Raw genomic sequence first — 72,089 nt, 5'->3', positions numbered from 1 at the left:
CGAGAAAATATTTGAAGAGTTATACTCAAAAACTTCCCTAACATGGAAAAGGAAATAGCCACCCAAGTCCAGGAAGCACAGAGTGCCAGGCAGGATAAACCCATGGAGAAACATGCCGAGACACATAGTAATCAAATTGAAGAAAATTAAAGACAAAGAAAAATTGTTAAAAGCAACAAGGGAATAAAGACAAATAACATACAAGGGAACTCGCATAAGGTTAACAGCTGATTTCTCAGCAGAAAATCTGCAAGCCAGAAGGGAGAGGCACGATAAATTTAAAGTGATAAAAGGGAAGAACCTACAACCCAGGATACTCTACCTGGCTAGGATCTCATTCAGATTTGATGGAGAAATCAAAAGTTTTATGAACAAGCAAAAGCTACAAGAATTCAGCACCACCAAGCCCTCTTTACAACAAATGCTATAGAAACCTCTGTAAGTGGGAAACACAAGAGAAGGAAATGACTTACAAAATCAAACCCAAACAATTAAGAAAATGGTAATAGGAACATGCATATTGATAGTTACCTTAAATGTGACTGGATTAAATGCTCCAACCAAAAGACACAGACTGCCTGAATGGATACAAAAACAAGATCCATATATATGCTCTCTACAGGAGACCCACTTCAGACCTAGGGACACGTACAGGCTGAAAATGAGGGGATGAAAAATGCAATTCCATGCAAATGGAAATCAAAAGAAACCTGGAGTAGCAATACTTCTAGATAAAATAAACTTCAAAATAGACTTCAAAATAAAGACTGTTACACAAGAAAAGGAAGGACGCTACATAGTGACCAAAGGATGAATCCAAGAAGATATAACAAATAAATATGTATATGCCCCCAAGATAAGAACACCACAATACATAAGGCAAATGCTAACAACTATAAAAGAGGAAACTGACAATAACACAATAATAGTGGGGGACTTTAACACCTCACTTACACCAATGGCCATATCATCCATACAGAAAATTAATAAGGAAACACAAACTTTAAATTACACAATATTGATATGTATAGGACATTGATATTTATAGGACATTCCATCTGAATTGATATTTATAGGACATTGCATCTGAATACAGCAGATTACACTTTCTTCTCAAGTGCATACGGAACATTCTCCAGGATAGATCACATCTTGGGTCACAGATCAAGCCTTGGTAAATTTAAGAAAATTGAAATCATACCAAGCATCTTTTCTGACCACAACACTATGAGATTAGAAATAAATTACAGGAAAAAAGAAATGCAAAAAACAAAAACACATGGAAGCTAAACCATACGCAACTAAATAACCAAGAGATTATTGAAGAAATCAAAGAGGAAATTAAAAAATACCCAGAGACAAATGACAATGAAAACATGATGATCCAAAACCTATGGGATGCAACAAAACAGTTCTGAGAGGGAAGTTTACAGCAATACAATCCTACCTCAAGAAACAAGAAAAATCACAAATAAACAATCTAACCCTACACCTAAAGGATCTAGGAAAAGAAAAACAAACAAAACACAAAGTTAGTGGAAGGAAAGAAATCATAAAGATCAGAGTAGAAATAAATGAAATAGAAACAAGAAAACAATAGCAAATATCAATAAAACTAAAAGCTGGTTCTTTGAGAAGATAAACAAAATTGATAAACCTTTAGCCAGACTCATCAAGAAAAAGAGGGAGAGGAATCAGATCAATAAAATTAGAAATGAAAAAAAAGTTAAAATGGACACCGCAGAATACAAAGCATCCTAAGAGACTACTACAAGCAACACTATGCCAATAAAATGGACAATCTGGAAGAAATGGACAAAAGGTGTAACCTTGCAAGACTGAACCAGGAAAAAATAGAAAATATGAACAGACCAATCACAAGTAGTGAAATTGAAACTGTGATTAAAGATCATCCAAAAAACAAAAGTCCAGGACCAGTAGGCTTCACAGGTGAATTCTATCAAATATTTACAGAAGAGCTGACACTCATCCTTCTCAAAGTCTTCCAAAAAATTGCAGAGGAAGGAGCACTCCCAAACACATTCTACAAGGAGGCCAGCAACCCTGATACAAAAACCAAAGATACTACAAAAAAAAGACAATTACAGACCAATATCACTGATGAATGTAGATACAAAAATCCTCAAGAACATACTAGCAAACACAGTCCAACAACATATTAAAAGTATCATACAACATGATTACATGAGATTTATCCCAGGAATGCAAGGATTCTTCAATACACACAAATCAATCCATGTGATACATCATATTAAGAAATCTTTTTGAATTTTACTTTCTTTTTTTTTATATAACAGTTTCTTATTAGTTATCTATTTAATACATATTAGTGTAATTATATGTCAATCTTAATCTCCCAATTGAAGAATAAAAACCATATAATAATCTCAATAGATACAGAAAAAGCTTTTGACAAGATTAAACACCGATTTATGGTAAAACCTCTGCAGGAAGTGGGCATAGAGGGAACCTATCTCAATGTGATAAAGGCCATATATGACAAACCCACAGCAAACATCATTATCAATGGTGAAAAACTGAAAGCATTCCCTCTAAGATCAGAAACAAGACAAGGATGTCCATTCTTGCCCCTGTTATTCAATATAGCTTTGGAAGTCCTAACCACAGCAATCAGAGAAGAAAAAGAAGTAAAAGGAATCCAAAATTGCAAAGAAGTAAAACGGTCACTGTTGGCAGATGACATGATACTATACATAGAGAATCCTAAAGATGCCACCAGAAAACTACTAGACCTAATTAATGAATTTGATAAAGTTGCAGGATACAAATTTAATGCACAGAAATCTCCTGCATTCCTGTACACTAACAGCGAAAGATCAGAAAGAGAAATTAAGGAAACACTCCCATTCACCATTGCAACAAAAAGAATAAAATACCTAGGAATAAACCTACCTAAGAAGATAAAAGACCTGTATTCAGAAAACTATAAGACACTGATGAAAGATATCAAAGATGACACAAACAATTGGAGAGATATACCATGTTATTGGACTGGAAGAATCAATATTGTGAAAATGACTATACTACCCAAAGCTATCTACATATTCAATGCAATCCCTATCAAATTACCAATGGCATTTTTTACAGAACTAGAACAAAAAATCTTAAAATTTGTATGTAGACACAAAAGACCCCAAATATCCAAAGCAACATAGATTTAAAAAATCAAAACAAAACAGAGTTGGAGGAATCAGACTCCCTGGCTTCAGACAATACTACAAAGTTACAGTCATCAAAACAGTATGGTACTGGCACAAAAACAGAAATAGAGATCAATGGAACAGGATAGAAAGCCCAGAGATAAACCCATGCACCTATCTTCACCTAATCTATTACAAAGGAGACAAGAATATGCAATGGAGAAAAGACAGTCTCTTCAATAAATGGTGCTGGGAAAGCTCGACAGCTACATGTAAAAGAATGAAATTAGAACACTCCCTAACACCATACACAAAAATAAACTCAAAATGGATTAGAGACCTAAATGTAAGACCAGACACTATAAAACTCTTAGAGGAAAACATAGAAAGAACACTCTTTGAAATAAATTACAGCAAGATCTTTTTTGATCCACCTCCTAGAGTAATGGAAATAAAAACAAAAATAAACAAATGGGACCTAATGAAACTTCAAAGCTTTTGCACCACAAAGGAAACCATAAACAAGATGAAAAGACAACCCTCAGAATGGAGGAAAATATTTGCAAATGAATCAATGGACAAAGGATTAATCTCCCAAATACATAAACAGCTCATACAGCTCAATATCAAAAAAGTAAACAACCCAATAAAGACATGGGCAGAAGACCTAAATAGATATTTCTCCAAAGAAGATATACAGAAGGCCAAGAGACACATGGAAAGGTGCTCAATATCACTAATTGTTAGAGAAATGCAAGTCAAAACTGCAATGAGATATCACCTCACACCATTCAGAATGGCCATCATCAAAAAAAAAATCTAAAAAAAATAAATGCTGGAGAGGGTATGGAGAAAAGGGAACCCTCTTGCACTATTGGTGGGAATGTAAATTGATACAGCCACTATGTTGAATTGTATGGAGGTTCCTTTAAAACCTAAGAATAGAGTTACCATATGACCCAGCAATCCCACTACTGGTCATATATATGGAGAAAACCTTAGTTCAAAACCATACATGCACCCCAATGTTCATTGCAGTGCTATTTACAATAACCAGGTCATGGAAGCAACCTAAATGTCCATCGACAGATGAAAGAATAATGAAGATGTCGTACATATATGCAATGGAATATTACTCATCCATAAAAAGGAACAAAACTGGGTCATTTGTAGAGACGTGGATGGACCAGAGTGAAATAAGTCAGAAAGAGAAAAACAAATATCATGTATTAGCAAGTATATGTGGAATCTAGAAATATGGTACAGATGAACTGGTTTGCAAGGCAGAAATAAAGACACAGATTTAGAGAACAATTCCTTTAGAGGCCAGATCGCCTGAGACCCTTGCCTGGAAAGGCTGAACCCCAGTCACACCCCATGCACTATCCCAGCAGTTGGAACTCCGGAGCAAGAGTAGATGGTGGAAGAGGGACCACCATAGCAGCTGCTGAGGCCGTCTTTGCCTTGAGGACATTCCTCTCTTCCTCCTGCTTGGACCACACTGGACTTACTACTCTGAGGAATTATTTTGGGGAAGGAGAAAAGTAGTGTCTGGGACATCACTACTCCTCAGCCAGCATGTGGTAAGTCCCCCATGATGCATTCCAAGGCCCCTTTGGCCCTTTCTATTTGGGGGAACCTTGGTTCCCATTTGGGGGATTTTTAATTCTGGGAAATCCCATTTGGAAGGCTCACTGCTTGGATAGAGGTCATGGGCTAAGTTGGGACTTGAAGACCTATTTGAGCCTTGTGTTGTTGGTTTCTGGTTTCTGTTTGGTTTTTGGTTCCTTCAGTTTGAGGCTTCCATTGCTGATAGAACATGTGGGTGTTCTAGCAGTCAAACATGGGAAGTGCTTCTTCTTCAATTCCATCTAATAACAACCTGAGGAAAATCCTGGCAGACTGGTTGACATATAGTTATAAACCTATGACAAAAAAAAAAAAGAAATTCTATTGTAATTCTGTTTGGCCAATATAATATATATTCTTAAAAATAAGGAGAGGTGGCCTTTGTATGGTAACCTAAATTATTATCTTCAGCTAGAATTGTATTGTCACAGGAATAGATATGTTGGGAATTCTTTCCACTGCATCTGGGCTAGCCACTCTGGGCTCCCTGAGAGAACAACTCTGGGTTTGTTCTTTTTCAAGATCTGAGCCAGTCTGTTTGGAAGCCTCAGTCTGGGCGTGGAAGTGGAATTTTTAGACTATACCACCTCTGATTTTCTGTCTGTGTGACCATAGCTTATCTGTCATTTGTGTTTTTGTGTGTATTGTTTGAGGGTAAGCCACCCTGGCTTAGCTCAGGATGGGAAAATTCTAGCTGCTCATTGTGAGCCACTTTGAGTTCTCTGTCTGGGAGTAGAATTGGAATCTTTGCACTATACCTGGTCTGGTATTTTGTTGTGGGACTATGTTTGTTGTTTGCATGTATGTGTGTCAGTACTTGTATTGACTGGCTGAGAAGTCTTTGGTGAATAACAGGGTTCATGTGTAATGACACCAGAGTATCCTTCCTTATTACATTGGGCTTCACCTGTGGTGGAGCATTGGTTGGGATTTTCCCTTTTGTACTAGCCTTGTTATGTGTTACCAGAGCTCTGTGCCATCTCGTAGCTGCCCCTAGGTTATTTTTACAAAATTGGGAGACCTTCAGCTTTGCTCCCATGCAAAGGAATTGGTATTTTTCTCCCCCTGTGCCTGGGCCCTCAGGAACACTTATCTTATCTAGACCATCTCTTGTTCCTGAGACTGAATGAAAAAGGGAAGAAAGAAGGCCTTTTTAAACTCAAGCAGAAAAATTGAGATCTCTGGTTCTGTCTTTATGTAAAAGTTAACTTGTAAATGAGCTCTATTTAATTGACTTAGAAGTAAGCTCTTGAAAATTAAATCTAAATATTTAGAAAATTGGCCAGGATGAATTTCAGACCAGGGACATATTCAGTATTGAATAAATATCTGGTATTGAAGCTAGCTTTGATTAATATACACGTCTTTAGAGTCATCAATGTTAAGTACAATACTTCTACTGTACCTCGGTTTATTAGAGATCAAATAAGACCTTATATCTATTGCAAATTTGTCAACCAGGAAACTAATTCATGTGAAAAAAAAACTTTTAAAGAAAGTAAATGTAAATGATAAGAGCTTTCAGGTAAACGCTACAGGATTAATTAAGTTTTAGGAATTTCTACTTGAGGATGATCTCTCCAGATATTTGGTAACATGAAATTTTAGAGTTCTGTTAAATTAAGTTAAATGATGGAACTTTGTTGAATAGCTAGGTTATTTCCAAATAAAATAAGATACTGAGACATCAAAAAGAGAAACCTAAGGTATTAGGACTATTAACAAATACATTTGGTGCCGCCCTAAGATATTCTCTATAAGAAAGCACATGTTTTTAGAAATTATTGGTATTTAGGTTTACGAATATATAGAATGCTAATGTAGAAGACGGTTCATGGTTGCTTGAGGACAGTAGGATATGTGATTTCAGTAAAGAAGGTACATTTTTTTAAACGGAAAAACAAAGTCATTTTGCCTAGAGCTGTTTTTTTCTGAATGGGAAAAGAAAATAAGGGACAAAATAATACGGATACAGAGGTAATGGAAAGTTTGTGAAAAGGGGACACTGAGAAAAGTGTTGTGCATGATCAGGATTTTCTAAGATTGGATTAAATTTAGCTGGGTAAATAGATTTTGTTGGGAGTGTGCTAGGGCAAGTTTAGATTTGGTTTCTCCCTCTAAAGTTTTCTTGGAATACTGCTTTTGATAACTTGTGAGTTCCTTTGCCTTTAAGTGATCTGTATTTGCCTTTGAAATCTTTTCACTTTGATTAAATAAATAAATATTTTTGGAAGATTCTAAAAGTTCTTCTGACCTCTAGCCAACTTTGAGATGCTTCAGAGGAACCTTGAGGCATCTTAGACAAATACTAAATTAACATGTTGAATTACTTGGGAAACATTGTCAAGTGAGTAATTCCTAAAAATTTAGTATGTCCTGGTAAAAAATGTTGTCAGTCATATTTCTAGTTATTTTAAAACGTTGCATGTTGCAGGAGTAACTGTTTATTTTGTCAAAAACATGGCAATTGGATCTTTGTAACTTTTTAAGTCTTTCTATCATTTATAGACAGTTATTGTTGAAGTCACTCTGGCTTATAAATGGTTTAACTTAAGTTTTACTGAACAAAGTGGCCTGTTCTGTGGCATTTCAGACATGCATTGGTACATCTGCTTTGGTCGTTGAAGAGGGGAATGCATTCAAAAGTCAAAATTTGAGTAATTATGGTTCAGACATCCAAGGTAAAACTAAATGACCATTGTGTATGTGATTTCAGACACAGTCCAGTATTGTTGAGAGCTTGAATTTTCTGAGCTATGCCGGACTCATAATGCCACTAGCCATTCTCAAAACAATATCTGCTGGTAGCTGGTAGCTGCAACCTTATGTTTTCAAGGTCTCCTCTCATAACTTTAAAATTTTTAGGCAATGAAATTAGATCAGATATTAACAGAAAGATAAGACATATGTGTAGTAGCCAATAGCTCCTGTTATGTATTGAGTTGGACAAAGTTCATTCGGTTTTTCCATAACATCAGAAAAACCTAAACAAACTTTTTGGCCAACTCAATATATGTTAAGTCTACATCAAAAGTTAAAATCTACTTAGGTAAAATTAGACAACTGGCTACAGCAAGTCTCCCTGAAGTCCCAGTTCCAGATTCGGTTTCAGGCTTGCTCTTCTGAGTTCCTCAGGGAATGAGATCTATTTTATCTATTAAAGTTCCAGTTTTCACTCCTCCTACTTCTAGCTGAATCTGTTGCACCAAAATGGTGGACCAAGTGATTGAGATCTTAATCATACAGGACTAGAACTCAGGACTTGGAACTGAAATATTTCTAATTCTGTATCCATTCTCCAAAATTTAGGCAGGACTATGCCCCATTCCAGCAGGAAGTAGCCAGAGTGGTCATCGGCCCATTCCCTGAAAGATTTGGGGAAAAATAAAACAGAAGTGGGCATTAAAACCAAGTCCCCCTAAAACTGAGTTCCTCTGTCAAGTTTATGATTAACATCTCTATCCAAAATGATCATTACCTTTCTTGTCCAACATATATGCTCTCCTCAAGATTGAGGAGTACCAGAGAAAAGTGGGAAGTGAAACTGAGCAGGACCCTCTGGGGCTCCTAGGCATGGAGGTCTTTTGAACAGTTGCTAATCAGGGAAGGGAGGGGATGCAGAGACAAGGAAGGAGCAGTCAAGAAACAATATAGTGTGGCCTTGGGGCAGGTCCTCGTTCTGCCTCAAGGGATACACATAACAATATCTTTGAGCTCTTTACAGAATTAGAACCTCCAACTAATGGAAGATGTTGGCATTCTTCATTCCAGAGAAGCTTATCAAGAGACCACCTGAGGCCAGATTAAAGGAGTGCAGGCCCTGTACACACCATAATCCTTATCAGCAACCCCACTGTTGAACCATTGCTATAAAACTCCTCACTAAACCCTCCTGGGTTGGGACACACAGTTTTGAGAGGCACGAGACTGCTGTGTCCCTTTCTGCCTGGCAAAGCAATAAAGCTGTTCTTTTCTACTTCACCCAAAACTCTGTCTCTGAGACTCATTTCAGCACTGGTGAAGAGTCCGAGTTTTCAGCATCAGTGTCTCATGTGGTTTTAGTTTGTATTTCTAAAGAGGTTAAGATATTTTCTTATATTTATTGACCGTTTTATCCTTTTGGGGGTGTTAAAGTTCCTGTCTTTTGTTTCCCCCATTCTTATTAGGTTGACACTTACTCATTGAAATTTAAGAATTCCATGTATATTCTGGAAATGACTATTTTACTCTGTGTGTGTGTGTGTGTGTGTGTGTGTGTGTGTGTGTTGAAAATGTCTCCTCCGGTTGTGTGGCTTGCCTTTTCACTGTCTTAATTGTATCACTTGATAAACAGAAGTTTTTAATTTTAATAAAGTTCAATTTCTCCATATTTTATGGTGAATATAATTTTCCTGTCTACTATTTGTCCACCCCAAGGTCAAGACAATGTATATAATTTTCTAGAAGTTTTGTTTTATCTTATATTGTTATATATACAATCTTCCTATAAATGATATTTGTACATAGGATGAGGTAGAGACCAATAACCAGTTTTTTAAAAAAAATCTGTATGTCCAATTGACCAAGCACCAATTATTGAAAATATTATTCATTCTCTACTACATCAGTGACACCTTGTCATATGTCAGGTACACTTATATGTGTGGGCTGGTTTCCGGACTCTCATCTCTACCATGGTCCATTGTCTAGCATTGTGGTCCATGTTACACTGTGCTCCCTTCTACATTCTTGGGGTTTAATTCGTTTACTTTTTCTAGTTTCTTGAGAGAGGTATTTAGAAGATTAACTTTTCCTTTTTTCTAATGTATGGGTCTGAGGCTATAAATGTCTTTTTAAGCACAACTTTATCTATATCTATACTTCGCAAGTGTTATTCTTTTTTTTAAAAATGTTATACATAAAAATTCACCCTTCTTGTGTACAATTTGATGAGTTTTGACACATATATAATCACTCTATATATGTATAGATCACTCTAACCACCACCAAAACCAACATACAGAGTATTTGCATCACCTCAAAAGGTTTCTTTATGCCTTTTGTAGTCAGCTCCCATTTCCCACTCCAGGCCCTCTCAACCACTGATCTGCTTCATGTCCCTCTGGCTCTGACTTTCCAGAATGTCATATAAATGGAATCACACAATGTATAGCCTTTTGTATTTGGCTGTTTTTCATTTAGCATTTAGGATTGATTCTTGTTACTCCATGTTTAAATAATTTGTTTCTTTTTATTGTATGGACTTGTTTGTCTACATATGGATAAACACACTCTTCCTAGGCAGCTTTTAGTATCTCATTGTGGATTTAGTTTGCTTGTCTCTCATAACTAATTAATACTGAGTGTCTTAACACATGCTTATTTTCCACATGCATATCTTCATTATTGACGTGTCTGTTCAATATTTTGACCTTCTTTTTACTGGGTTCTTTGACTTCCTGAGAAGATTTCTTCATATGTTTTCAATACATATTTTAATTAGAGATATGTATTGCAAATATCTTCCCCCAATTTATGGCTTCTCTTTTTATTAAATAGTATCTTTCAAAGATACTTTTCTTTCATGAATGATGCTCCTTGTGTCTTACCTAAAAAAATCTTTGCCTAACACAAGGTCACAAAGATTTTATCCTGCGATTTCTCGTAAACATTTTATAGTTGTAGGTTTTATACTTAAGTCTACAATCCATTTTATTTTTATATATGGTATGAAGAGACTGTAGAGATCTGTATATTTCTGTATTCTGTATTCTATTCCACTGATATCTATGTCTATCCTTAGGCCAATACCTATTGTCTTGATTATTTAGATATATAAAATCTTTAATTCAGCTCATGCAATTTTTTCTTAATTTTTTATTTTTCCAAAGTTGTTTCGGGTATTCTAGGTCTTTTGTTTTTCCATATGCATTTTAGAATTGCTTGTCAATTTCTATCCAAAAAGCCTACTGGGATTTTGACTGGGACTGTATTGAATCTATACATCAATGTAGAAAAAACTGACATCTCAATGTTATTGAGTCTTCTGACCCATTAACAAGATATATCACTCCATTATTTTGGTCTTCTTTAAATTCTCTCATCAATGTTTTGTAGTTTCAGAATGCAAAGCTTTGTGCATATATTTTGTTGTATATATCCCTAAGCATTTCATGCTTTTATGGTATTGTAAATAGTACTTTTTATTTCAATCTCCAGTCGTTCATTGCTAGTATATAAAAATAAAATTAATTGATGTGTAGCACTCTTGTATCATGCAACTTTGCCTACTGGTTCCAGTAGATTCTTTGTAGAGTCTTGTAGAATTATCTACAAATCATATCATCTACTAATACTTTATTTCTTTTCCAAACTGTATTCCTTTTATGTCTTGCATCACTGCACATGTTAGGACCTCCAGTAAATACTGAAGTGTTGAGATCAGACAAATTTGTCTTAATCTTGATATTATGTGGAAGGGATGTATTCAGTTTTCACCATTAAGTATAAGGTTAGCTTTAGGTTTTTGCACATGGCTTCTTGACAACATTCCCTTCTAATCTTAATTTTCTCTTAGTTTTTCTAATGAATGGATGTTGAATCTTATCAAATGCTTTTTCTGCATTGAGATGATTATATATGTTTTTCTGTTTTTATTTATTTTATTTTATTTTGTAGATATAATGTATTACAGTGATTGGTTTTTGAACGTTGAACCAGTCCTGAATTCCTGGGATAAACCAAAGGAGGTTTTTCTCTCCTTTTACATTCCTAGCTTTGACTTGCTAATATTTTGTTAATGAGTTTTACATACATGGTGATAAAGAACATTGATGTGTATTATTTATTTATTTTTGTAATGTCTTTGTATGGTTTTAGTATTAGGGTAATGCTGGTTTCATAAAAATTTAGGAAAGTCTTCCCTCCTCTACAATTTTCTGAGCTCTTCCAAAGTTGAAGTAAGTGATGTGTCCTGTCTCCTGGAATGGCTCACCTTCTCTGGAAGTCAGAATACTCTACTGCCTTAAGACCTTAGCTCTCTGAAAGATTTTTTAAAAGTTATATCTTTGTACATTAGCTGGATTTTTAAATTGTTAATATGGGAGCTATGTGTCTTTGTCACTTTCTAAATGTTAAGCAGAGGCAGAATTCTTCCATCCCAGGGTTTGTGTGTTGTACATTCTTTATCATTTAGTTCAAATATGTTATGGTTTTCATTACAACTTCTGCATTAATCTGATTATTGGTCACATTATTAATCTAATAGATTATTAATTTCCAAGTATTTTATTTGAAGATTTTCTATTATCTCACTATTAGTGGTTTCCAGTTTAAGTATACTATGGTCATAGGACTTTGCTGTACAGAACAACATGATCTATTTTGGTAAATACTTCCTGTAATGCTTCTTTTGCTAATATGCTACAAAAAACATACTCTTTAGTTGTTGGGTTCAGTGTTTTATGTGTGTGAATTATGCCAATAAAAATATAATTTTGTTCAGATCCTCTGTATACTTATTGATGTTTTGTCTGCTTGCCTTAGCAGTAACAGAAAGGGGTGCATTACAATCTCTATCATTGTGAATTTGTTTCTCCTTTTACTTACGTGAGGTTTCATTTATGTATTCTGAGGCAATGTTATAGGTACATAAAATATAGAATCATTAGATATTACTATTATGTTAACTTTTTATCATTATGAGATGCCCCTGTTATTTCTAGTAATACTCTTAAAGTCTTCTTTGCTTGATATTAATATAGCCATCCTTGTTTTCTTGTGGTTAGTGTTTGTATGGTAAATCTTTCTCCATCCTTTAACTTTTAACTTCTCTCTGTCTTGAATTTAAGATGTATCTCTTATAAGCAATGTAGACTTTTATTATTCAGTCTGATAGTCTTCCACTTAGCATAGGTAGTCTATTTATATTTTATGTAATTACTTACAGAGCTGTGTTTATATCTACCAAATCACTATTTGTTTTCTATTTGACTGATTTGTTTTTCTTTCCCTTTTTATTCTTTTCTTTTAAAGCTTCTTTGTGTTAATAGTTTTTAAAATGATCATTCCATTTTCTTTTAGTGGTTACCCTAAAGATTTAAACATGCATCCTTTGTTAATTTAATCTACTATAAATTAACACTTTTACCATTTCTCAAACAGTGCAAAAACTGTTTGAGATAGTTTAATTTTATTTATTGTCCTCTTTTTTTTTTTTTTTACTATTTTTGTCATCATTTTATTTCTACATATATTTAGAATTCTACAAAATATTACTATTATTCCCCTTTACAGTCAGTATTAAATTATACTTATCTACATTTTTACCACATCTGTGATCTTTATTTCTTTCTGAATTTCTGTATTTCAATATAGGATCATTTTTTTTTTTACTTCTGCCTGAAAACTTTCCTCTAGTATTTATTTAAATATAAGTTCACTCACAACACAGTTTCTCAGTTTTTGTTTGTCTAAGACTGTCTTTATTTCACCTTAAGTTATCCAGAATATTTCTCTGGATACCAAATTTTACAAAGGCAGTGTGTTTCCTTCATTACTTTAAAGATATTCTTCCATTCTCTTCCTGATTCCACAATTTTTTTGAGAATTCAGTTTCAATATTATTATTGTTCTCTGTAGAAATATAGGCATTTTTCTGACTTATTTAAAATTTTCTTATTTTCCTTAGTTTCAGCAGTATTATTATAAAATGCTCTGATCTTGTTTACTCTTATTTATGCTTCTTAGCATTTGTAATGTTACCTAAATCTGTGGTTTGGTGTATTTCATCCATTTTTAAGACTTCTCAGCAATTATCTCTTGGATTTTTCTTCACTCATTCTATTTCTACGCACATTCTAGGAATCCACTTATGTGCATATTTTCTTTTCACACTGTCTCATATTTCTTGTATTTTTTTCTGTATTTTCCATCTTTTCTCTGTGTGCTTCAGGTTTCATATTTTCTACTGTCCTATCTTTCAGAAGACTAATCCCCCCTCCTACTATGTCTAATCACTGATAAACGTATTTATTGTATTCTTATGTATTTATTGTATTCTTATTTTTTTCTATTATAGAATTTTCACTGAATTCTTTTTTTATAGTTTCCAGTTATTTTCTGAAGCTCCATATCTTGTCATCTAATTTGCTGAGCATATTCATCAAAATTATTTTAAAATCTATCCTGATGACTTCATGTGTTTTCTTCATAGTTTTTATTTACTTGGTCCAATCTTCTGATACATGGTAATGTTTTAATGTTGCAACATTGCATATGAACAATTATAGAGATTCTGGCTACTTTATTTTTGAAATAGAAATTAATTTTCTTCTGGCAGACAGAGTCAGGCCACATTATTTTGACTATTTGGGTAGTCTGAAACTGGTTCATAATCTTTGTGACGGCTGGTCTTTTACTTGTTTGCCTTTTCTCCTAAGATCTGACTCTTCCTTGGTCTCAACTAAAGGCCTAAGTTGTTTACTGGGACCTCCTCTTCCTGGGATTTCTGAACTCCAATTTTTATTTCACCAGCACCATGAGAATGTACTTAGTCCTTGATGTTTATATTAGCCACTTCCTGGTTGGCTTTTTGGAAAACCTCACTCTCATGACTTACAACTTAAGAAATGACATATGATTTGAGAGGGAAAGCAGTGCAGAGTGCTGGAATTATTTCAGTGTAGTTTTCTTTCTTCATCTTTCTTTTATTTTGACACCTGAAGCTCTGGAACATAGTAAATTTTTGCTTCCCATCTTTCTATTTGGCCTATATGCCCTGAAGTGCTTACAAGTAGCAAATGCCTCAAGATGCAAATCAGGGGAAATACTGATCTTACAACATTTCATTTCCCCTCTCTCTGGAATACTGGCCCCTCAAGGCCTGTCTGTCTTGGTAGCTCTCCAAAACCTTTATGCTGTTGTGTTTCTGATATTTTATCCAGCTTTTATAATTGCTTTCTTCAAAAGATTAATTTGATATAACCTACTCCATTACAGCCTGAAGAAATTCCTAAAAATCCATGATTTAAAATATTTCATCATATAAGACTGTGTTCCCAGTATATTAAATTTAAAAGATATTATATTAAATGAGTCACAATTTTGTTTTTTAAATATAAGAAATGAATGATATATACATGGTACATATATACTAAATACAAAATTAAGATTATACATATATACATGCATATGAAAGGAATATATCATAGTGTTGATTCCAGTTTCATTATACATGCTTTTCGATATTTTCTAGGTTTTCTGCAATACTTTACTTTAGCACTAAGAAAAAGACCTTTTATTTTTAAAATAAATACTTTAGCAAAGTATATTTAAGAACCTAACAGAAAGTTAAGCTACTAGACATTTTTATTCTCACAAGATGGTCTGGGGCCAGGAAAGGTTTTATTTGGACTAGGCTAAAGACAATTGGCTGACTCCTAAGGGAGAGGTCAGCTTTCAGTATCTTATGCTACTGACATGGAAGCAGACTGTATGTGTGAGCAGTGTGGAAGGAGAATAAAGGTCATATTGGTCTTTTCAGCAACTTTGGTTTGAGCTTAAGTCAGACAAAATGGAACTTCCTTTAATTGTTCTTTATTGAGCTATGCCATTACTTTGGCCTCTCCTCTCTGGGAGCAGACCCGGGAATTGTTTTCCATCCTGTAAATTTACTACCTCTCAGGGATGGGTCAGTGTCCTGGGGGAAATAACTGTAGTTTAATCTATGTATTTTTTCCCTTTTACGGGGGAAAGGCGGAACATTACTGTACCACAATATCTGAAACATGGGAACATTTTGGAATTGTCTAACCTCTCAGAAGCATTTAACCCATGAAAATCATTCTCATTCTAAAGTATTTCTCCAGTAGAATAGTTCCCCATGCCTTAGTTAGAGTGGTGCTCTCTGCCTTCATTATTCTAAATTAAGTTGGTACTAACCCCATAGAATTACTCCATCTCTTCCCTATAGTTAACTTTAACTTATCTTTCTTTGGTGGTAAATGCAGCACAGCATAGCACAGTGGTTAAACTCCCAGGTGTGGGCCAGATATACTGGGTTCAAACCCCAGCTCATGTATTATTCATCAAAAAATATATTTTTTAGTTTCTAATTTGAGTTGGACTCTCTTTGGGGAAGTGAAGAAATACATGCACAAGCAGTGTTAGAAAATTCCCTAACCCTTATGTGGCTCAGTTAGAAAAGTAAGAGGGACTTACATTTGACTAACAGTATGTAGTTTGCAATTTCACATACATTATCTCTTTTGACTCTGTTGTCAAGGCAGGTCTTATTATCTCAATTCTTCTTAAAGAAAAAAAAGAAGATATAGGCCAATTTTAGAAGTTTTAACTATATCTAGTTCTCCCTACAAATTTTACAGAAAATAGAAGTGAATCCATATTCCCTCATAAAGTTAACAATAATGATGGGAATAGATCCAGATCTTAACTGCGTTCGATAAAATGCACACTAATCCTCTCTCTCTCTTCTTTTTAGCATTACAAATAGAGAGATGCTAAAGCAGAAATAATCACATTCCTTTTGATTTTGAATCAAAAGGAATTTTGAATTTGAATAATCAAATTAAATTTTATTTTGAATTTGAATAATCAAATTCCTTTTAACCTGATTTAGATTTAGGGGAAAACTGTCTAGGAGGTCAAACATTTAGCCTTTCCCCTCCATTCTTCCTACCTTAATTTCATCTGAATCAGAAGTTCTGGTCTCTAGTTCAGTATCCTTTTTACCTTATAGCTCAGTTTATAGGAATATTTCATCTGAAGACTTTCACTGACCAAGGTAAGGAACCCCAGGGAAAGGTGAAAGTGAGAAGAAATCCAGCTCCTTTCTGAAACAGCAGTACTTTGTCACCCCACTTTTACCAGTTTAAAATTGAGCTAAGTGTCATGTCCTAAATAGTTCTCTTTACCTTTCATTCATCAGTTACTTGCAGATGCTTATAATTTAAGGGAATATTTACTCATCTGTGTATCTCTGACAGAATCCAGGGAAGATTATGTTGTTTTCACAGGAGTAAATGTTAGAACATTGAACTTGAAGTTTAATTTCATGTTGGCAGATTCCTATGAGGAGAGCTCTCTTATGGTCATGTCACCTTTGAGAGGATCTTATATCTCAAGCTTTGCTTCCACCCTAAATCTATTCATTTCCTGTCTGGACTGCAGTGCAAGACATATGAATAAGAAAGGTACACTTAATTAGATGACTATGTTCACCAACGAATGTCAGGGGAAAACACCAACAGAGAAATTAATTTTCAATTTTTGTTGAAGTATTAAGTGGTTCACTTAAAAGGAACTTTTAAAAAATGATTGCTAAATAAACACTGTTTTTTGGATTACATTAGTTCTAACAGCATTTTATTTCAGATTTTAAATGGTTAAAAATCAAAGGGGAAAATCCTAAGGACTAGAGGAAAGGAAGAAAAAGGAGCTCTTGAATGAAACTTGAGAAAAGATGAGAAATTGAGGACCTGATAGGTTGTTCTGAATGTGAAAACCCACACATGATTTGATGTTCAAGATATCCAGATTGGAATGTTTGTGAATAGTGTTGTGAAGGAAGACAGAGAAGTGCATAAAAGAGCATTCACTTGTACATCTGTAATTCAGGAGAAGTCTATCCCTCTCCTTAGGTGTGCACATGTGTGTGAATTTGCTGGGCAGTGCATATGTGATGCACGTCAGCATTAGCATTTACTGACTTCTCATTGTGTCTCAGGCTCTGTGCTGGCTTCCATATATGCACTTTCCTATTTAGTTCCCATAAGTACCCTATGGTACAGGCACTTTTATTATCTTCATTTTACAGACCAGTTAAGCTGTTAAGAAATTAGGGTAAAGTCATACCATTAGCAAGTGGCAAAACTTGGAGTCTGCATGTATTTATGTGTATGTGTATGTGTGAGCATGTATTTCTAATGTTTTAGCCTGTTAAATACATAACATTGTATCATGTTGGGAGAATTTGTCACAGATGTTCTGAAAAGGAGTGAAATATGAGTTCAAGAAAAATGAGGATTTTAGGGCAAGTAAAATGACTAGGAACAGCCAAAGTTGTCAGAAAGGATTTACATATGAATGTCTAAGCAGAGGGTTAACATGGGGTTAAAGGACGAAACAAATAGAAGGGAAGGTGCAAATATTGGGCCTTCTAGACACTTTTTCATTAGTTCAAAATCAGGTTAAACAAAAAAAACATTAATTATTTCTATTTTAACTTATTTCTACTTACAATGCTGAAAAAAGAACATAAATGCATATAATATTATAAAGCAATTAAGATTTAAATCTCAAATATACCTTAGAGTTATTTCAGGACCATCTTCAGTGATTTTCTACTTATCTCCAGGACTATCACAAAAGCCTCAAAACAGGGTCAAAAGCCAAGAAGAAAAAGTATATTTATCATATAGAAACTGTGATAAAGTAGAAAAAGACCTATATTTGGTGTCTGAAGACCTGAGTTCAGTGACTAGATATACTTGTGTGACTAGAATATTCCCTCGAATTCCTTACAGGATTGAAACCTCCAATGGCACAACTTTGCCTACTGCTTTCTCAGCTGGAGGCTGTTTTCCTATCTTTTTTTAAAATTTAGAACTTTAGATTGTTTTAGTTGAAGTATAGTAGATTTACAATGTTGTTAGTTTTAAGTGTATGGCAGTGATTCAGTTATACATACATATATATTTTTTCAGATTCTTTTCCCTTATGGGTTATTACAAAATACTGAGTATAGTCTCTTGTGCTATATAGTAGGTCCTTTTTGGTTATCTATTTTATATATAGTAGTGTGTATATGTCATTTCCAAACTCCTAATTTATCCCTCCCCACAACCTTTACTCTTTGGTAACCACAAGTTTGTTTTCTATGTCTGTGGGTCTATTTCTGTTTTGTATATAAGTTCACTTGTCTCATTTTTTTTAAGATTCCACAGGTAAGCAATATGATATGATATTTTTCTTTCTCTGTCTGACTTACTTCATTAGTATGATAATCTCTAGGTCCATCCATGTTGCTGCATATGGCATTATTTCATTCTTTGCTATGGCTTAGTAGTACTCCATTGTATAAATATAACACATCTTCTTTATTCTTTCATTTGTTGATGGACATTTATGTTGCTCACATGTCTTGGCTACTATAAATAGTGTTGCAATGAACATTGCAGTGCCTGTACCTTTTCAAATTATAGTTTTCTCTGTGTATATGCCCAGGAGTTGGATTGGAAGATCATATGGTAGCTCTATTTTTAGTTTCTAAGGAACCTCCATACAGTCCTCCATAATGACTGTACAAATTTACTTTCCCACCAACAGTGTAGGAGTGTTCCTTTTCCCCCACACCCTCTCCAGCATTTATTATTTGTAGACTTTTTGATGAAGGGCATTCTGACCAGTGTGAGGTGATACTTCATTGTGGTTTGATTTGCATTTCCCTAATAATTAGTGATGCTGAGCATTTTTCATGTGCCTGTATGTTTTCTTTGGAGAAATGTCTGTTTAGTTCTTCTGCCCATTTTTTGATTGGGTTGTTTGTTTTTTAAATATTGAGTTATATGAACTGATTTTATATTTTGGAGATTAATCCCTTGTTGGTCGCTTGATTTGCAAATATTTTCTCTCATTCTGTAGGCTGTTTTTCGTTTTGTTTATGGTTTCCTTTGCTGTGCAAAAGCTTTTAAGTTTAATTAGGTCCCAACTGTTTATTTTTGTTTTTATTTCCATTACTCTAGGAGAGAGATCCAAAAAGATATAACAGCCATTTATGTCAATGAGTGTTCTGTCTATGTTTTCCTCTAGGGGTTTTAAATTATCCAAACTTATATTTAGGTCTTTAATCCATTTTGAGTTTCTTTTTGTGTATGGTTTTAGAGAAGGTTCTAGTTGCATTCTTTTACATGTAACTTTACAGTTTTCTCAGCACCAGTAATTGAAGGGACTGTCTTTTCTCCATTGTATATTCTTGCCTCCTTTTTCATAGATAAATTGACCATAAGTGCGTGTGTTTATTGCTGGGCTTTCTCTCCTGTTCCATTGATCTATATTTCTGTTTTTGTGCCAGTACCATACTGTTTTGATGACTGTAGCTTTGTAGTGTAGTCTGAAGTCAGGAAGCCTGATTCCTCCAGCTCTGTTTTTCTTTCTCAAGATTGCTTTGGCTATTCGGAGTCTTTTGTGTTTCCACACAAATTGTGAAATTTTTTGTTCTAGTTCTGTGAAAAGTGCCATTGGTAGTTTTTTTTTTTTTTTTTTTTTTTTTTTTTGCGGTAGGCGGGCCTCTCACCGCCGTGGCCTCCCCCCCTGCAGAGCACAGGCTCCGGACGCGCAGGCTCAGCAGCCATGGCTCACGGGCCTAGCCGCTCTGCGGCATGTGGGATCTTCCCAGACCGGGGCACGAACCCGTGTCCCCTGCATCGGCAGGCGGACTCCCAACCACTGCGCCACCAGGGAAGCCCCATTGGTAGTTTGATAGGTATTGCATTGAATCTGTAGATTGCTTTGGGTAGTAGAGTCATTTTCACAATGTTGATTCTTCCCATCCAAGAACATGATATTTCTCTCCGTCTGTTTGTATCATCTTTAATTTCTTTTATCAGTGTCTTATAGTTTTCTGCATACAGGTCTTTTGTCTCCACTCATTCTATGAGGCCACCATCACCCTGATACCAAAACCAGACAAAGATGTCACAAAGAAAGAAAACTACAGGCCGATATCCCTGTTGAACATAGATGCAAAAATCCTCAACAAAATACTAGCAAACAGAATCCTACAGTGCATTAAAAGGATCATACACCATGATCAAGTGGGGTTTTTTCACCTGTTTCTCCTATTATGAAAAAAATGGAGTAAAGAGCTAACAAGGCTGGTAAATATGAGAAAAGGACCATATCACAATAGCTTAGTTTTAGTCCAAAGTTTTAGTCTTATGTATTGTGGTGTGAGCTGTCATTCCAGTGCCTCTACTCTAGATAACTAATCTGAGGTTCAGAGCAGTTAATTAATTTCCTTAGGTCACAGAACTCCTTAGTGGTGCTACCCAGACTACACTGAGGTTTTCTGATTTAGACCACAATGCTGACATGTAGACTCATTCATGTGTACTGAACTGCAAAACCAAGTGTTTGTCTTTTTTTAGACACATATAATCAGGTGGATTTGTACACAGTGTGTTACTCTGTTGTTCTTTTTAAATGACTATTGATTCTCAAAATCTATTCCTAGAGGAAGAATCAATCTACACACAAGGTAGCATACACATGCTAATGAACTTGCCTCTTGGTAGGCAAAGTTTCAGTAGAGGAAGTTTCCAGGTTAACTACATGCTTCAGGGACTTGCTAAGGATTAATAAACACATGACTGAGCTGTGGGAGTGTCTGGAGATACAGGCATTTGCTGACTGTTAGACATTTCCCTCTTGGGTTTGTTTCTAAGGGGAGTGAACCATAAGTGTGGTCTTGATTAATTCGTTTGAATTCACTGTGTATTTATATCCAAATTTTATTCAAAGATTGAATTTTAGAAAATATGAATATATTTGAAAAAACAAGAGATTCTATGTTGGGGTTCAATTCCAAATTTATGAATCTTGAAACAAGATCTAAAGATTCTGGTGATTTCTCTTGTCCTTTGTATGTGAGTCCCTGGAGTAAGAGAACTTGCTGAAAGGTTTTTTGTTGGAAGGAATCCAAGAGCTGATTGATTCGGTTTCACTCTTCATGTATCAGAACCATAGGAAGCAAAGAAATGGAGGTATAGCCAGAGCTTTTGTCTTAATAAACATGGACAGAAGCAAAAATACATAATTTTAAAACATGCTGAGTGAAGAGAAAGGTAGTTTTATAGCTAAGCTATAGCTATTTAATGTAACAAAGTGACACCAGATAATTAAAGGTGCTAGTTTACTAGGATTTCCTAGCAGTAACCTATCATTTATATGGAAAAGTTTTGACTCCATAGAGATGGCTGGGCTCAGGAAGGGAAGAAATGAACACAAAAAAAGGTGCTTGTTTCATGAGAATCAGAGAGTCCACAGTGGGTCCAGACCACCTATCAAGTCACTGTGGAGAAATTCTCTTCCTCTGGATAATGCACATTTCTGCATCAATTTCACCTTTCCTGGAAAAAAAGTTTCAATCCTTTTAGATTAGATCCTTTTAAAAACTTGTTTCCCATAGAAATTTGTCTTTATCTCTTCAGATTATTTATCATACTGTGTTGAAATTATATATTTCCTTTCTGACTCTCCTCTAGAGACCAAATACTGATTCTTATTTTCTACCGTGTCTTTAGCATTGCACATAACAGATATTCCAAAAATATTTTTGGATGCAATAAATGCATGAATAAGAAATACATACATACACACACACACACACATCAAGAACACATAACACTGAGAGGGGAATCAAATGTATAGTTAAGAACAGTGGACACCATGAGTGTTCAGATGATGTTGGTAATGCTTAAGGTTGGGTGTTCTGAGAAGCCTGGGAGAAGGAATCAGAGCCATTGATGGAACTTGAAAGATTAGCTGTAAAAGATTTGATACTGATTAAGCAAGAGGAGGAAAGCCTCAGGTCAGAGTGGAAACTGGGGATAAATCAATCCCGAACCCCTGTACTTGGTTGTACCTATTGGTTCCATTCCTTAGAGTGTTAACTTTTACTCTAAGCTTCTTTCTCATCTCTCCTGTTATGTGTTACCCACACAGACAGCATAGGCTCTTTTGAATTTTCCTAGAAGCATTTGCTAGGCCATCACAATCACATTCTTCCACTGTGTGTTCCTGGTTCTAACTGCAACTTTTGTCCCAAAGAGGATTTTATTCATCTCACCAATTAATTGACTTTATATCATTTTGAAGCAATGTTTCAAATGTTTAAATGTTTTTAAATTAAATATTTCAATGTTTAAAATGCTTTCTCCACCTATACTACTTAGATTTACTTTGCTCAATTATCCTCATTAACAACTGTATTGCTCATGGAAGATGTATTGCTGATAGCATAGAAGAATGCTGTAAATAAAACTTAATTATCAGTGCATTCTTTCTGCCTCTACATTGTTACTGAGTAGAGAGAGAAGAAATCTAAAAATAAATGATGAAGATGATGCTTGTTAATAAGTAACTGTTCCAGTAGCTTAAATGTCCCTCCCTCTGGAGGCTGTGAAAGAAGCAGAATGCCTCTGCCTATTCTCTATGCACACACCAGGTGTGTACCTGGCTCACCAGCAGGAGGTGGAAAATAAAAACTTATTTCTACCCCAAAAAGGGATTTGATTTTGAATGAAAGGCATTCTTGTACACATTCCTGAGATAAAGTTGGAGATGTGGGTGCAGGGAAGCTGCAGAGTGGTAATACGGACTCTAACCCCTGCATTAAGAGAAACTCTTACCTCTTTGAGGGAATGAATCAGTATAATAAACAAATCAGGGCAGGATCCTAGGCAATTAGTTGCTAGGGCTATACCATAGAGTGTATTAATTAGTATATGCTTTTATTTCTTTTCCCTTTCTATTGGCTAAGCTTAATATAGTAACACATATGATTATGTAAAACAATTAATGACCATATTCTGGCTAATTTTTAAGCATCAGCAAGTGGAGGGGGAAATGAAAAGATGAAGATCTGAACATGTTCCATTTGTGCTCCTGGGTCACAACTAGGGGCCCAGAAGGAGGTGAGAATGAGAAGAGTTTGGGAATGAACTAAAATCAGCTCTCCCTGAACAACATGAAAGACAAGGATTGAGGAGAATCCATGTCTAGGTCCTGGTGTTACTTGTAACTGGGATCCTGAGTAGTAAACTGGACTTGACTTCTCTACGGCTTTTGTCTATAATTATCTCCTGGTTTCAAATAGGTGTAGTAAACATAATATTCAGCAAACTTTAGGAACTAAGGTATATGAAAATCAGGTGGAGTTGTTACTAATATGGCATCCACTCAAGAGCTAATCACTTAAGGTTTGAAATAAGTTCAGTTGAGGCAAAATCCAGTTTTTGTATGAAAGCCAACAAATCTTGGCAATTAAGTTCAGAAGAAGCAAATACTTTTTTTTCAAACGTGATAGCTCATTTATTAATGTATTGATTTAAGTCAAAACATAAATAATTCTAAGTGTGTGTCTCTTGAGGCAAAGGAAACTTTTTATTTTAAAATTTTCATTCATTCCATAACATCTTCTTTGTATTGCTCAATTGAGGCTTACCCTTTATCTACAAGTGTTTTATTTATTTACATTTTTAAGTAAACAGAGCAGAAAAGACTTCCCATGAGGGAGAAAAGCAGGCCCACAGCATTAAGCAGGCATGTCTGAGAGATGAGCTCTATCGCACTTGCTTTGAATCCACTCACTTGACCTTGAGCTCCGACTCCAACCCAGGACCCTATCTGCTTTCACTTTGTCCCTTGCAGGTAACCACCAGATTCATGCCAGACAATGTCATTATATGACCTGGTAAGACTTTATAACAGATGGACCATTTCTCATTATGTACTATTGCTGTGATCCAATGAGTATAAAGTAATGAGTTGATGCTGCTCAAAGGTGCACCTGGAACCCCTCCTTCCTGATGAACTCCTGAGCTCAGCAATTTTCTCTGAGGTGGAGCATATCCAGATGGTAGCTTCTAAAGAGCCAAGCCCAGCACCTGAATCAGCCCTGTTTTATGCTCCAAATGCTTGAGCCAGGACGTCTCTGTCAGACACTGCAGTGAGACCACTCAGCAGCTGTTGGCCTGGGCCTTCTGAGATTTGACCTGCTGGGTTTTGGGACATGAAAGAGGACAAGGAGAGAATTTGGCTTTGTGTAACTCAAGGGAAAAAATTCTGCTTACCTCAGACTTGGAAGGAGTTTAGAGGCTATTTTAAGGGGTTCAACTGAGCTTAGAGAGTGCAAATTAAATAACTGGGCCCACAGCTGTTATTCCCAAATAAGCTTTCACTCACATAATCACCTCATACCGGTCTCTGAGGACTTCCTAGATTTGGCTTGAACAGATTGAAATGCTTTAGCTACCACAGGAGTGAGATGCCTAACCCTATTGGCAATACAAGTGAATGGATCCAACTCAGCAAAGACACGGAGCTCCATGCCTGGCTCTGTGTTCTGGGAATCTCTCATGTTGTGCTGAGGTCAAAGATGTGGTAGACTATGAAACGAGGTGACCAGTGCTGTGACTGGGTCAGCAAAGGGACTAGCCTACCTCAAGGAGTTCAGAAGGAGATTGTAATCCAAGCTGGCTTTGAAAAAAAAGCTTCCAGAAAAATGTGACCTGTGAACCGGGCCTGGAAGAAGAGAGACAATTGAAGGAAAGGCAAGTAGGCAGAGGGATGAGGCTGTGCACACGCATAGGGGTGAGAAGGCTTAGGCTTGCACAACAAACCAAGCTCACCAGATGTTAAGAGTATGCTAAGACCACTTCCTCTCTGATCCCATTGCCTCTGAAGGCTGATGGCTTGAGAGGCTGACAGCATGGAAGGTGTGTACTGGGCTGGTTTTAGAACACACTTTCTCTCTAAGGTAAAGTCTCTTTAGTCTTGTGATTCTACTTTTTTTTGCAACCTTGAGTATTTCTGCATCTTGGACATAAATACCAAGCCATATATGTTCCATGCAAGGTAAATCTGGGGGTCCACGGTAATTTAGAATAAAGCTTTGGGCTATTTGATATGTTTGGTCTGGGTAGACGTATAGAGAAAAGAGCATTTCAGGAGATGTCAGAAGATTAGAATTTAAATCCTGGCTCTGACAATTGCCAGCATTTAATTTTTCCAGTGTGCTTAACATCTGTAAAATGGACTTAATAATATCCAATCTCTCATTCTCATAGATAATAATGAAATCAAAATGAAATGATCTATCTCAAAGTGTTTGAGATGAGGCAAAGAAAATAAAGTATTTTAAAATTTTATTTATTATTAGTTTTATTTATTATTAATTACACTTTTAAGGAGAACAATGTGGATTTTGATTCACTATAAAATCTTGTTTTAAAAATTTGTTATATAGCAATCTGAAGATGTTATCATTAGTTTACTTTATTTCATTGGTCAATATTAAATGTTGGAAAAGATATCCCACAGATTCCTAGATTCAAATGAAAGCTGGGCATTGTTGGATTAATGTACTAAATCATGATATTTATTTTCAATAAAGTTCTCTAATTATGTCCATGTTTTTCTTGAAATTCACTTAACATATTTCCATTTTTCTGGGCATCAGTCACCATTCAAGCAAACTAATTGGAAGGTACTACATTATGATATTTCCTACAAATAAAATTAAAACTCACTTGGAAGATTGTTTTTAACAAGTTGGAAAATTTGGATTCCTAGTTTAAGTGAGCAGAAATGAGAAGCCTAGTAAATGACATGCATTGTTTTAGGTAACAACATTTTGAAACAATGGATATATTTCCAAACATCAGTTTTACAAGTGTTCTTACCATCTCACAAGTTTTTTGTCTTGAAATTTAGTTGTTTTCACTCATTTCTCTAAAGTCATCTTTATAATGAAGGGAAAAATTAACTGTATTTGTATTGTTGGGAGTTTTTGTTAGGAAACATGCTGCTAACTTTTCATCACACAACAGTTAAACATTTTAAATACTTGTGTTTGATAGAAAGAAGAATGTGCAACTCATTATTGCTAGTGTAAATTCATATATAAAATAGTAGCAAGGCTTAACTTCATATAATTTGGGATATTATCTATATATACAACTTTCATCATTTTGTCCTGTGCCCTAATGAATCATAAGCGTTGTGCATATCCTACTTTAGAACCACTGTTCTAATAGTTGAGAAAGTGCAACTTTCCCTACCTGTTGGGAAGCCAAGAAATTGTTACTGATAAGATGGCATGCAGTGGAAAGTTTGGGTCCTGTCTTCTTCCTTTGTTGAGTAAAGTATATGTCACAGAAGGTGATGGGTACTCAACCTCCCCTCTCCAACCTGTGTTTATCTCACCGGTCACTGAACCACCCAAACTCTAGTCTCCAATGAGGTCACTTCCTTCTTACCTGTTTACCACTCTTACTTTTATGCTGCCTCCACACATTTCCCAGTGCTCTATGAAGTTTCTCGAGATCTCAGTAGTTTTCAAAAGCCATCAGGCTCATGAGACTACTCTTAAAATTCAGTGTTAATCAGGAGCAGAGACATACAATTTTGTGATTCTGAGTTTCTACATCTGTAAAGAGGATTCAACTATATTCCAAAGGTCCCTTCTATCTTTAAGAATCTTTCTCTGTTTTCTACTCTCCCTGAACAAAGATGTATGACTTATAGTTAACTTGAATGCTTGCACTAGCTCCTCTATATTCTCAATATAAATATTTTTTTACTGCATTGTAAGTTAATTCATGTTAAAACTCTTTGCTGGAAATATGTATTGAAGACTATAGGAAACCTATGATCTTTCATTAAATATTCTCAACTACCTTCTCAGATTTGAAACAGAGTTAATCTATGTGTTTCTTGTGCTGCATGACATTTAAATAAATTCAAACCCATTGTTATTGATCTTGCTTATCATTTATATAACATTTAATATTTACAAACTGGCATTGCAATTATATGAATGCACAGAATTATAACAGCTATTAACATGAATTACTCCTTAGGTTTTGGCAGAAAAAGGGTTTAATAACAGTAATAAAATATGATAATAACAATGGCAATAATAACAGATTGCTTTGGCTTTGAATCATATTCTTTGGGGTGGAAGTGGATGCATTCATTACAGCTACTGTTTATTGTATTGACAGAAAAGAAAGTGTGCTTCTAGGAAACATAAAAAATAAATAACAAATATTTGTTGGGTTTCTGCTGCAAGGCATCATACCAGGTACATGTAAATGTTTGCTCAAATAGTAGGTTAGGGAGTTGGAATATTCAGGCCAGTAGGAGGTATCACTTATCCACAGTATGAGTTTCAATACTGACCTGAGTACTTGGGCCTCTGTATACAGACTTGAACCTCTCCAGATGAAGTTTTAAATTGAACCTTCTGAATGGTCTTCCAAGATTATGATAATTCAGGATTAGGGTAGAGAACCCCTGCTGTTTTGGCTGAAATTATAGAAATTAGAAGATGACTTAGGTCCTTGAAAGTATATGAATGAATGTGATCAGAATTTACTCCTTCTTTTAGTACTGATATCCCTGTATCCAGGGAAACATTTCAATCCCAGGCAAACTGAGATGGTTAAATCACTTCAGGTCTAGTTGAGTTTTTGAGAATAAGAGGTAAGGGTGAATTTTATTAAACAGCTAGCAGCTTCTACTAAACCAGCTTAGATTTCACCAGGTCCAGCAGAAATTGTAAGTGTCTTGCAAATACTTTCACTTCCCTTCTTGCCCACCATCATGTTCACCCAGCAAAACCTCAACCCTGGTTGAGCACAACAACCACACACTTGTACCTGAGTACCCAAAGGTTGCTGGAGACGATCACATAAACTTTCTCACTCTTCTTACTGTAAATCTCAAATGGATATCTATACTTCCAATTGATTTTTGTAATTCTTTACTTTCTCACTCTTTCAGAAGCCTGAAGCACACCTTCCTCTCTATCTCCCCCCATCAACACCCATTCTCACCCCACTGTCAACTGATGACTGATTATAATCTACTGAAGAAAAATGGATGGAATTTTATGTCAATAATCTCATCTTCTCCCTGTACAATCTAACAGTCTACCTGGCTCTGTGTGAAACTCTGTCTTCTCTATTGTTATAATGTAAAATGCATCTCTGCTCCTAGGTTCAACCATTACACTTTTGCTCTGATCCCGTGCTCTCTTTCCAACTCAAGAAATTTCCTCTTGCAATTTATTTCTCTATTATTTCATCATTTTCCCCCTTTCGACTGGCTTGTTCACATCAGCATTCAAAGACTAATAAACAACTAACTCTACAAACTTTTATTTTCCCATCTCTCAACTCACCCCTTTGGTATCAGTCCCCCCAAGTCTCTTGAAATGATCTTACTAAGATTACTAGTGATTTCCCTGCTGCCAAATCCAATAATCAAATTTTCCCCGATTTTATTTGACCTCTCAATAATATTTGACACAGTTGTACCTCCTGTCTTCTTGAAACATTTTTTTTAGATATTGTAAACAGCACATTTTTTTTGTATTCCTTCCTACTGTGGTGATACCCCTTCTCAGTTTCCTTTGCTGGCTTTCCTTTGGGGTGATTTCTAAACATTGCAATGCTCTAAGGTTCAGCGTTGGGCCCTCTTCTTTATGTATACTCTCTCCCTATGTGATCGAACCTTGACCTATGTCTTTGAATACCTCCCATAGGCAAGTGCTCCCACATATGTATCTGTTGGCCTTGATCTTCAACTAATTAAAAAAAAAAAGAATTTCCAATTGAATGTTTAATAAGAACCTCAAAACTAACAGTTTAAAAAATAGGTTTTTGATGTTTCCCTGCAAAGTAAATCCTCTCAGTAAATAGCAATGTCATCTATCTAGTAGCTAGAGCTAAAATACCTAGGAATAAACCATAATCCCATTCTTTCTTTTACCGTACCATCATCTAATACATAAACATGTCAGGTCTGTCTCAAAATATAGCCTGACCTCAAGTGCTGACCATCTTTAATATCTCAGCCTAGGTTCAAACCACCATCATCTTTTGCCTGAATGATCATAACAGCCCCAACTCAATTTTCTATTCTCACTCTTGGCCCAGTTATAGTCTATTCTCCATAAAGCTTCCTGAATTATATATAGATAGGTAGTTAGATAGGTAGATAGATAGATATACATAGATTGATTTATATTTATATATCTATATTTTATCTAATTCATATTATTTCCCCTGCTTAAAAATCCTCAATGGTTCCAATAGTAATATGAACAAAATCCAGACTTCTTTCCACAAGAAGGAGAACACATCTATGATTTATCTCTTGCCTTTTTTCTGTTCACTCCACTCAAACCACACTTTCTTTCTTTTGAACTTTGAACACTTCACACTTATATCTATCTCAGAGCTTTTGTTGTCCTTCCATATAAAATTCTCTATTCCCAAATTGGAGTGTGTTTACCTTTTTCATATTATGTAGATCTCTGCTCAAGTATTGCCACTTGAAAGAGGACATCTTGGACCACCTGTTTTCATTGTGATTTTAATATGCATTTCTTTGATGGGCACTGATATTGAGCATCTCTTCATGTGCTTATTAGTCAATTAGTCATTTGTATATTTTCTTTAGTGAAGGGTCTGTTCAATATTTTCCCAATTTTATTGGCTTAATTATATTATTGAGTTGTAGAGCTTCCTTATATAGTCTTGAAACAAATTTTTGTTTGTTATGTGTATGCAAATATTTTCTCATGGTCTGTGGCTTGTTTTTTTATCATTTTATTAATGTGACTTTCAAAGAGGGGAAGATTCTTATTTTGGTGAGGTCCAATCAATATTTTTTAAAGGATCATGTATTTCGGGTTTTACCAGTTTCACTGAGATATAATTGACAAATAACATATGTTATGAGGACATTAACATAGTATAAATTTCAAGTGTACAACATGTTGATTTGATACACTGATACGTTGAAAAATGATTAGCTAACACGTGCATCACATCAAAAATTAACATTTCTTTCTGTTGTGAGAACAATTAAGATCTCTCTTACAAACTTTCAGGTATATAATACAGTATCATTAACTATAAATACTATGCTGTACATTAGATCCCCAGAACTTATTTATACTATAACTGGAAGTTTGTAGTCTTTGACCAACGTCTCTCTTATTATCTCACCTCCCAACCCCTGGTGGCCATAATTTCTGTTTCTGTAGGTTTGGCTTTGTAGGTTCCACATATAAGTGATATCATACAGTATTTATCTTTCTCTAATGTTGTTCATCTAGCTTAATGCCCTCAAAGTCCATCCATGTGATTACAAATGGAAGAATTTCCTTCTTTCTCATGGCTGAATAATATCCCATGGGATATATATACCACATCTTTTTTATCCATTCATCCATTGAAGGACACTTAGGTTGTTCCCATATCTTTGATATTGTGAATTATAAGGCAATGAACATAAGACTGAAGATATCTCTTTGATATTCCATTTTCATTTCCTATGGATATATACACAGATGTGGGACTATTGGATCATATGATACTATTATTTTTAAAATTTTTGGAACCTCCATACTCTTTTCCATAGTGGCTGCACCAATTTACATTCCCACCAACAGTCCACCAGGGTTCCTTTTTCTCCACATATGTACCAGCATTTGTTATTTCTTGTCTTTATGATAATAGCCGTTCTAACAGGTTTGAGGTGACATTACATTGTGGTCTTGATTTGTATTTCCCTGATGATTAGTGATGTTGAACATCTTTTCATGTGTCTGTTGGTCATCTGCATGTCTTCTTTTGAGAAAAACTACTTAGTTTCTCTGCCCATTTTTTTTTAATGACTAGTTTTTTTTTAACATGTTTATTGGAGTATAATTGCTTTACATTGTTGTGTTAGTTGCTGCTGTATAAAAAAGTGAAACAGCTATACGTATACATATATCTCCATATCCCCTACCGCCCTCCCTATCCCACCCTTCTAGGTGGTCACAAAGCAGCAAGCTGATCTACCTGTGCTATGCAGCTGCCTCCCACTAGCTATCTAATTTATGTTTGGTAGTATATATAGGTCAATGCTATTCTCTCATTTCGTCTCAGCTTACCCTTCGCCTTCCCCGTGTCCTCAAGTCCATTCTCTATGTCTGTGTCTTTATTCCTGTCCTGCCCCTAGGTTCATCAAAACCGTTTTTTTTTTTTTTAGATTCCATATATATCTGTTAGCATACAGTATTTGATTTTTCTCTTTCTGACTTAATTCACCATGTATGACAAACTCTAAGTCCATCCACCTCACTACAAATAATTCAGTTTCATTTCTTTTTATGGCTGAGTAATATTCCATTGTATATATGTGCCACATCTTCTTTATCCATTCATCTGTTGATGGACACTTAGGTTCCTTTCATGTCTTGGGTATTGTAAAGAGTGTTGCAATGAACTTGTGATACATGACTCTTTTTCAATTATGGCTTTCTCAGGGTATATGCCAAGTAGTAGGATTGCTGGGTCATATTGTAGTTGTATTTTTAGTTTTAAAAGGAACCTCCATACTGTTCTCCATAGAGGCTATCAATTTACATTACCACCAATAGTGCAAGAGGGTTCCCTTTTCTCCACACCCTCTCCAGCATTTACTGTTTGTAGATTTTTTGATGATGGCCATTCTGACCTCTGTGAGGTGATACCTCCTTGTAGTTTTGATTTGCATTTCTCTAATGATTAGTGATGTTGAGCATCCTTTCATGTGTTTGTTGGCCATCTGTATGTTTTCTTTGGAGAAATGTCTATTTAGATATTCTGCCGATTATTGGATTGGGTTGTTTCTTTTTTTGATATTGAGCTGCATGAGCTGCTTGTAAATTTTGAAGATTAATCCTTTGTCAGTTGCTTCATTTGCAAATATTTTCTTCCATTCTGAGAGTTGTCTTTTCATCTTGTTTATGATTTCCTTTACTGTGCAAAAGTTTTTAAGTTTCATTAGGTCCCATTTCTTTAGTTTTGTTTTTATATCCATTTCTCTAGAAGGTGGGTCAAAAAGGATCTTGCTGTGATTTGTGTCATAGAATGTGCTACCTATGTTTTCCTCTAAGAGTTTTATAGTGTCTGGCCTTACATTTAGGTCTCTAATTCACTTTGAGTTTATTGTTGTGTATGGTGATAGGGAGTGTTCTAATTTCATTCTTTTACATGTAGCAGTCCAATTTTCCCACCACTGTCTATTCAAGAGGCTGTCTTTTGTCCATTGTATACTCTTGCCTGCTTTATCAAAGATAATGTGACCATATGTGTGTGGGTTTCACTCTGGGCTTTCTACCCTCTTCCATTGATCTATATTTCTGTTTTTGTGCCAGTACCATACTGTTTTGATGACTGTAGCTTTGTAGTATAGTCTGAAGTCAGGGAGCCTGATTCCTCCAGCTCCATTTTTCTTTCTCAAGATTGCTTTGGCTATTCTTAGTCTTTTGAGTTTCCATACAAATTGTGAAATTTTTTGTTCTAGTTCTGTGAAAAATGCCATTGGTAGTTTGATAGGGATTAAATTGAACCTGTAGGTTGCTTTGGGTAGTAGAGTCATTTTCACAATGTTGATTCTTCCAATCCAAGAACATGGTATATCTCTCCATCTATTTGTATCATCTTTAATTTATTTCATCAGTGTCTTATAGTTTTCTGCATACAGGTCTTTTGTCTCCTCAGGTAGGTTTATTCCTAGGTATTTTATTCTTTTTGCTGCAGTGGTAAATGGGAGTGCTTCCTTAATTTCTCTCTCAGATTTTTCATCATAAATGTACAGGAATGCAAGAGATTTCTGTGCATTAATTTTGTATCCTGCTACTTTACCAAATTCATTGATTAGCTCTAGTAGTTTTCTGGTAGCATTTTTAGGATTCTCTATGTATAGTATCATGTCATCTGCAAGCAGTGACAGTTTTACTTCTTTTCCGATTTGGATTCCTTTTATTTATTTTTCTTCTCTGATTGTGGTGGTTACAACTTTCAAAACTATGTTGAATAATAGTGGTGACAGTGGGCAACCTTGTCTTGTTCCTGATCTTTGTGGAAATGGTTTTAGTTTTTCACCATTAAGAATGATATTGGCTGTGGGTTTGTCATATATGGCCTTTATTATGTTGAGATAACTTTCCTCTATGCCTACTTTTGGAGGGTTTTTATCATAAATGGGTGTTGAGTTTTGTCAAAAGCTTTTTCTGCATTTATTGAGATTATCATATGGATTTTATCCTTCAATTTGTTAATATGGTGTATCACATTCATTGACTTGAGTATATTGAAGAATTCTTGCATTTCTAGGATAAACGTCACTTGATCATGCTGTATGATCCATTTAATGTGCTGTTGGATTTTGTTTGCTAGTATTTTGTTGAGGATTTTTGTATCTATGTTCATCAGTGATATTGGCCTATAGATTTCTTTTTTTGTGACATCTTTGTCTGGTTTTGGTATCATGGTGATGGTGGCCTCATAAAATGTGTTTGGGAGTGTTCCTCCCTCTGCTATATTTTGGAAGAGTTTGAGAAGGATAGGTGTTAGCTCTTCTCTGAATGTGTCATAGAATTTGCCTGTGAAGCCATATAGTCTTAGACTTTTGTTTTTTGGAAGATTTTAAATTACAGTTTCAATTTCATTACTTATGTTAGGTCAGTTTATATTTTCTCATTTTACCGGGTTCAGTCTTGCAAAATTGTACCTTTCCAAGAATTTGTCCATTTCTTTGAGGTTGTCCATTTTATTCACATACTGTTGTTTGTAGTAATCTCTTATAATCCTTGTATTTCTTTGGTGTCAGATGTAATTTCTCCTTTTTCATTTCTACTTTTATTGATTTGCATCCTCTCCTTTTTTTCCCTAATGAGTCTGACTAATGGTTTATCAATTTTGTTTATCTTCTCAAAAAACCACCTTTTAATTTTATTGATCTTTGCTATTGTTTTCTTTGTTTCTATTTCACTTATTTCTGCTCTGATCTTTATAGTATCTTTCCTTCTACTGACTTTGTGTTTCCTTTGTTTTTCTTTCTCTCTTTGCTTTGAGTGTAAGGTTAGATGTTTTTCTTTGAGATTTTTCTTGTTTCTTCAGGTGAGATTGTATTGCTATAAACTTCCCTTTTAGAACTGCTTTTGCTGCATCCCATAGGTTTTGGGTTGTCGTGTTTTCATTGTCACTTGTTTCTATGTATGTTTTTATTTCCTCTTTGACTTCTTCTGTGATCTCTTGGTTATTTAATAGCATATTGATTAGCCTCCATGTGTTTGTGTTTTTTACAGTTTTTTTTCCTGTAATTGATTTCTAATCTCATAGTGTTGCTGTCAGAAAAGATGCTTGATATGATTTCAATTTTCTTAAATTTTCCAAGGCTTGATTTGTGACCCAACATATGGTCTATCCTAGAGAATGTTCCATGTGCACTTGAGAAGAAAATGTATTCTGCCACTTTCGAGTGGAATGTCCAAGAAATATCAATTACATCTATCTGGTCTGTTTTGTCATTTAAAGCTTGTGTTTCCTTATTTATTTTCTGTTTGGGTGATCCATCCATTGGTGTAAGTGGGGTGTTAAAGTCCCCTACTATTATTGTGTTACTGTTGATTTCCCCTTTTATGGTTGTTAGCATTTGCCATATATATTGAAGTGCTCCTATTGGGTGCATAAATATTTATAATTGTTACATCTTCTTCTTGGATTGATCTTTTGATCACTGTGTAGTGTCCTTCCTTATATCTTGTAGAAGTCTTTATTTTAAAGTCTATTTTATCTGATATAAGTATTGCTACTGCAGCTTTCTTTTGATATCCATTTGCATGGAATATCTTTTTCCATCCCTTCACTTTCAATCTGTATGTGTCCCTTGGTCTGAAGTGGGTCTCTTGTAGACAGCATATATATATATATATATATATATATATATATATATATATATATGGGTCTTGTTTTGTTTCCATTTACCCCATCTGTGTCTTTAGTTTGGAGCATTTAATCCATTTACATTCAAGGTTATTATCAATATGTATGTTCCTATTCCATTTTCTTAATTGTTTTGGGTTTATTTTTGTGGGTCCTTTCTTCTCTTGTGTTGCCCGGTTAGAGAAGTTCCTTTAGCATTTGTTGTAAAGTTGGTTTGATGGTGCTGAATTCTCTTAGGTTTTGCTTGTCCATAAAACTTTTGATTTCTCCATCAAATTTGAATGAGAGTAATCTTGGGTAGAGTAATCTTGGTTGTAGGTTTTTCCCTTTCAACACTTTAAGTACATCCTGCCACTCCCTTCTGGCCTGCAGAGTTTCAGCTGATAACCTTATGGGGATTCCCTTGGATGTTATTTGTTGTTTTTCCCTTTCTGCTTTTAATATTTTTCTTTGAATTTAATTTTTGTTAGATTGATTAATATGTGCCTTGGTGTGTTTCTCCTATGGTTTATCTTCTTTGGTACTCTCTATGATTCCTGGACTTGGGTGACTATTTCCTTTCCCATGTTAGGGAAGTTTTCCACTATAATCTCTTCAAATATTTTCTCAGACCCTTTCTTTTTCTCTTCTTCTTCTTTGATCCCTATAATTCAAATGTTGGTACATTTAGTATTGTCCCAGAGGTCTCTGAGATTGTCTTCAATTTTCTTCATTCTTTTTTCTTTATTCTGCTCCTCAGCAGTTATCTTCACAATTCTGTCTTCCAGCTCACTTATTCGTTCTTCTGCTTCAGTTATTCTGTTATTGATTCCTTCTAGTGTATCTTTTATTTCAGTTATTGTCTTGTTCATCTCTCTTTTTTGTTCTTCATTTCTTCTGGATCTTTGTTAAAGATGTCTTGTATTTTCTCAATCTGTGCTTCCACTGCATTGCTGAGATTCTGTATCATCTTTATTGTCATTACTCTGAATTCTTTTTCAGGTAGGTTGCCTATTTCCTCTCATTTATTTGGTCTTGTATGTTTTTACCTTCCTCCTTCATCTATGACATAGTTTTTCATCATCCTACTTTTTTTTTTTTTTTTTGATGGCTGGGATTGTGTTCCTGTGTTTACTTCTTGTTTGGCCTGAAGTTTTCAGCACTGAAATTTGTAGGCTGTTGGGTAGAGCCTTGTCTTGGTGCTGAGATGAGGACCTCTGGGTGACCTCACTCCAATGAATATTCCCTAGAGTCTGAGGTTCTCTATTAGTCCCGTGGTTTGGACTCAGATCACCTACCACAGGAGCTCAGGCCCAAACCCCGGCTCATGAACCATGATCCTGGTCACTGAGGGTTTCCTCCTATCTCCTTAGGTGTTGAGGTCCCCCACCAGCATCCAGCAGGTGCCCTAGTTGTGGGGAGACGTGAACTCCATGTCTTCCCACCTGCAAGGAAGTTAACAGTATACCATATACATTTTAGAAGTAACTTATCTTTCTGCAATAATAGCGTGTTAAGGTGTCAGTCTTAGCAGTGGGATTATACTAGAACTATACATGTATTTAATTCTGTCATTCTTTTCCATGAAATGGTATATCCCTACAATTTATTTAGTTCTTCTTTAATTTCTTCTAGCAATAGATTATAGTTTTCTGTGTACATGTCTTAAACATATTTTATTAAATTTAACTGTAAGTTTTTTTGTTTCTTTGTTTTGGTTTTTTTTTGCAGTATGCAGGTCTCTCACTGTTGTGGCCTCTCCCATTGCAGAACACAGGCTCCAGACGCACAGGCTCAGTGACCATGGCTCATGGGCCCAGCCATTCCATGGCATGTGGGATCTTCCTGGACCAGGGCATGAACACGTGTCCCCTGCATCGGCAGGCGGACTCTCAACCACCGCACAACCAGGGAAGCCCTTTGTATTTTTTGATATTTGTAAGTGGCATTAAATTTAATTTTTATTCTGCTTCTTTCTAGTGTATGGAAATACAACTGATTTTTCTATGTGACCTTGTATCTTGGGATCTTGTTAAATTCACTTATTTGTTCTAGTAGCTTTTTCACTGATTCTGCTACAAAAAAGACACAAGACTTCAGTTTCTCATCTGGCATGTATGAAGCTTGGAAGTTGTCACACAATCCTAACTAGTACTAAAACGTTGAATAAACTAAAAATCAAGTCTTCTTAGATCCATCAGAGAATTGAGATTACAGGGCAAACTGCTGCATCCCAAATTGGAGAGACAGTTAGGCAAATGTAGAGAATCACAACTTATTGGAGCAGAATGCCATAAAGAGGAACCCCCACAGGAACTAGTACTGAGGCAGGAAGACCTAAACTGTAATTGATTACTTTCTGGAGGCTCAGTGTGGACCAGTCTGAGAGTTAAAAATTCTGGGGAGGGGGGATGCAAGTCTTATGGGAACCCCACACTTTTGTGAGTTTTATATCCAGGAGCTCTATCAGGTTCTCACGATCCAGATTGGAGAATAATTCCTCATACTTCTGATTAGAGGAGCAGAAAGTAACCTTTTTGAAATACACCAGAGGGTTGTATTCTTCATAACAAGGCCTTCCTTAAAGAGAATCTATTTTATCAGAACATAACTTATGGGGTTTTCATCACAACCTAACTGACCTGAGGGAAGGGAAAATCCCAACTCCAGCCCCCTCTAATTGTACTGCCCCCCCAAGGGGGAAGGGGGAAAAATAATAAGCACTGATGAAGGTCATAACCCAGGGGCACAGATTCACTGAAGGATGGAAACCTAATCATAGGACCATAGAATGCTTCCCCACTCCCCCCATATCTTACCGCCACATTATTGTTACTTTTATCCTACAGTTCATGTCTGGCCCTTTTCAATAAAAAAAATTACAAGGCTTACTAAGGGCAAGAAAACACAGTTTGAAGAGACACAGCAAACATATGAACCAAATTCAGATATGTCACACCTGTTAGAATTATCAACTCTAAATTTAAAACAACTATGATTAAGAGTCTAAGGGCTCCAAAGGAAAAAGTAGAAAACATGCAAGAACAAATGAATAATGTAAACAGAGAGATGGAAATTCTAAGAAAGAATAAAAAGAAGGTTAAAAAATTTTTTTAAATTGTAACTGAAATGAAGGAGACATGGGCTCAGTAGCTTAGACATGGCTACGGTACAATTCTCATTCACCATTGAGAATTTTGCTCAAATTAATATTAGACACCAAACAAAATATCTAGGAAGCTCAGAGAATATCAAGCAGGATTAATGTTCCCCAAATTCTATGAAGGCATATCATATTCAAAGTACAGAAAATCAAAGATAGTAAAAAAAATCTTGAAAGAAGCTGGGACGGGGAGGGGGTTGGTATCTTATGTAAAGAGGAGCAAAGATTAAAAATCACATTTGATTTCACTTGAAACTATGCAAGCAAAAAATTATGAAGTGAAATATTTGAAGAGTTGAGAGAAAAATTATCAACCTCTAATTCTGTATCTCAGAAATTAACTTTCAGAAGTGAATGAAAAATAAAGAATTTAAATGTTAAAAGAGGTTCAGAAAGAAACATATAGTTAGAATCTTGGATCTACATAAAGAAAAAACACATTAGGGAAGTAATAAGTGAAGGTAATATAAAACGTTTTATTTTTCTTACTCTTAATTGATCTAACAGATAATAGTTTAAAAATAATAATAGCAACAATGTATTCAATGATTATAGTTTATGTATAAGTGAAATGAATGACAGCAGTGATACATGAGACAGGAGGAAGGAATTAGGAATACTTTGTTATTAGAAGGTACTTGCACTATGAATTTGAAGAGCCTTTCAGGTCACACTTGCTGCCTGACCCTCTTATGTCTGCTCCTCTATCTATTCTCAGTGAATACATAGATACATACACTAGTAAAATTTCCCTCCTTTGTATCTTTGTATTTTTAGCTTTCCAGACTTGAAAGAGAAACTTTATGCTCTGCATGCATTTAAAGAGGGAAGAAACAGTTTTGTTCTCAACTGAATTATACAGGAATTTCCTGATTTTACAACAAACTCAGATTTATAAGTTTATAAGGCATATCTTCATCCAAATTGAGGGTCTTGACTCTTCTCATTGTAGCAAGTAATGAGGCCAAGACTCATACCATGTGTACTGCCCCTAACCTCGGAGAAACCTATCTTTGCAGTATTTTCCTTTTCTAACTCTGTTCAAACAACTAGAATTCATTTATACAGATTAATGTTCTTCTTGGCCCTTCTTCCAGGGATAGTCACTTGGGAAGACTGCCTTTTTTGTATTCCCTTATTTCCCAAAAGTATTAAAGCAATTTAAGCTGTAGGAACAAAACTAAAATGAGAGCTTTTGAAAACAAGCCACCAATGCCCTAGTTTAACTATATTTATATCCTTCCTCAGTGTCTCATTCTAAATTTTGTCACTCCTGGTTAGAGTAATTCAATAATTGCCCAACATCAAAAATTAATAAATTATTCATGTAAAAACTTAATTTCTTATAAATATACCATTTGCCTCTCACCATAGAAAATTCTTAAAATGGAGATCAAGAAAGTACACAGAGGATTGGGATTGGTGTACACTTCTATTCTTACAGCTTTAATTTTCTTATTTTTAATTAATCTAAAAATAGCAAGTACAGTACAAATAACTTTTGCCCCTGCACCATTTGAGAGTAAGTTGTCAGCATCATTCCCATCACTGCTGTCTAATTTAGCATGTATATCTTACAAACTAGAGCTTTCTTTTATATAACCACAATAAACTGTCAACATTAGAAAATTAACAAACCCCATTCAGGTTCTGGCAATTGTCTGAATAATCAAAGGTGATCCAGACTCACATTATACTTTCCCGGCCCCAGCCCTCGTCCTAAAATTTATAGATCCCCGGATCCCTTTAGTGAAGAATGGCAGTTAGAAGCCAAGCATTGTTTTCTATGTTTGCTCATTGCTCTTGCTGTGCTGCTGTTCTCGGGTCCTCTCAGGAGACAAGTAAGATGTTCACACATCAAGACACATTTACATCTATATTTATTTCTGTACAGATGGCCCCCAACTTACAGTGGTTCAACTTACATTTTTTTAACTTTACAATGTTGCAAAAGTGATACACATTCAATAGAAACCATATTTTGAATTTTGATCTTCCCCCCAGGAGAGTGATACTCTCTCCTGGCGCTGGGCAGCCACAGTGATCCACATAATCACAAGGGTAAACAAATATACACTTACAACCATTCTGTACCCAAACAACCATTCTGTTCTTCACTTTCAGTACGATATTCAATAAATACATGAGATACTCAACATTTTGTTATAAAATAGGCTATGTTTTAGGTGATTTTTGCCCAACTGTAGGATAATGTAATTGTTCTGAGCATGTTGAAGGTAGGCTAGCCTAAGTTATGTCGTTTGGTAGGTTAGGTGTGTTAAATGCATTTTCAACTTACAGTATTTTCAACTTATAATTGATTTATTGGACATAACCCCATTGTGTCAAGAAACATGATGAATTCATATCAATACCTCCATTTTCAATCTAACACTTGAGTTTATTCTTGTTTTCTCCCTTTCCATATTTGAAACTCCCTTCTCTAATGATGAGAAATCTGGCTTCCATTACCCTTAACGTATTTACTTATTTGATCAATCTCCCATGTGTAATCAAACTCTCATAACCACCACCCCTCCTCTCATGTTGATGCTTTCCTCACTCTGCTTAAGTTCTAACAACTTGTTACATGCTTTTTTCTGCCTTCCTTCGCCCTGTTTGTCCTTTAACACCCCATCCTAGGATGCTTTTTCTTATGGGTACCCTGCTCACCCTACTTCTTGCTAAAATTTTGAAGATGGTTCTCCAAGAGATTCCTGTGCTTTGGATCCTTCAAACAAGTTCCCTGGGCTTTCAAATGATCTTCAAAGCTCATTGGTTTGGCATGAAAAAAATAGGCAAGCAGTAGCAGCAATTAATTCAACAAGAGTTGTGTCAGGTTTAAAGTGTGCTTCTTTATGGAAGGAAGAACTATGATATAGTAGATCATTCTCTTTTTCTGCTGTTAAATAAAACCAAGGACTTTGAACTCTCTTGTTCTCAGGAACAAATGTTGCTAATAGTTCCTTTTGTGACTTCCTACACAGCTGTCCTGATGCACTGTTAAATCCAAGAGGAAAGAGCCAGGAGAGATGATTGGGAAAGGTGGCAAGGGCTGACCCCCTACATAGGCCACAATACACCAAGGAGAGGTGAAGGGGTGTTGGAAAGGGAAAGATTATTTTGTTTCTGGTAACATCAGCAAGAGTTCATGGTTTTTTATTCACAGTGGAATTCTATATATTAAAAAGGTTCTGAGCACAGTTTCACCTCCAATTGTTTCTATCAGTTTGAATTTGCAGTCTCTCCCACTTCTAAGGACATGAAGTCAGTGTTACCTTTTGGAGAAAAGCTTCTGTAGATTACTGAAACAGATGAAGGGTAGTTTCTTGATACAACCTATGATGTTAGTGAGAGCAGTGTCTTGGTGCTTGTTCAGTGAAACGGCTTCATCACATTTAGCTTTAGGTACTGCCATGATGATGTTTACATTATAAATTTCATTTATCAGCATGTCACCATAATATTTAGAGACAACCTCTGGAAAAATTTCTTATAGTACTTCGAGTGAGGTATGGTTGATCTGGAAGATATTGTTTAGATCAGGGAGAGCACATGTTTCTCATGGTAGATTTCTGGAGACATTGCTTGGAGAAATTCTAATCATTCTTCTTTAGACTTATATCTTTCTGTGGCATGCAATTCATGTGTGTGTGTATGTGTGTGTGTGTATTTAGCTTGCCAGAGAGTTTTACAAACTCCTCACCTTAGGTCTTTCCAGAATTGATAAATTCTGCCTCTTTCTTGAGGGTCTGCCATTAGGGAAGGGGGTTGAAATCAAACAACCTCTTCTAATTGGAAAAGAAAAAAAAATTTACTGTTATTTTCCCTCAAGAGTAAAATGCTGGAATCAAAATTCATACAAAACTTAAGGCATTTTCCCTCTTTTTCCCAACCTTCCCTCTCAACCTCTCCAGAAAAATTTGATTTTCATGCTATATTTCTATCCTTGTGCAAGTATCAATGAGGCCACAAGGTAAGAACACCAAATGGAATTGTTCAAATTGTCCACATTGCTCCTTTTCATCTTTTTCTTGTGCTCCATTATGCCATTGCCCCAGATGAGAAGGTCGATGTGATAGATAAAATGTAAAACCAAAGTGGTCTACTGATGTGATGTTGCCAGTAAGAGCACAGTGGCCTTGCGTAAGCCTCTAAAGCAACTCTTTATGTCCTTGTATGCTGTGGGATACAACAAGCCATGGATAGGGGATGTGAGATCCCTTCACAAACGAAACTCTCTCTGGGTCCCTGCCACTGTCCTCACTTTGAACCTGGGGGACAAGAAGCTAGGGGAGGATAGAACACATAGTTGCTGGACATCAGACTTCCCTGTTATTAAAGAGAGAAAAGGCAACATAATTTAAAACTCTCCCCCTTGATTTGGTGTCACCATTTTAAGGGCATCTGCATTTGTTGTATTGTAAGAGATGTCCTAGAGGCTGTTGCCAGTGTAGTTCCCCCTGACCTATACTAATGGACCAGACTATTAAACTTTCTTTGTTCTTACTTTTTCTCTCAATTTCCTGGCTCATTCTTCACTGTCAGGAAGTTAGATAACACATCTTGCTATTAGTCTACTCTTCTTTAACAGACACAGTCTCTTCTAATTTGTTTTGGGGAAATAATGTAAATGAAACCAGTTTTTCGACATGAATATAAAATGAACTTGGAAAGCATACATGTTCAGCTAATAAACCTTAGCACATGAAATTACATATGCTCATAAGGTTTTAACATCCATCTTCATGTTAAGCTACATTTAAGAAAAGGTTATTTGAGGACTGATCTCCAGATATTATACTTGATTTTTATTATTAGAATTTTATAAACTTGACTTTAAAACAGAGTTACTCTCAATCAAAACACACACTATTACACTCTTTTGTTCATAGTTCAATTGCAAACATCCTGTAGACTAATAGGATGTTTACAAAATCATTGAAAGGTCTAGAGGAGCAGGCTGTAGGCTGAGCTTCCAGGAAAAACTCAGCCACTGGAACTATTCTGCTTATGTCACAAGTAGGAAAGAAAGCTGCTACTGCTACTGCAGATTGCAAACCACCCTGTTTCCAGCACAACCCAGGCCAGTGAACAGATGCCCCACATGCAGTGGGTTTTGCTCCACATCAAGTTTCATACCACAGATGAATGAAATCAGTTACATCCCGACCTTTAGCTGCAAGAGAGGCTGGGAATTGTAGTTTTAATTTTCCAGCATCAACATCACAGGAGGTAAGAGTAGGAAGGATTTGGAACATGTGTTGAGAAGCCAATTCAAAGACTGCCTCCTTACATCTAATAATCTTATCACACAATTTTATTTAAGCAAATAAATATTTATCACAAAAGAACTGTAAAAAGAAAATCCAAACAATGTGCTAATGGTTTATGTCTGATAAAATCTTTATTTTCTGATATTTTTATGTGTGTCTGTGTGAGTGTGTATATACATGTATGTGTATATATATATGTATATCTGTGTATATATATGTAATGTGACACATAAAAGGTAAAATCAAAGTGGTAGGGAGGACTTTTAAGGTGGCAGAGGAGTAAGTCATGGAGATCACCTTCCTCTCCACAAATACATCAAAAATACATTTGCATATGGAACAACTTCTACAGAACACCTGCTGAATGCTGGCAGAAGACCTCAGACTTCCAGAAAGGCAAGAAAATCCCTACATACCAGGGTAGGTCAAAAGAATAAAGGAAAAAAGAGACAAAAAGAATAGGGACAGGACCTGCACATCTGGGAGGGACCTGTGAAGGAGGAAATGTTTCCACACACTAGGAAGGCCCTTCACTGGCAGAGACAGGGGGTGTGTTGGGGGGAAGCTGCAGAGCCATGGAGGAAAGCACAGCAACAGGGGTGCAGAGAGCAAAGTGGAGAGACTCCCACACAGAGGATCAGTGCCGACCAGCACTCACCAGCCTGAGAGGCTTGTCTGCTCATCTGCCTGGGCAAGTGGGGACTGGGAGCTGAGGCTCCAGCTTCGGAGGTCAGATGCCAGGGAGAGGGCTGGGGTTGGCTGCATGAACACAGCCTGTAGGAGGATACTGTGCCACAGCTAGCTGGGAGGGAGTCCAGGAAAATCTCTGGACCTGCCTAAGAAACAAGAGAACATTGTTTTGGGGTGCACGAGGAGAGGAGATTCAGAACAAAGACTAAATGAGCTTCAGAGACTGGCACGAGACGTGGCTATCAGCGCTGACACTAGAGACAGGCATGAAACGCTAATGCTGTTGCTTCAGCCACCAAGAATCCTGTGTGCAAGCACAGGTCACTAGCCATATCTCCCCTCCCGGGAGACTGGGAAGCCCCCCACTGCCAGGGTCCCGTGATCCAGGGACATCTTCCCTGGGAGAACTCAAGGCATGCCTCAGCCTATTGTAACATCATGGGGGCCTCTGCTGCCGCAGGCTCACCCTGCATTCCATACCCCTCCTACCCCCATGACCTGAGTCATGAGCCAGAGCCTGCCACTAATCAGCCACTCCTTTAACCTCGTCCTGTATGGACGAAGAACAGACAGCACAGGGCGACCTACATACAGAAGCAGGGCCAAATCCAACACAGAACCTCAGGAGCTGTGAGAACAAAGAAGAGAAAGGGAAATTTCTCTTTGAGGCTCAGAAGCAGTGGATTAAATCTCCACAATCAACTGGATATACCCTGCATTTGTGGAATACCGGAATAGATGACAAACCATCCCAAAATTGAGGCAGCAGACTTTGGAAGCAACAGTAGACTCAGGGTTTTCTGTATGTGGCTGACTAGTTTCTGATTTATATGTTTACCTCAGCTTAGTCTTTGGTGCTTGTTATCATTGGTGGATTTGTTTGGGTGCTCTCTTCTTTTATTTTTAATTACATTTTTTAGTTTTTATTTTAATAATATTTTTTAAATTTTTTATTTCAATAACTTTATTTATTTTATTTTATTTTTTCCTTCTTTCTTTTTTCTTCTCCCTTTTCTTCTGAGCTGTGTGGCTGACAGGGTTTTGGTACTCCGGCTGGGTGTCAGGCATGAGCCTCAGAGGTGGGAGAGCCAACTTCAGGACATTGGACCAGCAGAGACCTCCAGGCCCCATGTTACATCAATCGGCAAGAATTCTCCCAGAGATCTCCATCTCAATGCTAAGACCCAGCTCCACTCAATGACCAGGAATCTCCAGTGCTGGACACCCCATGCTAAACAACTAGCAAGACAGGAACATACCCCATCCATTAGCAGAGAGGCTGCCTAAAATCATAATAAGTTCAGAGACACACCAAAACACAACACCAGACTTGGTGCTGCCCACCAAAAAGACAAGATACAGCCTCATCCACCAGAACACAGGCACAAGTCTCCTCCACAAGGAAGCCTACACAACACACTGAACCAACCTTACTCACTGGGGCAGGCACCAAAAACAATGGAAACTACAAACCTAGAGCCTGCAAAAGAGAGACCCCAAACACGGTAAGTTAAGCAAAATGAGAAGACAGAGAAACAAGGTAAAAACCCACCAGACCAAATTAATGAAGAGGAAATAGGCAGTCTACCTGAAAAAGAATTCATAGTAATGATAGTAAAGATGATCCAACATCTTGGAAATAGAATGGAGAAAATACAAGAAACGTTTAACAAACACCTAGAAGAACTAAAAAGCAAACAAACAATGATGGACAACACAATAAATGAAATTTAAAATTCTCTAGAAGTAATCAATAGCAGAATAACCAAGGCAGAAGAACGGATAAGTGACCTGGAAGATAAAATAGTGGAAATAACTACAACAGAGCAGAATAAAGAAAAAAGAATGCAAAAAATTGAAGACAGTCTCAGAGACCTCTGGGACAATATTAAACACACTAACATTTGAATTATAGGGGTCCCAGAAGAAGAAGAGAAAAAAAAAAGAGGCTGAGAAAATGTTTGAAGATATTATAGTTGAAATCTTCCTTAATATAGGAAAGGAAATAGTCAATCAGTTCCAGGAAGTGCAGAGTCCCCTACAGGATAAATCCAAGGAGAAACACACCAAGACACGTATTAGTCACACTATCAAAAATTAAATACAAAGAAAAAATATTGAAAGCAGCAAGGGAAACACAACAATAATATACAATGGAATCCCTTTAAGGTTAACAGGTGATCTTTCAGCAGAAACTCTGCAAGCCAGAAGGGAGTGGCAGGACATAATGGAAGTGACAAAAGGGAAAAACCTACAACCAAGATTACTCTACTCAGCAAGGATGCCATTCAGATTCAATGGAGAAATTAAAAACTTTAGAGACAAGCAAAAGCTAAGAGGATTTAGCACCACCAAACCAGCTGTACAACAAATGCCAAAGGAACTTCTCTAGGCAGGAAACACAAGAGAAGGAAAAGACCTATAATAACAAGCCCAAAACAATTAAGAAAAAGGTAATAGGATTGTAATGATTTAAAAAATCAATACATATTGATAATTACCTTAACTGGAAATGGATAAAATATCCCAACCAAAAAACATAGACTGGCTGAATGGATACAAAAACAAGACCAGTATATATGCTGTGTACAAGAGACCCACTTCAGACCTAGGGACACATACAGACTGAAAGTGAGGGGATGGAAAAAGATATACCCTAAGAAAACCATAATACAAAAAGAGACATGTACCACAATTTTCATTACAGCACTGTATACAATAGCCAGGACATGGAAGCAAGGTAAGTGTCCATCAACAGATGAATGGGTGAAGAAGATGTGGCACATATATGCAATGGAATATTACTCAGCCATAAAAACAAATGGAACTGAGTTATTTGTAGTGAAGTGGATGGACCTAGAGTCTGTCATACAGAATGAAGTAAGTCAGAAAGAGAAAAACAAATACCATATGCTAACACATATAAATGCAATCTAAAGAAAAATAAATGGTTCTGAAGAACCTAGGAGCAAAACAGGAATACAGACACAGATGTAGAGAATGGACTGAGGACACGGGGAAGGAGAATAGTAAGCTGGGAAGAAGTGAGAGAGTGGCACTGTAATATATACACTACCAAATGTAAAAGAGATAGCTAGTGGGAAAGAGCTGCGTAGCACAGGGAGATCAGCTTGGTGCTTTGTGACCACCTAGAGGGGTGGGAGAGGGAGGATGGGAGGAAGATGAAAGAGGGAGGGGATATGGGGATATATGTATACTTATAGCTGATTGACTTTGTTATACAGCAGAAAATAACACAACAACGTAAAGCAATTAAACTCCAATAAACATGTTAAAATAAATAAATAAATAAATAAGTATGTAAATAAATAAATAAATAAATAAATAAAATAAAAGTGGCAGAGTGACATATATATAAAGTGGCAGAGAGTCATGTGGTACCAAACATAACAGTCTAGGGATGGACAGGCATTTTTCAGGCTATACGCTAGGTACTGACTATACAAAGACAAGCAATTTCATCCACATCCTTGAAGGAATTCATATAAGAGGAAGATAGTCATGAACAAATAATTATAAGACAACAAGATAAATATTATGTTGGAAAAATACAACTTCAAAATTTTCATGAAAATATCCTTGAACTGCAGAGAAGGAAAGAATGGGGGTTTTGCTTACAATGACCCTCTGTAAAGAATGAAATTATTTGTTATTTCAAATTTTATCTTTAAAATTCATGTGAATTTGGGGTTTATTTTATATTTGTAATTCAATATAGGCATATGTTTTTAATAACTTGCCATCATGAAAATAATGTTATTTACCCTTTGGACTCACAAAAATATTTTTGTGATGAATCTATTATTACCAGAAAATAGGAGTCAATTGAAGGGGGCTGACTGGATCAGGATATTCCTTTTTCTGCATTGATGTCAGAATATTTCTAAAATCTGGGACCACTAAGATAAATGCCTATTAATGGCAATATTTTAAAGGATTTTTATGAGCATCATCACATTATGAGTTAACCTTTATTGTTATGATTAATAATTAACTCATTTACCTTTCTCAGGCTCTTCTTTGTTGGATTTTTTTTAAACATCTTTATTGGAGTATAATTATTTTACAATGGTGTGTTAGTTTCTGCATTATAACAAAGTGAATCTGTTATACATATACTTATGCTTCTGTTTCTTTTCCCTCTTGCATCACCCTCCTTTCCACCCTCCCTATTCCCCCCCTTCTAGGTGGTCACAAAGCACTGAATTGATCTCCTTGTGCTATGTGGCTGCTTCCCACTAGCTATCTATTTTACGTTTGGTAGTGTATATACGTCCATGCCACTCTCTCACTTTGTCACAGCTTACCCTTCCCACTCCCCATATCCTCAAGTCCATTCTCTAGTAGGTCTGTGTCTTTATTCCCGTCTTACCCCTAGGTTCTTCATGACATTTTTTTGTGGTTTTTTTTTTGTTTTTTCTTAGATTCCATATATATGTGTTTGCAAATGGTATTTGATTTTCTCTTCCTGACTTACTTCACTCTGTATGACAGACTCTAGGTCCATCCACCTTACTACAAATAACTCAATTTCATTTCTTTTTATGGCTGAGTAATATTCCATTGTATATATGTCCCACATCTTCTTTATCCATTCATCCGATGATGGACACTTAGGTTGATTCCATCTCCTGGATACTGTAAATAGAGCTGCAATGAACATTTTGGTATATGACCCTTTTTGAATTATGGTTTTCTCAGGGTATAGGCCCAGTAGTGGGATTGCTGGGTCATATGGTAGTTTTATTTGTAGTTTTTTATGGAATCTCCATACTGTTCTCCATAGTAGCTGTATCAATATACATTCTCACCAGCAGTGCAAGAGTGCTCCCTTTTCTCCAGACCCTCTCCAGCATTTATTGTTTCTAGATTTTTTGATGATGGCCATTCTGACCGGTGTGAGATGATATCTCATTGTAGTTTTGATTTGCATTTCTCTAATGATTAATGATGTTGAGCATTCTTCATGTGTTTGTTGGAAAACTGTATATCTTCTTTGTAGAAATGTCTATTTAGGTCTTCTGCCCATTTTTGGATTGGGTTGTTTGTTTTTTTGTTATTGAGCTGCATGAGCTGCTTGTAAATTTTGGAGATTAATCCTTTGTCAGTTACTTCATTTGCAAATATTTTCTTCCATTCTGAGGGTTGTCTATTGGTATTGTTTATGGTTTCCTTTGCTGTGCAAAAGCTTTGAAGTTTCATTAGGTCCCATTGTTTAATTTTGTTTTTATTTCCACTTCTCTAGGAGGTGGGTCAAAAAGGATCTTGCTTGATTTATGTCATAGAGTGTTCTGCCTATGTTTTCCTCTAAGAGTTTGATAGTGTCTGGCCTTATATTTATGTCTTTAATCCATTTTGAGCTTATTTTTGTGTATGGTGTTAGGGAGTGTTCTAATCTCATACTTTTACATGTACATGTCCAGTTTTCCCAGTACCACTTATTGAAGCGGCTGTCTTTTCTCCACTATATATTCTTGCCTTCTTTATCAAATATAAGGTGACCATACGTGCATGGGTTTATCTCTGGGCTTTCTATCCTGTTTTATTTATCTATACTTCTGTTTTTGTGCCAGTACCATACTGTCTTGAATACTGTAGCTTTGTAGCATAGTCTGAAGTCATGGAGCCTGATTCCTCCAGCTCCATTTTTTGTTATCAAGATCGTTTTGGCTATTCGGGATCTTCTGTGTTTCCATACAAACTGTGAAAATTTTGTTCTAGTTCTGTGAAAAATTTAAGTGGTAGTTTGATTGGGATTGCATTGAATCTGTCAATTGTTTTGGGTAGAAGAGTCATTTTCACAATGTTGATTCTTCCAATCCAAAAACATGGTATATTTCTCCATCTATTTGTGTCATCTTTAATTTCTTTCATCAGTGTCATAATTTTCTGTATGCAGATCTTTTATCTCCTTAGGTAGGTTTATTCCTAGATATTTTATTCTTTTTATTGCAATGGTAAGTGGGACTGTTTTCTTAATATCACTTTCAGATTTTTTATCATTATTGTATAGGAATGCAAGAGATTTCTGTGCATTAATTTTGTATCCTGCTACTTTACCAAATTCATTGATTAGCTCTAGTAGCTTTCTGGTATCATCTTTAGGATTCTCTATGTATAGTATCATGTCATGTGCAAACAGTGACAGCTTTACTTCTTCTTTTCCAATTTGGATTCCTTTTATTTCTTTTTCTTCTCTGATTGCTGTGGCTAAAACTTCCAAAACTATGTTGAATAATAGTGGTGAGAGTGGGCAACCTTGTTTTGTTCTGATCTTAGTGGAAATGATTTCCGTTTTTCACCCTTGAGGACGATGTTGGCTGTGGGTTTGTCATATATGGCCTTTAATATGTTGAGGAAAGTTCCCTCTATGCCTACTTTCTGGAGGATTTTTATCATAAATCGTTGTTGAATTTTGTCAAAAGATTTCTCTGCATCTATTGAGATGATCATATGTTTTTTCTCCTTCAATTTGTTAATATGGTGTATCACATTGTTTGATTTGTGTATATTGAAGAATCCCTGCATTCCTGGAATAAACCCCACTTGATCATGGTGTATGATCCTTTGAATGTGCTGTTGGATTCTGTTTGTTAGTATTTTGTTGAGGATTTTTGCATGTGTTTTCATCAGTGATATTGGCCTGTAGTTTTCTTTCTTTGTGAAATCTTTCTCTGGTTTTGGTATCAGGGTGATGGTGGCCTCGTAGAATGAGTTTGGGTGTGATCCTCCATCTGCTACATTTAGGAAGAGTTTGAGAATGATAGGAGTTAGCTCTTCTCTAAATGTTTGATAGAATTTGCCTGTGAAGCCTTCTGGTCCTGGGCTTTTGTTTGTTGGAAGATTTTTAATCACAGTTTCAATTTCAGTGCTTGTGATTGGTCTGTTCATATTTTCCTTTTCTTCCTGGCTCAGTCTTGGCAACTTGTGCATTTCTAAGAATTTGTCCATTTCTTCCAGGTTATCCATTTTATTGGCATAGAGTTTCTGGTAGTAATCTCTCGTGATCTTTTGTATTTCTGCAGTGTCAGTTGTTACTTCTCCTTTTTCATTTCTAATTCTATTGATTTGAGTCTTCTCCCTTTTTTTCTTGATGAGTCTGGCTAATGGTTCATCAATTTTGTTTATCTTCTCAAAGAACCAGCTTTTAATTTTATTGACCTTTGCTATCGTTTCCTTCATTTCTTTTTCATTTATTTCTGATCTGATCTTTATGATTTCTTTCCTTCTGCTAACTTTGAGTTTTTGTTGTTGTTGTTGTTCTTCTTCCTCTAATTGCTTTAGGTGCAAGGTTAGGTTATTTATTTGAGATATTTCCTGTTTCTTAAGGTAGGATTGTATTGCTATAAACTTCCATCTTAGAACTGCTTTTGCTGCACTCCAGAGGTTTTGGGATGTCATGTCTCCATTGTCATTTGTTTCTAGGTATTTTTTGATTTCCTCTTTTATTTCTTCAGTGATCCCTTCGTTATTAAGTAGTGTATTGTTTAGCCTCCATGTGTTTGTATTTTTTACAAATCTTTTCCTGTAATTGTTATCTAGTCTCATAGCATTGTGGTCGGAAAAGATACTTGATACGATTTCAGTTCACAAAGGCTTGGTTTGTGATCCAAGATATGATCTATCCTGGAGAATGTTCCATGAGCACTTGAGAAAATGTGTATTCTGTTGTTTTTGGATGGAATGTCCTATAATTATCAATTAAGTCCATCTTGCTTAATGTATCATTTAAAGCTTGTGTTTCCTTATTTATTTTCATTTTGGATGATCTGTCCATTAGTGAAAGTGGGATGTTAAAATCCCTTACTATGAATGTGTTACTGTCCATTTCCCCTTTTATGGCTGTTAGCATTTGCCTTATGTATTGTGGTGCTCCTAAGTTGGGTGCATAAATATTTATAATTGCTATATATTCTTCTTGGATCGATCCCTTGATCACTGTATAGTGTCCTTCTTTGTCTCTTGTAATAGTCTTTATTTTAAAGTCTATCTTGCCTGATATGAGAATTGCTACTCCAGCTTTCTTTTGATTTCCATTTGCATGGAATATCTTTTTTCCATCCCCTCACCTTCAGTCTGTATGTGTCCCTAGGTCTGAAGTGGGTCTCTTGTAGACAGCATATATATGGGTCTCATTTTTATATCCATTCAGCCAGTGTGTGTCTTTTGGTGGGAGCATTTAATCCATTTACAGTTAAGGTTCTTTTTGATATGTATGTTTCTATTCCCATTTTCTTAACTATTTCGGGTTTGTTATTGTACGTCTTTTCCTTCTCTTGTGTTTTTTGCCTAGAGAAATTCCTTTAGCATTTTTTGTAAAGCTGGTTTGGTGGTGCAGAATTCTCTTAGCTTTTGCTCATCTGTAAAGTCTTTAATTTCCCCATCAAATCTGAACCTGATCCTTGCTGGGTAGAGTAATCTTGGTTGTAGGTTTTTCTCCAACATCACTTTAAATATGTCCTGCCACTCCCTTCTGGTTTGCAGGGTTTCTGCTGAAAGATCAGCTGTTAACCTTATGGGGATTCCCTTGTTATTTGTTGTTTTTCCTTTGCTGCTTTTTATGTTTTCTTTGTAGTTAATTTTTGATAGTTTGATTAATATGTGTCTTGGTGTGTTTCTCCTTGGATTTATCCTGTATGGGACTCTCTTTGCTTCCTGGACTTGATTAACTATTTCCTTTCCCATATTAGGGAAGTTTTCAAGTTTTATAATCTCTTCAAATATTTTCTCAGTCCCTTTCTTTTTCTCTTCTTCTTCTGGGACCCCTATAATTTGAATGTTGGTGCATTTAATGTTGTCCCAGAGGTCTTTGAGACTGTCCTCAGTTCTTTTCATTCTTTTTTCTTTATTCTGCACTGCAGTAGTTATTTCCACTATTTTATCTTCCAGGTCACTTATCTGTTCTTGTTCCTCAGTTATTCTGCTATTGATCCCTTCTAGAGTATTTTTAATTTCATTTATTGTGCTGTTCATCATTGCTTCTTTCCTCTTTAGTTCTTCTAGGTCCTTGTTAAAAGTTTCCTGCACTTTGTCTATTCTATCTCCAAGATTTTGGATCATCTTTACTATCATTCTGAATTCTTTTTCAGGTAGACTGCCTATTTCCTCTTCATTTGTTACGTCTGGTGGGTTTTTACCTTGCTCCTTTATCTGCTGTGTGTTTTTCTGTCTTTTCATTTTGCTTATCTTACTGTGTTTGGGGTCTCCTTTTCGCAGGCTGCAGGTTTGTAGTTCCCATTGTTTTTGATCTCTGTCCCCAGTGGCTTAAGATTTGTTCAATGGGTTGTGTAGATTTCATGGTGGAGGGGACTAGTGCCTGTGTTCTGGTGGATGAGGCTCAATCTTGTCTTTCTGGTAGGTAGGTCAACATCTGGTGGTGTGTTTTGACACTTCTGTGGCCTTATTATGATTTTATGCAGCCTTTGTGCTAATGGATGTGGTTGTGTTCCTGTCTTGCTAGTTGTTTGGCATAGGGACTCCAGGACTCTAGCTTGTTGGTCGTTGAGTGAAGCTGGGTGTTGGTGTTGAGATGGAGTTCCCTGGGAGATTTTTGCTGTTTGTCATTATGTGCATCTGGGAGGTCTCTTGTGGACCAGTGTCCTGACGTTGGTCTCCCAACTCAGTGGCACAGCAGGTATTTCTGTTTGGAGCACCAATTGCCTTTCATCCACATGGCTCAGAATAAAAGGGAGAAAAAGTAGAAAGAAAGAAAGAAAGAGGATAAAATAAAATAAAAGTAAAATAAAATAAAGTTATTAAATAAAAAATAGTTATTAAGAAAAAAATTTTAAGTAAAAAAAAAAAAAAAAGGACGGACAGAACCCTTGGACAAATGGTGAAAGCAAAGCTATACAGACAAAATTTCACACAGAAACATACACGTACGCACTCAGAAAAAGAGGAAAATTGGAAAAAATAATATATCTTTCTCTCAAAGTCCACCTCCTCAATTTGGGATGATTCATTGTCTATTCAGGTATTCCACTGATGCAGGGTACATCAAGTTGATTGTGGAGATTTAATCCATTGCTCCTGAGGCTGCTGGGAGAAATTTCCCTTTCTCTTCTTTGCTTGCACAGCTCCCAGGGTTCAGCTTTGGATTTGGCCCCACCTCTGCGTGTAAGTCACCTGAGGGCGTCTTTTCTTCACTCAGACAGGACGGGGTTAAAGGAGCAGCTGATTCGGGGGCTCTGGCTCACTCAGGCTGGGGGGATGGAGGGGTACAGAGTGAGCCTGAGGTGGCAGAGGCCGGCATGACATTGCACCAGCCTGAGGTGCACCATGCTTTCTCATGGGGAAGTAGTTCCTGGATCTCTGGACCCTGGCAGTGGCGGGCTGCACAGGCTCCTGGGAGGGGAGGTATGGATAGTGACCTGTGCTCTCACACAGGTTTCTTGGTGGTGGCAGCAACAGCGTTAGCATCTCATGACTGTCTCTGGGGTCTGCACTTTTAGCCACGGCTCGCGCCCGTCTCTGGAGCTCCTTTAAACAGCGCTCTTAATCCCCTTTCCTGGCACACCAGGAAACAAAGAGGGAAGAAAAAGTCTCTTGCCTCTTTGGCAGGTCCAGACTTTTTCCCGGACTCCCTCCCAGCTAGCCATGGTTCACTAACCCCTTCAGGCTGTGTTCACGATGCCACTCCTCTCTCTGCGATCTGACCAAAGCCCGAGCCTCAGCTCCCAGCACCCGCCCACCCCGGCGGGTGAATAGACAAGCTTCTCGGGCTGGTGAGTGCTGGTTGGCACCGATCCTCTGTGCGGGAATCTCTCCGCTTTGCCCTCCGCACCCCTGTTGCTGCTCTCTCCTCTGTGGATCTGAAGATTCCCCCCCTCCGCAACCCGTGGTCTCCACCCGTGAAGGGGCTTCATAGTGTGCGGAAACCTTTCCTCCTTCACAGCTCCCTCCCACTGGTGCAGGTCCCATCCCTATTCTTTTGTCTCTGTTTTTTTCTTTTTTCTTTTGCCCTACCCAGGTACGTGGGGAGTTTCTTGCCTTTTGGGAGGTCTGAGTTCTTCTGCCAGCATTCAGTGGTTGTTCTATAGGAGCAGTTCCACGTGTAGATGTATTTCTGCTGTATCTGTGGGCAGGAAGGTGATCTCTGTGTCTTACTCTTCCGCCATCTTCCTCAACTCCAGGATTTTTTTTTTTTTGTATTTTATTTTATTTTTTATACAGTAGGTTCTCATTAGTTATCCATTTTATACATATTAGTGTATATATGTCAATCCCAATCTCCCAATTCATCACACCACTAGCACAACCTCCCCCCTGCCACGTTCCCCCTTTGGGGTCTATACGTTTGTTCTCTACATCTGACTCTCAATTTCTGCCCTGCAAACCGGTTCATCTGTACTATTTTTCTAGGTTCCACATATATGCATTAACATACGATATTTGTTTTTCTCTTTCTGAATTACTTCACTCTGTAGGACAGTCTCTAACTCCATCCATGTCTCTACAAATGACCCAATTTCATTCCTTTTTATGGCTGAGTAATATTCCATTGTATATATGTACCACATCTTCTTGATCCATTCATCTGTTGATGGGCATTTAGGTTGCTTCCATGTCCTGGCTATTGTAAATAGTGCTGCAATGAACATTGGGGTGCATGTGTCTTTTTGAATTATGGTTTTCTCTGGGTATATGCCCAGTAGTGGGATTGCTAAATCATATGGTAATTCTATTGTTACGTTTTTAAGGAACCTCCATACTGCTCTCCATAGTGGCTGTATCAATTTACATTCCCACCAACAGTGCAAGAGGGTTCCCTTTTCTCAACACCCTCTCCAGCATTTGTTGTTTGTAGATTTTCTGATGATGCCCATTCTGACTTGTGTGAGGTGATACCTCTTTGTAGTTTTGATTTGCATTTCTCTAATAATTAGTGATGTTGAGCAGCTTTTCATGTGTTTCTTGGCCATCTGTATGTCTTCTTTGGAGAAATGTCTATTTAGGCCTTCTGAACATTTTTGCATTGGGTTGTTTGTTTTTTTTTAATATTGAGCTGTATGTGCTGTTTTTATATTTTGGAGATTAATCCTTTGTTTATTCATTTGCAAATATTTTCTCCCATTCTAAGGGTTATCTTCTCATCTTTTTTGGAGTTTCCTTTGCTGTGCAAAAGCTTTTAAGTTTCATTAGGTCCTATTTGTTTATTTTTGTTTTTATTTCCATTACTTTAGGAGGTGGATCAAATAAGATCTTGTTGTGATTTATGTCATAGTGTGTTCTTCCTATGTTTTCCTCTAAGAGTTTTATAGTGTGTGGTCTTGCATTTAGGTCTTTATTCCATTTTGGTTTTATTTTTGTGTATGGTGTTAGGGAGCATTCTAATTTCATTCTTTTACATGTAGTTGTCCAGTTTTCCCAGCACCACTTATTGAAGAGGCTGTCTTTTCTCCACTGTATATCCTTGCCTCCTTTTTCATAGATTAGTTGACCATAGGTGCATGGGTTTATCTCTGGGCTTTCTATCCTGTTCCATTGATCTATATTTCTGTTTTTGTGCCAGTACCATATTGTCTTGATGACTGTAGATTTGTCATATGCTTTGAAGTCAGGGAGTCTGATTCCTCCATCTCCATTTTCTTCCCTCAACACTGCTTTGGCTATTCGGGATCTTTTGTGTCTCCATAAAATTTTAAGATAATTTTTTCTAGTTGTGTAAAAAATTTGCCATTGGTAATTTAATAGGGATTGCATTAATCTGTAGATTGCTTTGGGTAGTATAGTCATTTTCACAATATTAATTCTTTCAACCCAAGAAAATGTTATATCTCTCCATCTGTTGGTATTGTGTTTCATTTCTTTCAACAGTCTCTTATAGTTTTCTGCATACTGGTCCTTTGTCTCCTTAGGTAGGTTTATTCCTAGGTATTTTATTTTTGTTGTTGCAATGGTAAATGGGAATGTTTCCTTAATTTCTCTTTCAGATTATTCATCATTAGTGTGTAGGAATGCAAGACATTTCTATGCATCAATTCTGTGTCCTGCAACTTGACCAAATTCATTGATTAGCTCTAGGAATTTTCTGGTGGGATCTTTAGGATTCTCTATGGATAGTATCATGTCATCTGCAAACAGTGATAGTTTTACATTTTCCTTTCCAATTTGTATTCCTTTTATTTCTTTTTCTTCTCTGATTGACATGGATAGGACGTCCAAAACTATGTTGAATAATAGTGGTGAGAGTGGACAACCTTGTCTTGTTCCTGATCGTAGAGGGAATGCTTTCAGTTTTTCACCATTGAGAATGATATTTGCTGTGGGTTTGTCATACATGGCCTTTATTATATTGAGGTAGGTTCCCTCTATGCCCACTTTCTGGAGAGTTTTTTATCATAAATGAGTGTTGAATTTTGTCAAAATCTTTTTCTGCATCTATTGAGATGATCATATGGTTTTCTTTTTCAGTTGTTAATATGGTGTATCACATTCATTGATTTGCATATATTGAAGAATCCTTGCATCCCTGGGGTAAATCCCACTTGATCATGGTGTATGATCCTTTTATTTTGTTGTTGGATTCTGTTTGCTAGTATTTTGTTCAGGATTTTTGCATCTATATTCATGAGTGATGTAGGTCGGTAATTTTCTTTTTTTGTAGTATCTCCGCTTTTGGTATCAGGGTGATGGTGGCCTCATAGAATGAGATTGGGCGTGTTCCTCCCTCTGCAATTTTTTGGAAGAGTTTGAGAAGGATGGGTGTTAGCTCTTCTCTAAATGTTTGATAGAATTCACCTGTGAAGCCATCTGGTCCTGGACTTCAGGAAGTTGGAAGATTTTAAATTACAGTTTCAATTTCATTACTTGTGTTTAGTTTGTTCATATTTTCTATTTTCTATTTCTTCCTGGTTCAGCCTTGGAAGGTTATAGCTTTCTAAGAATTTATCCATTTCTTCCAAGTTGTCCATTTTTTTGGCATAGAGTTGCATGTAGTAGTTTCTTAGGATGCTTTGTATTTCTGCAGTGTCTGTTGTAACTTCTCCTTTTTCATTTCTAATTGTATCGATTTGAGTCCTCTCCCTCTTTTTCTTGATAAGTCTGGCTAATGGTTTATTAATTTTGTTTATCTTCTCAGAGAACCAGCTTTTAGTTTTATTGATCTTTGCTATTTTTTTGTTTCTATTTCATTTAGTTCTGTTGTGATCTTTATGATTTATTTCCTTCTGCTAACTTTGGGTTTCGTTTGTTGTTCTTTCTCTAGGTCCTTTAGGTGGAAGGTTAGATTGTTTATTTGAGATGTCTGTTGTTTCTTGAGGTAGGAATGAATTGCTATAAACTTCTCTCTTTGAACTGCTTTTGTTGCATCTCATAGGTTTTTGATCGTCATGTTTTCATTGTCATTTGTCTCTAGGCATTTTTTAATTTCCTCTTTGATTTCTTCAGTGATCTCTTGGTTATTTAGTAACGTATTGTTTAGCCTCCATGTGTTTGTGTTTTTTCCTTTTTTTTCCCCTGTAATTGATTTCTAATCTCATAGCATTGTGGTCAGAAAAGATACTTGATATAATTTCAATTTTCTTAAATTTACTGTGGCTTGATTTTTGATCCAAGATGTGATCTATCCTGTAGAATGTTCCGTGCACACTTGAGAGGAAATTGTAATTTGTTGTTTTTGGATGGAATGTCCTATAAATATCAATTAAATCTATGTGATCTATTGTGTCATTTAAAGTTTGTGTTTCCTTATTAATTTTCTGTTTGGATGATCTCTCCATTGGTGTAAATGAGGTGTTAAGGTCCCCCAGTATTATTGTGTTACTGTCGATTTCCCTTTTATAGTTGTTAGCAGTTGCCTTATGTATTGAGGTGCTCCTATGTTGGGTGCATATATATTTATAATTGTTATATCTTCTTCTTGGTCTGATCCCTTGATCATTGTGTAGTGTCCTTCCTTGTCTCTTATAACATTCTTTATTTTAAAGCCTATTTTATCTGAGTATTGCCACTCCAGCTTTCTTTTGATTTCCATTTGCATGGAATATCTTTTTCCATTCCCTCACTTGCAGTCTGTATGTGTCCCTAGGTCTGACGTGGGTCTCTTGTAGACAGCATATATATGGGTCTTGTTTTTGTATCCCTTCAGCGAGCCTGTGTCTTTTGGTTGGAACATTTAATCCATTCAAGTTTAAGGTAATTATCAATGTGTATGTTCCTCTGATGATTTTCTTAATTGTTTTGGGTTTGTTTTTGTAGGTCCTTCTCTTCTCTTGTGTTTCCCACTTAGAGAAGTTCCTTTAGCATTTGTTGTAGAGCTGGTTTGGTGGTGCTGAATTCTCTTAGCTTTTGCTTGTCTGTAAAGCTTTTGATTTCTCCATCGAATCTGAATGAGATCCTTGTTGGGTAGAGTAATCTTGGTTGTAGGTTCTTCCCTTTCATCACTTTAAATATGTCATACCACTCCCTTCTGTCATGTAGAGTTTCTGCCCTGAAATCAGCTGTTAACCTTATGGGAGTTCCCTTCTATATTATTTGTCATTTTTCCCTTGCTGCTTTCAATAATTTTTCTTTGTCTTTAATTTTTGCCAATGTGATTACTATGTGTCTCAACATGTTTCTCCTTGGGTTTATCCTGTATGCTTCTCTCTGAGATTCCTGGACTTGGGTGGCTATTTCCTCTCCCATGTTAGGGAAGTTTTCCACTATAATCTTTTCAGATATTTTCTTGGTTCCTTTATCTCTCTCTTCTCCTTCTGGAACCCCTATAATGCAAATGTTGTTGTGTTTAATATTGTCCCAGAGGTCTCTTAGGCTGTCTTTCATTTGTTTTCATTCTTTTTTCTTTATTGCCTTCCACAGCATTGAATTACAACATTCTGTCTTCCAGGTCACTTATCCATTCTTCTACCTCAGTTATTCTGCTACTAATTCTTTCTAGTGAATTTTTCATTTCAGTAATTGTATTGTTCATCTCAGTTTGTTTGTTCATTATTTCTTCTAGGTCTTTGTTAAACATTTCTTGCATCTTCTCAATCTTTGCCTCCAGTCTTTTTCCAAGGCCCTGGATCATCTTCACTATCATTATTCTGAATTCTTTTTCTGGAAGGTTGCCTATCTCCACTTCATTTAGTTTTTTTTCTGCAGTTTTATCTTGTTCCTTCATCTGGTACATAGCCATCTGCCTTTTCATTTCGTCTATCTGTGAATGTGGTTTTAGTGCCACAGGCTGCAGGATTGTTGTTCTTCTTGCTTCTGCTGTTTCTCTCTGGTGGATGTGGTTATCTAAGAGGCTTGTGCAAGTTTCCTGATGGGAGGGACTGGTGGTGAGTAAAGCTGGTTGTTGCCCTGCTGGGCCGAGTTCCCTCTGGAATTTTTTCTCATGAAGAAACATAACAGTGAAAGCTTGAGTACATAAACTCTGAGTAGCATCTTCTTCTAGATAAGTCAGCATTCATCCATATAACAGTAGTGTTCTGTAGAAGGATGGGCACAGGAGGGGTGCATGGGTGTTGTCAATCCTTTGGGAGGCATATATATATATATATATATATATATATATATATATATTATAAAAGTATATATATATATAATAAAAGTATATATATATATATATATATATATATATAGATAGATAGAGAGAGAGAGAGAGAGAGAGAGAGACTTTTATAATGGAATTCTGTCTATATATATATATATATATATATATATTAGCACTGAACTTACCTAGAACTGCTGGAACATGTGGTGATAATAAAAAGCAGACAATTTCCTACAGAGAATGCTTTTATATATTGCCTGTCCCCAGGACAGATGGCTCCTACTTCCCTGTTCAAGTAGTCACTACTATAGTGTGTGGGCAAATCTTCAAGTCATTTCCTACTATATTGTGTTTTGGTTACAAGATGATTATTCAGTGCACTTTTTTATGTTATAAAATTTATCATTTTGACCACCTCATTGAACATATGTAAACAGCTTGTAAACATCATCTTTATAAGCATAGGGAACAAAGAAACCAATAATTGAGCCAGCTCATTACATTGATGTCTTCATTCAAATGTAATATAAGCAACTGGGTTAAACTTTCTTTTCAACCAACTTTTTACAAAGTGGAATTATTATAATATATACTAGAGTATAGGTGCATCAAAAACGTTTAAGAGAGTTTGAAAATTCTCCAAGTCTTCAAGTCAAATTGACATTGAAGGAAGGTATTCTATGTGATCATAGGGCTACCACCTACCCCACTACTGGGCATCCCTGGGAGTGAAGGTGCTATTCTTGAGAAATGCATTATCAGAGATAGATAACAAATGCTTTGACAGCATGTACAAAACAGACACTCTCTGTGCCTGGGAATGGGGTTTTGGGGAAGAAGGAGGTGTCCCTTGGTTCTGACCGAAAGGCAATATTTGAACCCATTAATAATGGGTAGTTGGGATGAAATGGTATGAAGGAGGGACAAAGAGCCCCCAAGACTAGAAGAATGTATAAACACAAGAAAGAAACTTACTGCAGAATCACTTTGACACTGAAGGTATAGCACCATTCAGGCAGTGTGAGATAAATCACTACAATAAATCTCTGCTGTCACTTGCAAAACTTGAGACTGATATTTCAGATATTTCCCTAAACTTATTTTTAGAAAGTTAATTGAAATTGAACAGAAATAGACAAACCAGGTGATGCATTTCCTCTCAGCTTTCTAAAGGATTATTTTTGGTCATTTTGCATGGAGATAAAATAATACTGAGCATAAATAAATACAATGGGAGAACAAAATGGAATTCTGCCTAGAAATTATAAAGATGGAAAGTTCTTCAGAAAGCTTCATAAAGAAGACCTTTGATCCAGGCCTAAAAGTATGATGGATGAATAAAAATGTCTGTTCACTCAGTCTGGGAGTCTGCCTGGATGGATTCAAACTGTGAATCATCACCTTGCACACCAGATACTTTATCTGTGGCCTACCATGGCTTTCAGAGATAAGGAACAGGGAGCCAGAAAAGTCAGTCCCTATGGTGGATTCACATAACCTTCCATCACTTACATTGGGCTTGTCTTTGGCATATGCTACTGTTGGTGGCAGTACATACATGGATCTCTCAGAATTGAGTGCTGTCCATTCCTTTCCCACTAACAAGCAACTAAACACACATTTAAAAAAAAAGAAAGAAAACCAAAGTTTCAAACAGTCCTTTGCCCTGGTATATGGACTCCAAACTACGAAGCAAGAGAGGGGTAGTGAAAATATGCTATGGTCACACTTCAGTCTAGCTACCAGCCCCACCCTGAATGTAAGCCTGGAACTTCCCTCCCCAGACCTTGAGGGCATCCTTCACAGCTTCCATTGTTTATTACGCTCCGTGTTTTCCATTGCTCCTGTTGCTCCAGTCCTTGTAATCCCCTCCATGTCAGGAGCTTTTCCCCAGCATTCATTTGGTCTTAGAAATCTTCAGGTCCCCAGTGTAGGGGTGAGTAAGAGCTCACATTCCCTTCTCTATGCTCAGAGAGTGAAGGGGAGTCTGAGGGCTAGGCTGGGGAGAGCGAGTGTGTCCAGGTGGCCTTTGGCTCTCCTTCACTTCCATCCTTTTTCATTTGTTTCTTTGGTCAGCAACAGAGCATAATGAATCACATGAGGGAATAATAATATTATAACCTATTTTATAGGTCATCATGTGAGGGGTAAAGGGTTTATTACATATAAAAGCAGTTAGGGCAGTGCCTGGCACATACTTTGTGCTCAGGAAGTGTCAGCTATAATCACTCTCAGTTCTCTACTTGGCACTCCAAGTACCCAAGATGAGATAGCCTTCACTGGGTGCTGCAAGTCCACCAGTAACTCTGCCACCTTCTAGGGCACTACTGTCCCTCACATACTGAACTCTAGGAGCTTCCAAAACTGCAGTTTCTGGTGAAGGTGACCTTGAAGTTCTAGGTTGGAAACTCAAGGTATAAAACCCAAGGGTTTTTTTTTCCATTTATTTTGATTAGTAACTCTGCTTATAATAGAGACAACATAGCCTGTGTTTATTTTCTTGTACACATACCAGAATTTCATTTCCAAGTCCATAACTATATGCTAGAATGGTGGATTCTTATTGTATCAGTTAGGATAAACTAGTTTGTGCTGTGGTAAGAAACAACCTCCAAACTTGGGTGGATTATTTTTCTCTCATGTTTCAAATGCAGATTTGCAGGGATCTCTGCTTCTGTCTCCTCATTCCAGGACTAATGTTTTTAGAGCAGCCATCATCTCAAATATTACAGTTGCTATGACAAAGAGAGAGAGTTTCAGAGGACCTTGCGCTGGCAATTAAATACTCTGTTCTGAAAGCAACACTCATCACTTCCACTCATAGCTTATTTGCCAGATCAGTCACATGAACCTACCAAGGTAGCCAAGAGTTGCATCCACACATGTTCTCTGAGAGCAGAGAGCCAGCCATATTTGTTGAACATCACTAATGACTGCTATGCTGGATACAGGCTTAAGTCTAAGTAATGAATACTGAGAAGAATAAGTCCAGTATTGAACATGATTTAAAGAAAAACAAGCAAACCCTTGGACAGAACTTTTAGAGAAAAGGAGAAAAAGGCTGAGACAAAACCATGAGATTAGAAAATATATAGGCATCTTGTATTCCAGGAAAGCCTTAATCTTGGGAGACTACAATTCATTTAATTTATTTCAAGTTTGTATGATTTCAAATGCTTATATTGCAACCTGCAGAGAATAAGTAATAAAATTACCTCATAAATATCCATGAGTATTAGTGAGATGAAATTATGCCTGAGACATATAAATAGATAGATAGGCCCTTTTTTCATATATATATATGTGAAAAGAGGGAAAGAGGAAGATCCCAGAACCAAGAAAATTTCCTACCACCACATAGGGTTTCTCAATATTTGTTGAATGAAAGATTTCTTTGTAAAAAGTATTTTCTTACAGAGAAATTCACATAATTGAATATTATATCTAGAATGGTACATGCCTACTACACAGTAGTTGCTGTGTTGTATGTATATGTTATATTGTATTGAATTGTATGTGTTGGATTAATGAATGAATAAAGATAGAGAACATGTGAGTAAAGATGAAAGGGGAGAAAGAAGAGATACTGGAAAGGAAACACACAATACATCCAAACAAGAAAAGAAAGTGGACAAATGATTAAGCATGTAAGTATAAAGATTTACAAAAATGTAAGACCTACTAGTATTATACTTCAACTAAGTTAACATTTGCAAAAGACAGAGCATCTGACTGTAGATTCTTGGTTGAACTTGGTCACAATTACATCTCTCAATTTACAGGAGATTGTACAGAAGTTTCTATTCCATACTTAAGTTCTTTTTTTATTCATCAAACGTATTAGTAATTTAGAAATTTAAAAAATAATAACCTCAGGAAAAGTATCCCTGAAGTTCATTTACCAACAGGTTGTAAACACTAGACACAAATAATCATGTATTCTATGCCTAAAATGAGATGGAATGGATGAAGATCTGTGTTATCACACAGCAAGGCCCATAGGAGAACTGAAAGCAGGAGATAAAGAAAAGTAATAGCAATGTGAAGTTCGTAAGCAGTGAGGCAGAAAATCAGGACCATTCATACCTAAGAACCTGAGTTTCCTCTATAACACAGGAGAAAAGCACAAGAATTTGGCCAGAGATGCACTCCAGGGTTGATGCTGGGAGACGGAGGTGGGGGCTTGAGAAGGTGGTGAGGCTGGGAGTATTGCCAGAGAATTGGAAGTAGCAGCTGAATAGGGAACTATAAAAAGATTGCCAGAGACTATTAGGAGCCCAGATGAGGCTGGTGTCCAAGACTTCATAATAGGTCTACTGTATACATGTTTGGCTGTAACACAAATAACATTCTTACACAAAAAGACACAGGAATGTCAAGCCAAGACATCTTAAATATTGACTGTTTTGCTGGGAACTCAGTAATGCAAATGATGAAGATAGAAGTGTTTCCTGTCAATTGGTCAAATTAAAAGAGCAAATTACAGAATGTTTGTTTAGCCTGTTTTGCAAGGATGTTTTGTTAAGGTCCCCCGTGGCTCCATTTGCAAACTACCAGCAATCCTGTACATCTCTGGAATAACTAGGAGCCAAGACAACAGGAAGAGCCCTGTGGGCTTACAGCAGATAAACAGAAAGATGTCCCTGGCTCTAGGGCTCCAGCAGGAGAAGGACAGGGAATTGAGTGCAAGAAATTGGAGCCATTTCAGGGTCACACTACTGCAGCTATTGAATTCTCTTTCCTTTCTTGTGTGACATTACATGTATGTAATTATTATCTGAGTCTTGAAGCCCAACATTCACAGATTTGCAAATTCTCCTTTCTCTCCTTCCTGGCTGGTCTGCTCTCTCTGTTCACCTCATTGTTTTTTTCTATTACCTACTTTTCCCCCTTCATCCCTCCCTCTCTCCTTCCTTTATCTTCCTAACCTTAGATGACAAAAATTTGTACTGGGAGCCCAGCTGCTATACAACGTTGCCGACTCCTATGCAGTGTTGAAGTACACAGAGTAATTATTATTGGCCTTGACAGGTGAGTTATATCCAAAGTCTCACTAATTACAGGTGCTGCTATGTCCCGAGTCCTTTTTATGGCTCTCCTATCTGTCACACAGATATGCATCCACCTTGTAAAACCTTCCAACTTCACTGCTAGTGTGGCTTTTTATCTGTGTAGCCCACCCCTACTCCCACTACCATATTAGCTAGTAAGTGTGCAGTTGACAGGTGGGATGGAATAGTCTTTAGGTGACTTTCACCCCTAAATATTAATATTAAAGAAAAACAACTGGATTGAGAAAATCCATGGGGATTCCTCTAGGTTAAGATTTTACTAACTTTTGATGTTCAGATCCGAAATATGTAATATCTAGAATATAATTTAAAAAATAAATATTTTCAAGTGTGGAGGAAGGTAAAGTCACAAAGATGAATTTAACAGGAATCTTTTTGCCTATAAATATAAAAAGAAGACACTCTGATTGCACTATGGTACCAAGATAATTCAGGTTAAATTTGAAAAATCAACCCAAACCTCCCAAGCACTGATGTTTAAAACAAAGAGTGAGAAGCATACTCATAAAAACACAGACAAATGTGGAGAGGAGACAAGACAGCAGAGTAGGAGAACATAACCTCACCCCTTTCTTATGGAAAAACCAGAATCACAACTAATTGCTGTACAATGACCAAAAAAAAAAAAAAAATACTGGAACCTACCAAAAAAGGTACCCTACAATCAAAGACAAAGAAGATGCCACAACGAGCTGGTAGGAGGGGTGAAATCATGATAAAATGAAATCCCATACATGCCAGGTGGGCAACCCACAAACTGGAAAACTATTATACCACAGAAGTTCTCTCACAGGAGTGAAAGTTCTGAGCCCCATGACAGGCTCCCCAGCCTGAGGGCCTGGTAATGGGAGGAGGAGCCCCCAGAGAATCTGGCATTGAAGGCCAGCAGGGTTTGACTGCAGGAATTCCACAGGACTGGGGGAAACAGAAACTCCACTCCTGGAGGACACACACAGGGTGTCATGTGCACCAGGACCCAGGGAAAAAAGCAGTGACCCCCTAAGAGACTGGAACAGATTTACCTGCTAGTGTTGGAGGGTCTTCTTCAGAGGTGGGGGATCACTATGGCTTGCTACAGGGACAGGGACATTGGCAGTGGCAGTTCTGGTGAGTGCTCATTGGCGTGGGCCCTCTTGGAGTACACCATTTTGTTATGAAGACCTGACCACAACCAACAACTTATAGCTCTAGTGCTGGGGCGTCTCAGGCCAAACAAACAACAGGGCAGGAACACAGACCTATCCATCAGCAGACAAGCTGCTTAAAGTCTTCTTGAATAAACAGCTGCCTGATAAAGACACTCCCAGACATGGCCCTGCCCACCAGAGGAACAAGACCCAGTCTCACACACCAGTGGGCAGGTACAAGTCCCTCCCCCCAGGAAGCCTGCTCAAACTTCTTAGCCTCATCCAAAAGGGGGCAGTCAGACTTCCCTGATGGCACAGTGGTTAAGAATCCACCTGCCAATTCAGGGGACACGAGTTCAAGCCCTTGTCTGGGAAGATCTGACATGTTATGGAGCAACTAAGCTGGTGCACTACAACTACTGACCTTGAGTGCCACAACTACTGAAGCCTGCATGCCTCAAGCCCATGCTCCACAACAAGAGAAGGCACTACAATGAGAAGCCTGTGCGCCACAGTGAGTAGACCCCACTCACTGCAACCAGAGAAAGCCTGTATGCAGCAATGAAGGACCAATGCAGCCAAAAATAAATAAATAGATTAATTAATTTAAAAAGGGGAGCAGACAACAGAAGCAAGAAGAAATAAAACCTACAGCCTGTGGAATGGAAACTGCAATAAGAGAAAGTTAGACAAAATGAGATGGAAGAGAAATATGTCCCAGATGAAGGAACAAGATAAAACCCCAGAAAAACAACTAAGTGAAGTGGAGATGGGAATCTATCAAAAAAAGAATTCAGAGTAATGATGGTGAAGATGATCCAAGATCACAGGAAAAGAATGGAGGCAGAGATTGAGAATACATAAAAAATGTTTAACAAAGACATAGAAGAACTAAAGAACAAACAAAGATGAACAATATAATAACTGAAATGAAAAAATACACTACAAAGAATCAATAGCAAAATAACTGAGGCAGAAGAACGGGTAAGTGAGCTGGAAGACAGAATGGTGGAAATCACTGTCACAGAACAGAATAAAGAAAAAAGAATGAAAATAAATGAGGACAGTGTAAGAGATCTCTGGGACAACATTAAATGAACCAACATTCACATGAAAGGGGTCCCAGAAGGAGAAGAGAAAGAGAAAAGACCTGATAAAATATTTGAAGAGATAACAGCTGAAAACATACCTAAGAAGGGAAAGGAAATAGTCACGCAAATCCAGGAAGCACAGAGAGTCCCAGGCAGGATAAACCTAAGGAGGAACATGTCAAGACACATAGTAATCAAATTGACAAAAACGAAGGCAAAGAAAAATTATTAAAAGCAACAAGGGAAAAGCAACAAAGAACATACAAAGGAACTTCCATAAAGTTATCAGCTGATATCTCAGCAAAACTCTGCAGGCCAGAAGAGAGTGGCATGATATATTTAAAGTGATGAAAGGGAAGAACCTACAACCAAGAATACTCTACCTAACAAGGCTTTCATTCAGATTTGATGGAGAAATCAAAAGCTTCACAGACAAGCAAAAACTAAGAAAATTCAGCAAATCCAGACCAGCTTTGCAACAAATATTGAAGGAACTACTCTAACTAAAAAGAAAATGCTACTACCAGAAACAAGAAAATTACAAATGGAAAAGCTCACTGGTAAAGACAAACATAAAGTAAAGGTAGGAAATCATCTGCACACAAATAAGATATCAAAACCAGCAACTGTGAGAGGAGAGCACAAATGCAGGATGTTGGAAATGCATTTGAAATTAAAAGTTCAGCAACTTAAAGCAATCTTATTTATGTATATACTCCTATATCAAAACCTCATGGTAACCGCAAACCAAAAATCTACAGTAGATACACACACACACACACAAAGAATAGGAATCCAGACACAACACTAAAGGTAGTCATCAAATCACAAGAGAAGAGAACAAAAGACAAAAGGAATAAAAAAACACTACAAAAACAAACCAAGAATAATTAACAAAATGGCAATAAGAACATATATATTGATAACTACCTTAACTGTAAATGAATTAAATGCTCCAAACAAAAGAGATAGACGGGCTGAATGGATACAAAAAACAAGACCTGTATATGTGCTGTCTACAAGAGACCCACTTCAGATCTAAGGACACATACAGACTGAAAATGAGGGGAGAGCAAAATGTATTTCCATGCAAATGAAAATCAACAGAAAGCTGGAGTAGCAACACTGAAAAAATAGACTTTAAAATAAAGACTGTTCCATGAGATAAAGAAGGACACTACATAACGATCAAGGGATCAATCCAAGAAGAAGATATAACAATTGTAAGTATATATGCACAAAATATAGGAGCACTTCAATACATAAGGCAAAATGCTAACAGCCTAGAAGGGGAAATTGACAATAACACAATAATAGTGGGGGACTTTAACACCCCACATTCATCAATGGACAGATCATCTAGACAGAAAATCAATAAGGGAACACAGGCCTTAAATGACACATTAGACCAGATGGACCTAATTGATATTTATAGAACATCCATCCAAAAGCAGCAGAATACACCTTCTTCTAAACTGTACACGGATCATTCTCCAGGATTGACCACATGCTGGGCCACAAGGAGAGCCTCAGTAAATTTGAGAAAATTGAAATCATATCAATCATCCTTTCTGATCACAGTGCTATGAGATTATAAATAAACCACAAGAAAAAAAACTATAAAAAACCCAAACACATGGAGGCTAAACGATATGCTACTAAAAATCGATGGATCACTGAAGAAGTTAAAGAAGTAATTTAAAAAATACATAGAGACAAATGAAAATGAAAGCACAATTATCCAAGACCCATGGGATGCAGCAAAAGCAGTTCTAAGAGGGAAGTTGATAACAATAAAATCTTACCTCAGGAAACAAGAAAAATCTCAAATAAACAACCTAACCCTACACCTAAATCAACTGGAGAAAGAAGAAAATACAAAATTTAAAGTTAGTTGAAGGAAAGAATCATAAAAATCAGAGCAGAAATAAATGAAATAGAGACAAAGAAAAACAATAGCAAAGATTAAAAAAATGAAACCTGGTTCTTTGAAAAGATAAATAAAGTTGATAAACCTTTAGCCATATTCATCAAGCAAAAAAGGGAGAGGGCTGAAATCAATAAAATTTGAATGAAAAAGTAGAAGTTACAACTGACACCACAGAAATACAAAGAATCATAAGAAACTAGTGCCAGTTACTATATGCCAATAAAATGGACAACCTAGAAGAAAGGGGCAAATTCTTAAAAAGGTACAATCACTGAAGACTGAACCAGGAAGAAACAGAAAATATGAACAGAACAACCACAAGCACTGAAATTGAAACTGTGATTTAACAACTCCCAACAAAAAAAAGTCCAAGACCTGATGGCTTCATGGTCGAATACTACTAAACATTTAGAGAAGAGCTTACACCTATTGTTCTGAAACTGTTCCAAAACATTGCAGAGGAAGGAAAACTCCCAAACTCATTCTATGAGGTCCCCATCACCCTGATACCAAAACCAGACAAGATACTACAAAGAAAGAAAATTACAGGCTAATATCACTGATGAATATAGATGCAAAAGTTCTCAACAAAATACTAGCAATCCGAATCCAACAGTACTTTAAAAAGATCTTACACCATGATCAAGTGGGATTTATCCCAGAGATACAAGGATTTTACAACATCTGCAATTCAATTATTGTGATACACCACATCAACAAGTTGAAGAATAAAATGCTGGAGAGGGTGTGGAAAAAGGGAACACTCTTGCACTGTTGGAGGGAATGTAAATTGATACAGCTACTGTGGAGAACGGTATGGAGGTTCCTTAAAAAACTAAAAATAGAACTACCATATGACCCAGTAATCCCACTACTGGGCATATACCTGAGAAAACCAAATTCTAAAGGACACATGTACCCCAATGTTCATTGCAGCACTATTTACAATAGCCAGGACATGGAAGCAACCTTAATGCCCATTGACAGATGAAAGGGTAAAGAAGATGTGGTACATATATACAGTGAAATATTACTCAGTCATAAAAAGGAACGAATTGGGCCATTTGTAAAGATGTGGATGGACCAAGACTCTGTCATACAGAATGAAGTGAGCCAGAAAGAGAAAAACAAATATGATATAGTAACACATATGTGTGGAACCTTGAAAAATGGTACAGATGAACCTATTTGAAGGGCAGGAATAGAGATATAGATGTAGAGAATGAACATGTGGACACATGGGTGGGGGAAAGCAGAGGTTGGGACGAATTGTGACATTAGGTTTGACATTAATACACTACCATGTGTAAAATAGATAGCTAGTGGGAACCTGCTGTAAAGCTCAGGAGGCTCAGCTCGGTCCTCCGTGATGACATAGATGAGTAGGTTGGGGGGGTGGAAGGGAGGTCCAAGAAGGAGGGGATATAGGTATACATATAGCTGATTCACTTCATTGTTCAACAGAAACTAATACAAAATTGTAAAGCAATCATACTCCAATTTAAAAAAATGCATGATCATCTCAATAGATGCAGAAAAAGCTTTTGACGAAATTCAACACCAATTTATAATAAAAAACTCTCCAGAAACCTAAACCTAAACCTAAACCTCCACACACCTAAGGTCAATTAATCTACAACAAAGGAGGCAAGACTATACAATAGTGGAAAGAGAGTCTCTTCAACAAATGATGCTGTGAAAACTGGACTGCTACAGGTAAAAAAATAAAATTAGATCATTCTTTAACACCATACACAAAAATAAGCTCAAAATGGATTAAAGACCTAAATGTGAGACTGGACACTATAAAACTCCTAGAGGACTATAAAACTCCTAGAGGAAAACATAGGCAGAACACTCTCTGACATAAATCACAACTATATCATTTTTGATCT

The sequence above is a fragment of the Mesoplodon bidens genome (assembly GCF_964165515.1).
Source record: "Mesoplodon bidens genome assembly, chromosome: 2".
In the NCBI taxonomy this organism is placed as follows: Eukaryota; Metazoa; Chordata; class Mammalia; order Artiodactyla; family Ziphiidae; genus Mesoplodon; species Mesoplodon bidens.
This window is presented reverse-complemented; position numbering follows the sequence as displayed.